General features: G+C 44.0%; 5 protein-coding genes across 9 annotated transcripts in view; 4 read left to right on the top strand and 1 right to left on the bottom strand.

The window, feature by feature from the left end:
- The first annotated feature begins 7,059 nt into the window (after positions 1-7,059).
- Positions 7,060-10,370, top strand: LOC112253860 (frizzled-7-A-like). Its single transcript, XM_024425901.2, has 2 exons — positions 7,060-7,426; positions 7,754-10,370. The coding sequence occupies exon 2, from the start codon at positions 7,765-7,767 to the stop codon at positions 9,442-9,444; it is 1,680 nt and encodes a 559-aa protein (XP_024281669.1). The 5' UTR covers positions 7,060-7,426; positions 7,754-7,764; the 3' UTR covers positions 9,445-10,370.
- A 1,997-nt stretch (positions 10,371-12,367) lies between these two features.
- LOC112253821 (small ubiquitin-related modifier 1) lies at positions 12,368-15,395 on the bottom strand. 2 transcript variants are annotated; one of them, XM_024425842.2, is made up of 5 exons: positions 15,247-15,395; positions 14,777-14,851; positions 13,995-14,072; positions 13,803-13,874; positions 12,368-13,525 (listed from the first exon to the last, which is right to left on the bottom strand). In XM_024425842.2, the coding sequence occupies exons 1-5, from the start codon at positions 15,256-15,258 to the stop codon at positions 13,457-13,459; spliced, it is 306 nt and encodes a 101-aa protein (XP_024281610.1). In that variant the 5' UTR covers positions 15,259-15,395; the 3' UTR covers positions 12,368-13,456. The 2 variants fall into 2 exon arrangements, with proteins under 2 accessions (XP_024281610.1, XP_024281609.1); XM_024425841.2 differs by having other exon boundaries at positions 15,241-15,389.
- Positions 15,396-18,541: 3,146 nt separating this feature from the next.
- LOC112253822 (mitogen-activated protein kinase kinase kinase 2) lies at positions 18,542-37,207 on the top strand. The gene is made up of 15 exons (XM_024425843.2): positions 18,542-18,935; positions 23,347-23,425; positions 23,598-23,716; positions 23,871-24,011; positions 28,473-28,586; positions 28,955-29,051; positions 29,272-29,402; positions 30,022-30,101; positions 30,223-30,383; positions 30,536-30,748; positions 30,968-31,116; positions 31,191-31,322; positions 31,533-31,662; positions 31,916-32,093; positions 32,992-37,207. Exons 2-15 carry the CDS (start codon positions 23,374-23,376, stop codon positions 33,209-33,211), a joined length of 1,917 nt encoding a protein of 638 aa, XP_024281611.2. The 5' UTR covers positions 18,542-18,935; positions 23,347-23,373; the 3' UTR covers positions 33,212-37,207.
- A 1,819-nt stretch (positions 37,208-39,026) lies between these two features.
- Positions 39,027-52,212, top strand: LOC112253824 (sterol 26-hydroxylase, mitochondrial-like). Its single transcript, XM_024425844.2, has 9 exons — positions 39,027-39,341; positions 43,286-43,476; positions 45,495-45,694; positions 45,918-46,115; positions 46,445-46,608; positions 48,845-49,011; positions 50,949-51,030; positions 51,194-51,400; positions 51,762-52,212. Exons 1-9 carry the CDS (start codon positions 39,075-39,077, stop codon positions 51,876-51,878), a joined length of 1,593 nt encoding a protein of 530 aa, XP_024281612.2. The 5' UTR covers positions 39,027-39,074; the 3' UTR covers positions 51,879-52,212.
- A 423-nt stretch (positions 52,213-52,635) lies between these two features.
- The window catches only part of LOC112253855 (transmembrane protein 198-B), a 23,784-nt gene continuing 14,209 nt past the window's right edge, over positions 52,636-62,210 (top strand). The window contains exons 1-3 of one of the 4 annotated variants that reach the window (XM_042324039.1): positions 52,636-54,143; positions 58,631-58,802; positions 58,985-59,224. The gene's annotated coding sequence lies outside the window, so the exon portion shown is untranslated. The other 3 variants (XM_042324040.1, XM_042324038.1, XM_024425894.2) reach the window with 3 other exon arrangements.

Raw genomic sequence — 62,210 nt, 5'->3', positions numbered from 1 at the left:
CTCCCCCCCCCCTATTTAGACCAGAGAATCAATGATTGTGGTACAACACAGGCGGAAAGTGAATTATCAGTCAAAGAGTAATGGAATTTGTGAGCAAATCAAGGTCAAATGTTCTCCTGTACGCCTCAGTGTGATAACAATCTAACCTACTGTACCATGAAGACCATCAAATTGAATAGGAAGGGACTGTTTCACAGATCTATTTCAGTGGGTCAGAGTCAGACACATAGCTGTCTTATGTATGAGACATTAGGGAGTCATCCTCCTCCTGAACAACTCCAAGCTCCAAGCTGCTCCTTCAGTTGAAGCCTTGGTGACCCAACTCCATGCAGTACTCTGTATGCAGTTCAGATACATCTATCAGGACCACTGGACACTAGTCAGTGTCTTATACTGTACATACCTGCCCCACGGAAGCTTTGATCTCAGGAGATATGCTATGCGAAACCTATTTGAACAATTACTGCCAATTTTGACTTCAGCGCCACTCAAGGGCAGAGAGAAAACCGAGAGGCAAGAAAATGTAACTGGTAGAGAGAAAGAGAGACAAAAAGAAAGAGAGAGATGAGAGGGGGGGGGGAGAGAAAGCCCCAGGAGAGCAACACAATTAGACCCAAATTATGAGAAAGCAAAAAGATAACACTGAAAAGAATCAACCAAAAAAAAACGGAGCAGAATGGAATGACTTCAAATGGCCATTCCCTGTTTGACCCTCTAGGCTCTGTATGATTGATGTTGGGAGCTCAGCGTGGAGTATACTCACCTCTCTCCGTCTCCAAATGTACATGGAGAACGCGAGCGTGCTGCTGCTATACTCTAACTGTGATCTATTTTTTAAAACACACTCCAGAGGTAGGCCGGGAAAGGTTTTTAATTAATGGAATACTGTAAATTAATCAATAACCGAACAGCATCAGTCATTGATGATGAGGTCTAAGACATGATTAATTGATTGATGGGTTAGATTTGCGCAGATATCTTGCTGTGATGGAACCCTGCATGGTTTGAAGTGCAGATAGGGTTGCGTACTTCCTTAACGAAGTCTCATCTCTATGAAACTTCCATTAGTGTCATCAGTTCTTCAGGTCAGCTAAACTTAATCTCTCCATTTCATCAGATTTCTTTTTCAGTTTACTTTTTTCATAACTAGACTACTGGTCAAAAGTTTTAGAACACCTACTCATTCAAGGGTTTTCATTTCTATTTTATATTTTCTACATTGTAGAATAATAGTGAAGACGTCAAAACTATGAAATAACCAAAAAAGTGTTAGATGAATCCAAATATATTTTATATTTGAGATTCTTCAAATAGCCACCGTTTGCCTCTATGACAGCTTTGCACACTCTTGACCTTCTCTCAACCAGCTTCACCTGGAATGCTTTTCCAACAGTCTTGAAGGAGTTCCCACATATGCTGAGCACTTGTTGGCTGCTTTTCCTTCACTCTGCGGTCCGACTAATTCCAAACTATCTCAATTTGGTTGAGGTCGGAGGATTGTGGAGGCCAGGTCCTCTGATGCAGTACTCCATCACTCTCCTTCTTGGTAAAATATCCCTTACACAGCCTAGCGGTGTGTTGGCTCATTGTCCTGTTGAAAAACAAATGATAGTCCCACTAAGCGCAAACCAGATTGGATGGCGTATCGCTGTGGTTACCATGCTGGGTAAGTGTGCCTTGAATTCTAAATAAATCACAGACAGTGTCAACAGCAAGCACCCCCACAACCTCACACCTCCTCCTCCAAGCTTTACAGTGGGAAATACACATGCAGAGATCATCTGTTCACCCACACCATGTCTCACAAAGACACGGTGGTTGGAACCAGTAATCTCCAATTTGGACTCCAGACCAAAGGACAAATTTCCACCGGTCTAATGCTTGTGTTTCTTGGCCCAAGCAAGTCTCTTCTTATTATTGGTGTCTTTTAGTAGTGGTTTCTTTGCAGCAATTCGACCATGAAAGCCTGATTCACGCAGTCTCCTCTGAACAGTTGATGTTGAGATGTGTCTGTTACTTGAACTCTGAAGCATTTATTTGGGCTGCAATTTCTGAGGCTGGTAACTAATGAACTTGTCCCCTGCAGCAGAGGTAACTCTGGGTCTTCAATTGCTGTGGCGGTCCTCATGAGAGCCAGTTTCATCATAGCGCTTGATGGTTTTTGCGACTGCATTTGAAGAAACGTTCAAAGTTGACTGAACTCCATGTCTTAAAGTAATGGACTGTTATTTCTCTGTCTATTTCTCTTTGCTTATTTGAACTGTTCTTGCCATAATACGGACTTGGTATTTTACCAAATAGGGCTGTATACCACCCCTACCTTGCCACAACACAACTGATTGGCTCAAACGCATTAAGAAGGAAAGAAATTCCACAAATTCGATTTTAAGAAGGCACACCTGTTATTTGAAATGCATTCCATACCTCATGAAGCTGGTTGAGAGAATGCCAATAGTGTGCAAAGCTGTTGTCAAGGCAAAGTGTGGCTATTTGAAGAATCTCAAATATAAAATATATTTTTGATTTGTTTAACACTTTTTTGGTTACTACATGATTCCATATGTGTTATTTCATAGTTTTGATGACTTCACTATTATTCTACAATGTAGAAAATAGTCAAAAAAATAAAGAAAACCCCTTGAATGAGTAGGTGTTCTAAAACGTTTGACCAGTAGTGTACGTATTGTTGTGGTTGAATGAGCCGGTTGGAATTAAAATATACTGCTTGAACAGTGCACAAGAGAAACTATTGGCAAGCTCTGACATACTGTACATTGTTCAATAGATGGAGAATAAGAGCACCTCTTCCTAGCTGCCCACTGTACTGAGGCTAGGAAACACTGTCACCACCGATAAATCTACGATATTCGAGAATTTCAAAAAGCATTTTTCTACGGCTGGCCATGCTTTCAACCTGGCTACCCCTACCCCGGTCAACAGCTCTGCACCCCCCACAGCAACTTGCCCAAGCTTCCCCCATTTCTCCTTCACCCAAATTCAGATAGCTGATGTTCTGAAAGAGCTGAAAAATCTGGACCCCTACAAATCAGGTGGGCTAGACAATCTGGACCCTCTCTTTCTAAGAAGTATTCACCGCAATTGTTGCAACCCCTATTTCTAGCCTGTTCAACCTCTCTTTCGTATCATCTGAGATCCCTAAAGATTGGAAAGCTGCTGCGGTCATCCTCCTCTTCAAAGGGGGAGACACTCTGGACCCAAACTGTTACAGACTTATATATATCCTACCCTGCCTTTCTAAAGTCTTCGAAAGCCAAGTTAACAAACAGATCACCGACCATTTCGAATCCCACCGTACCTTCTCCGCTTTGCAATCTGGTTTCCGAACGGGTCATGGGTGCACCTCAGCCACGCTCAAGGTCCTAAACAATATCATAACTGCCATCGATAAAATACAATACTGTGCCACTGTCTTCGTCGACCTGGCCAAGGCTTTCGACTCTGTCAATCACTGCATTCTAATCGGCAGACTCAACAGCCTTGGTTTCTGAAATGACTGCCTCACCTGGTTTGCCAACTACTTCTCAGATAGAGTTCAGTGTGTCAAATCGGAGGGCCTGATGTCCGGACCTCTGGCAGTCTCTATAGGGGTGCCACAGGGTTCAATTCAAGGGCCGACTCTTTTCTTTGTCTACATCAATGATGTCGCTCTTGCTGCTGGTGATTCTCTTGTCCACCTCTATGCAGACGACACCATTCTGTATACTTCTGTCCCTTCTTTGGACACTGTGTTAACAGCCCTCCAGACGAGCTTCAATGCCACACAACTCTCCTTCCGTGGCCTCCAACTGACCTTAAATGCAAGTCAAACTAAATGCATGCTCTTCAACCGATCGCTGCCGGCACCCGCCCACCCGACTAGCATCACTACTCTGGACGGTTCTGACTTAGAATACGTGGACAACTACAAATACTTAGGTGTCTGGTTAGACTGTAAACTCTCCTTCCAGACCCATATCAAACATCTCCAATCCAAAATTAAATCTAGAATCTGCTTCCTATTTCGCAACAAAGCATCCTTCACTCATGCTGCCAAACATACCCTCGTAAAACTGACTATCCTACCGATCCTCAACTTCGGCGATGTCATTTACAAAATAGCCTTCAACACTCTACTCAACAAATTGGATGTAGTCTATCACAGTGCCAACCGTTTTGATGGGATTTGATCTTGCAACCTTTCAGCTACTAGTCCAATGTTCTAACCTTTACGCTACCTGCCGCCCCAGCGTAGAGACAAAGGCACTCTCACCAACATTTCCCATCAATGTTTCAAGATTTAGCAGCAAGATTTTCATTCTCACTCCCTGGTAATAATCAACAGACACAGGATGGCAAAAAGGAGAGGCCACCTACTTAGGTTCTGTCGCAGCCACAGCGTAGTGTTAAGAATAACACACGGTTGCCAGTAAAGCAGAGCAAAAACAGAGCTTCCTAAAGACACCCATCACACAGAACTGGAGTCTGCATCACAAATGGGGCCTGGTAAAAAGTAGTGCACTATATCGGGAATAGTGGTGTAGCAGTTAGATATCATTATAAGAACACATAGCATTAGATTATCTGGTGAATAAAACCCAATTAGATTGACCGTCCACAGCGTGAATCAGCATGCGTGTGTCCCTGGATACGGTGTTTTATGCAGGTCCCAATGACTGTTCCTGTATAGTCATTCACAACAGATTACAAAGACTGTATCTGTATAGTCATTCATAACAGATGGAGATTGGGGTTAAGGTCTATAATGTGTTCATATAGGAGAGGGAACAGTGGTAGTCTTTAGGCTAGTAGGGCCCATTGAGAAACTGCAGTGACAGTTGAGGTATAAACACACACATGTCCGCCCGCACGCACGCACGCACGCACGCCTGCACGCTCTCTCACACACACACACACACACACACACACACACACACACACACACACACACACACACACACACACACACACACACACACACACACACACACACACACACACACACACACACACACACACACACACACACACACACACACACACACACACACACACACACACACACACACACACACACACAGAGCTCTCTCTTTTTCAACGCAGCTTGCTTTCAGCCCTGAGTCAAAAACATTCCCATATGGTTTGCTACATAGATTCAGAGGGATGGTATAAATACATAGCTGTACTTGCGGACCCCGGGGGTTATGTTCTGCTGGTCTCTCTGAGGGGAATGGAGGGAGGAGGGGAAGGGTAGTACGGTATGGCTTTCTCTACTCTGGGAGCCTTGATTGAAAAACAGAATGTAGGAGAGAGAGAGAGAGAGAGAGAGAGAGAGAGAGAGAGAGAGAGAGAGAGAGAGAGAGAGAGAGAGAGAGAGAGCAACAGCGAATCCATATGCTGGATGGAAAAACATCAAGGCATTTCCTCCCTATAAGCTCTCCCAACTCAGTGGACCACCATCTCTATAGAAAACAAACAGTCATTATATTACACACACATTACAAAACAGCAAGAGTCATGAAAACCATGTCGGAAAAATCAATACCCACACAAAAGAAAATACTATCTAGAACTTAAACTGGTTCTTTGGATGTCCCCATAGGAGAAAACTTTTTAGTTCCAGGTAGAACCCTTTTGGTTCCAGGTGGAAATCTTTAGGGCTCCATGTAGAACCCTTTCCACAGAGGGTTCTACATGGAACCCAAAATAGTTCTACCTGGAACCAAAAAGGGTTCTCCTATGGGGAGAGCTGAAGAACCCCTTTGAAACCCTTTTTTTCTAAGAGTATAGGACTACTACTATGTAACTACATAAATGATACTTCATATGGTTACATCATATAGGCTATGTGCCGCTATCTCATGATAATCACTGTTGTGGGTGTGAAGATAACCAATCAATAGGAAAATATGAAAAATGTTTAGGAATAAGGAGAGACTAATGTTTGTATTAATATTAATACATTACCATACAATAGGGTACAATTGTCACGCCTGCTCCCGCTCCCCCTCCCTGGCACTCAAAGGCCCCAGGCTCCCCAGCATTACGCACTCCTGCCACCATCATTACGCACACCTGCCTTCCCCCCCGTCACGCACATCAGCGTTCATTGGACTCACCTGGACTCAATCACCTCTGTCATTACCTCCCCTTTTTCTGTCTGGTTCCCCGCTCTGTTCCCGGCTTCTGCATTGATTGTCATTTGTCGTTGTTTACCCGCGTGCTGACGCTGTTCCTGTTTTGTTACCTGTCTGTTCCTGAATAAATGTTGAATCCCCGTACCTGCTCCTCATCTCCAGGGTCGGTCATTACAACAATAGCAGCCCATTAGCTTGACTCTATCAGTGGCATGCAAGGCCATCTCTAACACCATCCCAAAAAACAACCTGACATCCACCAAGAATTACATTTTAAGGACATGTTTGTTTTGAAAAACTCAACAAACAAACAACTTAAAATTATATTTGATGAATGAGCCATGGGCAAAATTCTAAAACATACTTAATCGAGATACAAGTCATAAGTAAAATGTTCTTGGCTGCCTAACAGTTTTCGCAGTCCACATACCAAGATGATTTACCAGAAACTTTGGGCTCCACTCTGAAATAAACAATACCATAAATATTACAATTATTGCTCTACTTTGTCAGAGGCCTGGCTTACGAGTTTAACCCTGGACACTATCCTGACAAACAGAGTGAGATATACGGAATGCAAAAGAACATCAATTACTTCATGTAGGTCTAAGAAGCTGTAAAGAGTAGGATAGGTGGTCTAATGTACTTTTTCAACTTCTAATGTTTGAATGTCTCCTAAATTATCTATAGCCCGCTCCCAACATAGAATATAAAAAAAATGTATATTCTAAACCATTTTTATATTTTAATTGACTAACAAAAAAGGTATACAAAAAATAGATAATCCACTGTATCGCTGAAGATAGCATAAAACTCCACCCTTTTCACTTCACTCCAATCAATGGCGAGATGGGAGAGAAAACAAATCATTCTATTGGTGGAGAAAGTGTGGTTTCAAGGCGCCCCTGAAAATACGCATGTGTGGGCACCAAGAAACCGATCAAACTCTGTAGTGTGTGGGGGAATCAATCTTGCAAGTTTCTCTAGAAAGAAGATCACGGTTTTAGCGTTGTGGGAAGAAATAGTTTGACGAGTAGTATACTTTTGGAAGAGATTTGCCATTTACTACAGACTTTGAGCCGGGTTAATCGTAGTGCATAGCTTACCAATGCGCTTCGAGCTGAACATTGGCTGAGTTGTAAACGCGAGATGGAAAACCATGAGGTTTTGCAGACTTCAATTTTGCTTCAACCTATAATGTGATGTAAGGAAGATTTGTGGGTAATCTGGAAGAAATTAGTCAACGCATTCCATTTTCAAATCATACGTTTGTTTCCAATACGAAGAACCAGGTCAGTAAAGAAACGAACTGCAAAAAAAAAAAAAAACTCTTTTAGAATTTCACAGGTTTTCAGTGGTTTTATTGGAATAAATAAATCCCTCACCAGCAATCCTCCATTTTCTTGGAGAGTTCTGTGAACACTGGAATAAGGAATGTGGGGAGAGCGACCGAGGGCATTTTCAAGCATTTAACTTTGTTTTAACTTTAGGCTCCTCTCCCTTTTTATATAGACGGGAGAAGAGAGGACATTTCAACCTTTTGTGGACTGAAATTGATTTGGGCTTTTTGCAGCTCCGGGGTAATATTCTAAGACACATTTTTTTTGTTCTGAACACAGGGGCTGCTATCATGGCGGTAAGGAGAACCTGTGAGTGGATTTGGATAACGGGGTGCGCGCTGGTGACTGTTTGTCTAATGCTGGAGCCGTGTACCGGTCAGTATCATGGCGAGAAAGGAATTTCTATACCAGAACACGGTTTTTGTCAGCCAATTTCCATCCCCCTCTGCACGGACATTGCCTATAATCAAACCATCATGCCGAATCTTTTGGGACACGCAAACCAGGAGGATGCGGGGCTGGAGGTCCATCAGTTTTACCCGCTCGTAAAGGTCCAGTGTTCCATGGACCTGAAGTTTTTCTTGTGTTCCATGTACGCACCGGTGTGCACAGTTCTAGAACAGGCCATCCCCCCATGCCGATCACTGTGCGAGCGCGCACGCCAGGGCTGCGAGGCGCTCATGAACAAGTTCGGGTTTCAATGGCCAGAGAGACTCCGTTGTGAGAACTTCCCCGTCCACGGCGCTGGGGAGATCTGTGTGGGTCAAAACACTTCAGACACGGACATCCCTACCTCGGACCCCACTCCCAACCTGCCTGAGCTCATGACCCTACCCCCAAACATCGGTCGCCCTGCTGCCCAGCCCTTCTCCTGTCCCCTACAACTTCAGGTCCCAACCTACCTCAACTACAAATTCCTGGGGGTGAAAGACTGTGGTGCCCCATGCGAGTCCACCAAGCCCAACGGACTAATGTATTTCCGCGAGGAGGAACTGAAATTCGGCAAACTCTGGGTGGGTATCTGGTCTATCTTGTGTTGCGTGAGTACACTGTTCACTGTGCTCACATACTTGGTAGACATGCGGAGGTTTCGCTACCCGGAGAGGCCCATCATCTTCCTCTCAGGCTGCTACTTCATGGTGGCGGTGGCCTACACAGCAGGCTTCTTCCTGGAGGATAAAGTGGTCTGCATAGACAAGTTTAAAGAGGACGGTTACAAGACGGTGGCCCAAGGCACCAAGAAAGAGGGCTGCACCATCCTCTTCATGATTCTCTACTTTTTTGGCATGGCTAGCTCCATATGGTGGGTCATCCTGTCCCTCACCTGGTTCCTGTCTGCTGGTATGAAGTGGGGTCACGAGGCCATCGAGGCCAACTCTCAATACTTCCACCTAGCGGCTTGGGCGGTGCCGGCTGTCAAAACCATCACTATCCTGGCCATGGGGCAGGTGGATGGGGACCTTCTCACAGGGGTGTGCTACGTTGGCATCTACAGCGTGGATTCGTTGCGAGGGTTCGTCCTGGCCCCCCTGTTCGTCTACCTCTTCATCGGAACCTCGTTCCTCCTGGCCGGGTTTGTGTCTCTGTTCCGCATCAGAACCATCATGAAGCACGACGGCACCAAGACAGAGAAACTAGAGAAGCTGATGGTGAGAATCGGGGTGTTCAGCGTCCTGTACACCGTCCCCGCCACCATCGTCATCGCCTGTTACTTCTACGAGCAGGCCTTCCGCGACCAATGGGAGAAGACCTGGCACATGCAGACGTGTAAGCGCTTTGCGGTGCCGTGCCCGGCCAACAACTTTGCCCCGATGACCCCGGACTTCACGGTGTTCATGATCAAGTACCTGATGACTATGATCGTGGGCATCACGTCCGGGTTCTGGATCTGGTCAGGGAAAACATTACAGAGTTGGTGCAGGTTTTACAAACGGCTCAGTAACCGCAACCAAGGAGAGACGACCGTATGAACATTGTGGAAGTTTAATGTGGAGGAGTTGTGTGTTTAAAAAAAAAATATTTTTTTGATGAAACGGACTGAGCATATCCCTTCCCATCTCCTATTGGACGTAGGACATTTGAACTCTGAAAAAAAGTACTTTTACTTTGAGAATGTCCCTCCTGACGACCTTCTGAGCCATTGACTGAAAATTTGTTCATTATTTGAAGGGTTTTAAATCTTCAGTAACCCCCCCCCCCATGACATTTTAAAACATTCTATAATCTCATTTAAACGTGACTTTTAAACCACAATGTGCCACCCAGTGATGTAACGGCAGCAACAAAGAAAGTCTGTTTTGCCATGACCTTTTCAATAGGTCTTTCAACTATTTTGTATTATGTCGTGAGTTTCTCATCCAAGGAGAAACGAGGGATACAGGGCTAATGTCTGACAAGACCAATGTATGTTAAGTATTGCAAGGAATTGCAAAGGTTTTTGGAATATGTGCATTTCATTCCTTGCTTCTGTACTTTTTAAATTGATGTTCCTGTTTTTGTTAACGTGCGGCTGATGTTACTTTTACGCTAACTTGCAGACATCTGAGAACATTCATCTTGGCACAGAGAGAAATGTCTAACACACCTTTAAAAAAAAAAGTTGTATTATGCTTGTGTATAGTGTTTATGTCCCAAATGGCACCCTATTCCCTATATAGTGCACTGCTTTTGACCAGAGCCCTAGGGGACCTGGTCAAAAGTAGTGAACTACATAGGGAATAGGGTGCCATTTGGGATGTAGCTATTAAATTGCCACATTCTGTAAATATTCACCCTTTTTCAAAAGAACATATGTATTTATAAGACTTATAATCTTGCTGTTTCTACTTGCTGTTTCTTAATGCAATATGGCTTGTATCTTGTACAGTTTCACAGAATAAAGTGATGACGTTTTTAACCTGCGGTCACTTGAACGTCATTGGTGTTCCGTTTGGATGTTTTTAAGCATACGTTTTTGAAAGGCTAAAAGAAATCCTTGAACGAGGCAATGTAAAAACAGCGTGATTGTGATGACTTCCTAAAATGTATCCCAATGGGTAGGATGAAGGGGTACACTGTAAACGAAGGCCTAGATATAGAGATTCTGTTTTTAACGTGGTTTGGAATATCAACATTTCCACACCTAACGTCCTCAATTACTTTTAACATCTGCTTGTACAATACTCCCTATGAAGGCTGTAGTGTGGACACATTACCCTGTTATACAGCGTGTTGCTATTTAGTTTCTCTGGTTGTCTCCTGTTCTATCCTCCAGGTCTAACTTCGACTCACTCTGATTGGCTGTGGAATAGTATCTCTCCAATGGTGTCAGGTCAATATATCAGAGCCATTGATTCAAGATGGTATTTCTGTAGGAAAAATAACTAGCATGATGAGTTCAAGGGGGGGGGATTTGCCCCGAAAGCTTACGAACAGGAAATCGACACACTGCCTTGAGCGGATCTCCTCCTTTCCTGCTGAAATGTGAGATCTCCTTTTTGGCTTCTCTTGTCTTGAGTTCACCTCTCCTTTCCTTTTGTTTTGGTTGTGTGTCCTAGGTAGGGCAGAGTGTAACAGAATGTTGTTTTAGACATTGTGCGTTATCTGTTCTATATCTATTACGTGTTGTGTTCAACTGGAGTGTCAGTAGGCCTAAAATAATGACCCGAACGTGCATTTGTATCGTATTACTGTTGCATTTGTGCAACGGAAACGAGAGTACCTAATCCAACAAGCAGACATGATTTTGTTGAACAATATAAATATTTGGGGAAAAATCTTATTTGCTTTAAAACTGTTGCAAAGACCAGCATGATATTGCTGTCCAATCAAGGACAGATGCCTGCAGTCAACGTAATCTGATTGAAAGAGTATGGAATTTTTGCACGTTAACCTGGCAAACCATCAAGCTAATTATAGGTCATTATCTCTTGCTGTGTTTCACATTTCTATAAGGTGATGTAACTGGTCAGGGTTGGGTGGGTCAGGATCCACAAATTTGAGCAACTTTCAGTGTTCTGCAAGCACAATAGTAAAAGCAAAAGGCTGCATGTGTAACTGAGTTGATATATAGCGTTGAGACATGTTCACTCTTCATATCGTGAGTTCACACACACCATCCCCTCCCCGTCTCCTGGCTGGCCCACATCTGGTAGTGTTTTGCCACTGTGAGGTATCCCAGGCTTAGAAACCAGATCTCCTCCAGGCAGTCTTAACCCAGGTCCTGATATATACACACACACACACACACACACAGTTTACTGACCTGACCCTAAGTCGCTCTCTCTTTCTGCACTCTCTGCTGTTTCTCTTACCCTGTCACTGGTCAATGACTCTCCTCCCCCTCCCTCAACCTCTACTCTTCCTTTCCCCCCTTCAAACTCCACACCATCCTCCCTTCCCTGGGCCTCCATGAAATCGGACGCTTTACAAATAAATATTCGCTCCGTCTGCAGCGCAGTGATGTACTCATGAGGTACCTCCCTCTCTACAGTTCCACACTTGCCTTTTCCAGGTAAGATAATTGTGAGTAAACATATTAAAAATCACATTGAGAAGCATCACTGCTACATAATGGAGTAAAAGTGACATTTCCAACCCACATACATTTATCACAACCAACCCCACTGGACAGTTATTTTAAGACTCATTTAGCTTTTACATTGTCCAAGGCCTTGAATGGAGGATAGGCAGCACGGTAAATACCCTCTGCATGTGACTATGTACATGGCCAAAGTTGTTTTCATAATGTATCATGGAATGTGAGATGTCAAATAAATACCCAGTCACTCTTGTCATAAACATGACGAGAGCTCCCTCTGGTGGACAGGAATCCAACCTGCAGTCCTAATTCAGGACATTCTTGTTTTGTCTGCAATGGTATACAAGTGTCAAAGTTGGAAAATATCAGTCCTGTTTTTGTTAAACATTTTATTCAAAAAAAGAAAAATGATCTGCTTCAAACCATCCGGATCAAAGCCTCCATAAAGGAGTCATTTGTTGCATTGACATTTCTGTGTGGCTACTGTTGTGGTTCAATACAGCAAGATTATCTTGATAAAAAAAGGAAACAAACATTTAAATCCAAGAAGAAGCCAGAGATTAAACAGAAACTTTAACCCCTTGAAATTATCTGAACTTAAACATAATTCAAATAGAAATAAAAAAGAACACCTAGGAAAGGAATCAACTAGATTCAGCCATGGGCTGATTTTTTTCTTGAACGGGTGGTCAGGGGGCCAGAACATAATTACAAATAATTTGTAGACTGCAAATTGACCCCAAGAAGCCCAAACAGATATATATTTGACTGAAACATAATTTCAAGCCTTGCTTACATGTGTATATGATCACAGCTCTCTTTTTGAAACAAATATCCAAAATTAAAATCACTTGTAGCAGGTTCGCTGGTGTTTTTACAGTCTTATGTCCAACAATTAAAAATATTGTTTTTGGCCCGTGGGCAAATAATCACATGCGGGCCAAATTCAGCCTGCCAGTTGGGGAACCCTGACCACGGACAGACTAATTATTACACACAAATACTGGATGCAAAAATATACATCCTGATCATAAAAACATTTCATATTTTAAATATCATTAGACCATATCCATCATTGGTAGGAAATGTGGGATAGTTAAAGATTCAAAACAATGCTTTAGCATTCAGAGGTGGTATATTCAAACTTTAGGTGCGAAAGAGGCGTGTGTAGCAGAGTCTAGAGAAAACCAGTCATTGTATGCGTGTTCTCTATCTCAATAGGGGGACATTCAGCTATGACGCTGTCTGCACTACAATGTTACCTGCATTGTAAAGGAAGGGAGAAGAAATGACTGTGCGAGGTGTTTAAAAGGAGAAAGAACAGATCGTCTATCCATTCTAACACAGTCGTTCTTTGTGCCCTCGCACATGGAAGCCCCAATAGAGTGTGTGATCCAGATGGTGCAAAGCTCAAAAGCAAAATACATACAAAATTCTAAATGAGGAAAAAAAATACAGCAAGTCTAATCATTCCAAAGTCCACCGGTCTGTTCCTGATACACTTCAATGACATCCTCATCTTCCATTCCAAGCTGGGGAGGGAGAGAAAGTCAGACAAAGACGCAGGGGAAAGTTTATCTGCAAGCATGTTCAAGGTTCACAGGAAAACAAATTGAAATGTCACCTAAAAAAAATTAAAATAAATAAGAACATTTTGACTTTAGGAGACAGTGGTGGTTGTATAACCTGAGTGCCAGTCTGTTCGTGTTTGGAATTGCCATTCCATAAGGGTTTGGCCAGAGAAACAGCCTGGCACCCAGACTAGTGACTATATGGATGATACAAGGGAAGAGGGATGGGTTGGGGTACCTCTTTGGGGGTTTGGTTGTCTGAGATTCTCTGTCCTTCAAAAAGAAACCTTAGGGTGTTCATTGGTACACCCTGCAGGAAGGAATCACACATGGTTGCATCAGATACTGGGAACATGATGACATTCATTCTGAAGTTCTGACCCACATTGTCAAAATGAGATGGGACAATCGTTGGGCTTCATAACTCTACCTGTCTTTGACTGTAAGATTCCTTTAGCTTCTTTAGATGTGTTGTCATCTTCACTTTGAAGTGAATTTCGCTGTTGTCCTGAAAGTAAAGATAGAATTAGGCTTTTTTGTTGTTGTTGCCTTTTCTCAATTGGTTTTACTCGACTGCTGCATCCTCTCTCTCCTCCGTCCTCTTTTTTGTAAAAGGTCAAAGGTAACCGATGGAGATGGAAGGTGGACGGAAATGCACTAGTATGAAATGAGACTCCTCCAATGGTGTGTCATCAGGCAAATGACGTTTACAGGGTGGAATCCCAAAATAAATGTATAAAGTGAATAAAACTAATTTAGCTAGTTGTGAAATACATTTAATAGATTAAAGGAGGAGCAGCGTATGGTTTAAATGTTTGCATGCTTTTCTCCTTCGAGAAAACATTAGCTGATTTAATTGTGGCAAATTTCTAAACTTGTCCTAAGGACTCAGGTAGGATACACTTGTGCCACAGAAAGAACAATGAGCTAGTTACAAAAATATTTGCTTGTGCTTACTTACCAAAAGGAGGTTATCAAGGAAGGGAGGACCCTCTTCTATTTGCCGACTAACAAATTGACACTCTCCTCGACCACTTATCAGTTTCCGAGATAAGGGCGGAGGAGAGCGGGAGGACAGACTTTTACCCAAATGAGAAAAGGCCTATGGCTCCCCCAGTGTCCTTTCATATTAGCACGTATAGGAAAGGAAATAAGGCAAGGAAGCGAACTCTCCTGTCTGAGATGCATCCACACTTCTCCATATTATCTTACCTGACCAATCACCTTCAGTTTAATGTACTCTCCATCCTTCTTCTCACTTCCATCTCCACTTGAGGGTTTTGTCTCCTGGAATAAAAGTGTCCCATTGACATGTACATACAACATTACATCAGCATAGTCAGCCAGCCTACTGCACTGTCAACATGTCACGAATCCCTCCATGGTTGCCAAACAGAATAAGTTGAATCGGTACGTAGTAGACCAAAATGGAGAGTCAGGTGACATAGCTAAGCTACAATCTTGTAAAAGTAAAACCTAATGTTATACCGTTCGTGCACAGTCAGTGGCACTATTTTCGATCTAGCTAACGTTACCTACAGTAGATAGCCTGTGTTAGCAAACACTACTCTTCTCGGCCCACACAGCGGCTAACGTAGCTTGCTAGCTAGCATTGCTCAACCATTATTCTGTCTCTTCAACCAATTCAGACAAGTAAGATGTTTATTAAACCGTACCCCTACCGTGTCTGACATGGTATTTTTCTTGTGATGTCTATTTTATTTCACAAAACGTTTTGTTCAAATTGTATACACTGCCTCGGGATTCTTGCTGTTTTGAGAAGCAGGTACCATTAATAAACTGACCCGGAAAGTGAATAGTTCTGGTTCTTCTTCGTCTGTGGTTTTTATATGGCGGCTGGGAACCAACTCTAAGGTGAATTACCGCCCCCAACTGGACTGGATTACTGGAGCAGAGATAGGAAAGGGCTCAATCTTACCCATTTTTCATCGTCTCCTTAAAGGAAACTAAGTACATAATTAAACACTACATAAGATTTTCTCAACAGTTCATTTAAGCTTGGCTCTTCAACACCATTACTCCTTAAATCTAAATACTCCCCTTTCCCTCCCATGTTGCTGGCACTGAAGTAGAATGTGTTCCACTGTCGCCATGTTTTCCCGACTGTGTTTACATCTCCCAGTTGTATGTTTTCCCACCAATTTCAATGTACTGTTGAGCCTTGTGTGTCCCAGTCTCAGCTTTGTGATTCCACTTTCCTCCCCTCTTCTCAACCTGAGGACATCCCTGCCCCCACCATTTTCCTGGATCTTATACAGGTTTCTTCCCTTTCCCTCACTGTTCCACATTGCTTGCCATTCGTTTTTAACCACTGTTCTTATTAACACGTAGCTTCTGCTTTACTGATTGACATGTCCATATCAACATTAGGATGTTTGAGAGCCTGCTTGGTGAGAACATCCACCTCCTCATTCCCCTCTACTCCCACATGAGCTGGTACCCAGACGAACATCACAAATACCCTCATCTGTCTCACCGGACACAGGCACTGCAAAATCTCATACAATACATCCTGTCTGCTTTGTGACAGAAATTAAGCTCATCAGTGCTGCACGAGTCAGAGCAGTTGACTATCCTGTCTGGCCTCACCTCCTTCACCCACTCTGCAGTCAAGAGCATAACCAGCAACTCCACTGTGTATAAATGGCCTGTTGCTCTTTTTGTCACTGCCACCTGAAACTCAGAAACACTAAAAGCTGCACCTGTCCTCCCTGTTTTAGGGTCCTTAGATCCATCAGTGAATACAACATATTCAAGACAGCATACAAGCAGTCCCACCTCTCTCACCATGCCCTTACCTAACCACCAAAAACTTGCATTCAGATCTCATTTATGCTCCCAGGACTCTAGGACCACCTTTTTTCCCCCAGGATGTGTGACTTTATGTCCTTGAAGATTTACCCAATATTTCATGGGTAGTTATGTACTTCTCAACTTTAACGGCATCTCTCAAATCAAATCCAATTGTATTGGTCACATACACATATTTAGCAGGCGTTATTGCGTGTGTAGCGAAATGCTTGTGTTCCTAGCTTCAACAGTGCAGTAATATCTAACAAGTCACAACAATGCACACAAATCTAAAGTAAAAGAATGGAGTTAAGAAATATATCAATATTAGGACGAGCAATGTGGTTGCCACCGGGGGAGGTCCTGACTGCTCCACAACGTATACTTAGAGCTTGAGCCTGGATTACGTCTAGCTTTTTTTAAGATGTCAGAGCTGCTGATCCATATGCTACACTACCATAGTCCAGTGATAACCTTGATAGGGCTGTATATAACGTTTTTAATGCCATTCTACCCGACCCCCCCCCACTCCATTCCTGACAGGCAACGCATGACATTCAGTATTTTATTTCCTTTGCTAACTACTGTGTTAATATGTTCCGCCCATGTCATTCGAGTGTCAAATCAGACCTTCAGGAACCTAAACACTTCCACCGTCTCCAGCTTCCTCCCGTAGAGCTTCAGCTACACTTCCACCCAAACATTCCTTCTAGTAGGAAACCCAGTCTGTGTTTTCTCAATGGAGAACTTGAAGCCCCACCTGAGGGACCACTGCTCAACTTCTCTGATTGCTTCTTGAACTCTCTCAGTTGTATGTGGAATTTTTCTTCCTCTCTTCCACCGCGCCTGGTCATCCGCAAACAATCACCTCCCAAATATCTGATCTCACCTGGAGAATAATTCACCAATCATAACGGAGAACAACAAAACACTAATCACACTTCCCTGGGGGGGTACCATTATCTACCTCATAGCTTTCTGACATACAGCTACCCACTCTCACTTGTACTGATCGTCCAAAAAGGAAGTCCTTTATCCAGTCAAAAACACTTCCTCCAACCTCCATGCTATCCAGTTTGATAAGCAGGCCCCCCTTCCCCGACATATCATAGGCCTTCTCTGAATCAAAGAAAATGGCTACCACCACCGCCTTATTTGCCTGTGCCTTCCGTATGACTGACTAGACCCAATACAGGATGCATCGTTCCCCTGCCTTTCCTGAATCTGATAACATCGGCCTCTGCTCTCCAGGAAGTACGTCAGCCTTTCTGTTATCCTCCTTTCCGTAAGTTTACAGACATGAGCTGTCAACGCTATCAGTCTATAACATGCTGGATTAATAGGGTCTTTCCTTGGTTTCTGTATTCCGTCCTGCCACACCTTATTGTAAAGGTCCAATTCTTTTCCCATGATGTAACACATCTCCTCCTCCTCTCCTCTGACCCTCTCTTTCCAACGCTGTCCCTCTTCCGTTAGATTATTTGAGCTGTGCACCTTCACAAATGTCTGAGCTAACATCTCTGCCTTCTCCATGCCTCTCATTGCAACAGTCTACCCACTTTTCAGCACAGGGAGATCCCGATCTCGTATGACCCCACTCATCCTCGTAATCATACCTCTCCCACAGAAGTAGTCCTGCCTATGTTTCCACAGAAAGGGAATAGTTTTGTTTCTAAATAAGAGTCCTTTTAATGTTGTGCTTTGGCCATTGCATCACTAACTATTCGCCAGCAGGAGACTTAGTGGCACTGAAGAAGCAACCTGGAATTTGAAATGTTGGAGTAAAAACAATTACATACATTTCACATGATTTAAGTACTGTAGCTAAATTGTATTGCCCAAGTGTGAATGCCAGGGTTAAATTGCAAAAACGTTGGAAGATTGAGATTGGAAGTGCATAGCAATGCACATAGTGAGATTGGAGGTGCATAGCAATGCATTCTGACCTATTATGAATCAAAACGGAATAATGTGAGATTTCTACAATTATTGTATGAATATTTTAACTATAAAGTGCAGGACTAGGAGTGCAAGTTATTAACAAATATATTTATAACTATTTTTCTTTTTCTAGGTTACCTCTTCTGTCTGTGTTATTAATCTGACAGCCAAATCGAACGACCACATATTCTGATGACGAAACCAGAAGCACACACACATTTCTCTGACATCAACAAACTTGTGTTGTGGTTGGACTCTTCCAACTAGGCTTGATGTTATTATTGGGGGAAGATTGCAGCTGAGCTGTGTCGGTAGAACCGTTTTCATGTAGCTAGGTTTACAAATCAAACAGACGTGTGGATTAAGTTCTCGTCAACGGATAGATAATCAAATGCTTGTTTTAATTTGTGCACGTCGCCATTGTCAGTTTTCACGTCGAAGAACGTCTTGCACAACACAAGCGTTAGTGATATCTTGGCCTGAAACTCGGGGCCTTGGACTCAAGTAAAGTTCGAAGCGGACTCTAAACTTCTGCTTTCTCAAAGACCGCTATCCGCGGGGCCGGGGCTCTTGTCGCTGGCCCTGTGGATGAGGAAGTGAAGATACAGAATCCACCCAGGTGAATTAGAAACATTTTAGTTAACCGTTACAATTTACAGAAGGAAAGTACTTGACGAATTGATTTGCACGATGTGTGTGGCCCACGTCACGTAGCTAACTAGCTACGTACCGGTAGCAAGCAAGTTAATCGTGGAAAACATTTAGCTAGCTAACGTTAACCAGCTAACTCGACAACTTCCCTGTCAGGCGATGTAATCTAACGTTAGCTGTCTTCTGCAAATTGTTGATTGTAATCAGATAATATCAGTTTGCTAGCACAGATGCATGTCACCGTCGATAACCAACTAACACGTTAGCTAGCTGTCAACTTCTGTCATGAACCGACTGGTTAGCTGTGCAGCTAGCAAATGAGGGTGTCTCATGTTGATTTGGATCGAAGTGTTTAGAGAGATAATGACCATAGTCATAGATCCGAATGTTATAGCTCAATTAGCTAGATAAGCGTGCATTGCTAACTAGCTTGAACAATAGCCTCATATGGGTTCGTTCCATTTGATTTCAATCACTTTTTGACCGCACCCCATTTGGTTTGAATGACACTTTAAATATTTGCCAATGGCAGAGGTGGTCAGAAAGCTAAAACATTTTAGTAGGTAGAGGGGTGTTCAAATTGAACCAATTTTGCACACGGGCAACTACACGGTAACAGTGACGCTGAGACTCAGATTTGTCAGACTCAGAAACAATTTCCACTTAACATTTTATAAAAACACATTCACTTAAAGAACAGTGCAGATGCAAAGTTTAGTAACAGAATGATGGCACAAACCTTCACTCTGTTACCAAAGTTTACACCTGCACTGTTCAAGTAAATGTGTTTTTTGTCAAATGTGAAGTGGAAATTGAAAGTAGTCATTGTGCATTGTTCTATGGTTAGTTTAGCTTTGCAAATATTGTTTTTTGTTTGACATTTGAATGTGAAAAAGTCTGTCACACTGTTATCGTGAAATTGCACACCCCACCCTACATTGCCTAATAAATCAGACTTTGATACAAATGATTGGTATACAGTCAGAAACAAAGTACAGCAAAATTGTGGACATTTTCCTTACAAGCCAGAATGTTGAATAAAATTATATTTGAACTTACTCTACCGGTTTTCTGTGCGGTTGGTCCTTCAGCTGCTTAACATGTTCGTTAAAATATCAACAGGAAAGTATTGTTTACCTAACTTACTGAAGTAGACATTTCTATAACCTGCCACATGCAAAACCATGTAAAGACCTGTTGGTATGAGTGCGTGCATGTACTTCTGTCTTGTGCACGTGCCTTCGGTCATAATCAAACACATTTTGATTGCCACACACACAGACCCATGCTTTGATGTCTGTTTAATAATACTTTCCTGTGGATATTTTGACCAGCTGAAGGATCAAATATCATTTTATTCAACATTTGTTGGCAGAGAATGTAATGTTAATTTCTCTACCATAAGCCGCCTCCAACATTGATTTAGAGAATTTTGCAGTATGTCCAACTGGCCTCACAACCTCAGACCATGTGTATGGTGTCGTGTGGGTGAGTGATTTGCTGATGTCAATATGGTGGGGTTATGGTATGGGGCAGGTATAAGCTACGGACAACGAACACAATTGCATTTGATCGATTGGCAATTTGAATGCACAAAAATACCTCTACTAGATCCTGAGGCCCACTTCTTTTTTTAAAGATGGGTCCACCCACTTGTTAGCCAGGCCCACCCACTGTGGAGACAGGCCCAGCCAATCAGAATTAGACAGATACTCCCCAGTTTCATCAGCAAGTCCTGATGGCCGGTCTCAGACGATCCCACAGTTGAAGAAGCTGGATGTGGAGGTCCTGGGCTGGTGTGATTACACGTGGTGTGCAGGTGTGAGGCTGGTTGGACGTACTGCCAAATTCTCTAAAACGACATTTGAGGGGGCTTATGGTAGAGAAATTAACATTCAATTCTCTGGTACCAGCTCTGGTTGACATTCCTGCAGTCAGCATGCCAATTGCACGCTCCTTCAAAACTTGAGAAATCTGTGGCATTGTGTTGTGGCATAACTGCATGATATGCCACACTTGTCAGGTGGATGGATTATCTTGGCAAAGGAGAAATGCTCACTAACAAGGATGTAAACAAATTTGTGCATTTGAGAGAAATGTTTTTTGTGTGTATGGAGCAGTTCTGGGATATTTTATTTCAGTTCATGAAACATGTAACCAACTCTTTACATGTTGTGTTTATATTTTTGGTCAGTATATTAAATTGTTGCATGTTACACAGCATACTCTTGAATACAGGTTTAGTGTCATGTCAATCATAGATATATATTTCAGACCCCTTCAGACCACTGCAATTTAACTGGTGCATCATTGGCATTTTAAATTGGCTCTATTATCTATATTTCTGTGATATCAATAGGTTTCCTATGGAGGACTGACAGTATAATTTACAACAAATTATATTTCCATTAAAGTAAACATTTTTTGATGTGTGGACAATCCAATCATCTTTGTGCTACCAGTTTTGAACATTGAAATGTTATTCCCATTTTAGTACATTTATCATACTCACCCTGTATTCAAGAGCCTCAATGTCTGTGTCTCAACCGATGGCTGGCACAACACAAGCATCACAGAAGATGTAAAATAGGGTGTAAAATAAGAGTTTTTAGATAACTGACGTTAAAATATTATTAAAGTAGTTTGACAACCCTGTTTGTAAGCTTTAAAATGTATATCAAACTGAACTGTATCTTTTCCGGTGATGAAGACATGGATGTCTCATGGTAGGGTGGGGGTGTGCAAAATGGGTAATCTTTAAGCACCTCTATCTCCTAAATGTTTCTGCATTCGGGTCCAAAAAGTTACTTTCTGACCACTTCTACCATGGGCAAATATACACTGCTCAAAAAAATAAAGGGAACACTAAAATAACTCGCTCCTGGATGAGCCAGTTCCTATGCTTCCTGGCTGATGTTTTGGTCACTTTTGAATGCTGGCGGTCTTTCACTCTAGTGGTAGCATGAGACGGAGTCTACAACCCACACAAGTGGCTCAGGTAGTGCAGCTCATCCAGGATGGCACGTCAATGCGAGCTGTGGCAAGAAGGCTTGCTGTGTCTGTCAGCGTAGTGTCCAGAGCATGGAGGCGCTACCAGGAGACAGGCCAGTACATCAGGAGACGTGGAGGAGGCCGTAGGAGGGCAACAACCCAGCAGCAGGACCGCTACCTCCGCCTTTGTGCAAGGAGGAGCAGGAGGAGCACTGCCAGAGCCCTGCAAATTGACCTCCAGCAGGCCACAAATGTGCATGTGTCTGCTCAAACGGTCAGAAACAGACTCCATGAGGGTGGTAAGAGGGCCCGACGTCCACAGGTGGGGGTTGTGCTTACAGCCCAACACCGTGCAGGACGTTTGGCATTTGCCAGAGAACACCAAGTTTGGCAAATTCGCCACTGGCGCCCTGTGCTCTTCACAGATGAAAGCAGGTTCACACTGAGCACATGTGACAGAAGTGACAGTCTGGAGACCCCGTGGAGAACGTTCTGCTGCCTGCAACATCCTCCAGCATGACCGGTTTGGCGGTGGGTCAGTCATGGTATGGGGTGGCATTTCTTTGGGGGGCCGCACAGCCCTCCATGTGCTCGCCAGAGGTAGCCTGACTGCCATTAGGTACCGGGATGAGATCCTCAGACCCCTTGTGAGACCATATGCTGGTGCGGTTGGCCCTGGGTTCCTCCTAATGCAAGACAATGCTAGACCTCATGTGGCTGGAGTGTGTCAGCAGTTCCTGCAAGAGGAAGGCATTGATGCTATGGACTGGCCCGCCCGTTCCCCAGACCTGAATCCAATTGAGCACATCTGGGACATCATGTCTCGCTCCATCCACCAATGCCACGTTGCACCACAGACTGTCCAGGAGTTGGCGGATGCTTTAGTCCAGGTCTGGGAGGAGATCCCTCAGGAGACCATCCGCCACCTCATCAGGAGCATGCCCAGGCGTTGTAGGGAGGTCATACAGGCACGTGGAGGCCACACACACTACTGAGCCTCATTTTGACTTGTTTTAAGGACATTACATCAAAGTTGGATCAGCCTGTAGTGTGGTTTTCCACTTTAATTTTGAGTGTGACTCCAAATCCAGACCTCCATGGGTTGATAAATTTGATTTCCATTGATAATTGTTGTGTGATTTTGTTGTCAGCACATTCAACTATGTAAAGAAAAAAGTATTTAATAAGAATATTTCATTCATTCAGATCTAGGATGTGTTATTTTAGTGTTCCCTTTATTTTTTTTGAGCAGTGTATATATATTTAATTCAAATGAAAAAGGTGACGCGGTCAAAAAGTGAATGAAATCAAATGGCACGACCCAATGTAAACTATATTTAGCTAGCAATGCTAGTGAGTGACTAATTCTGTTGGTGTGCAATACTCAGATTTTACAGGAGAAAGGAACCCCTTTGATGGGAGAATCCTCTATCCTGGACTCCTGGGTGAATCAACGTGTCAAGATGAGTATGTACACTTCCTCCCAACACATAGACGCAGTTGTAATACATCTGAACTGTCATGACATTAGGCCATATCTGATCATCTAAGGTGCCCTGGGAATGCTTTGCAATACTCTCTGTTCTATGGCTTCTATTCTGTGTTTTCTGTTCTGAGCTTTCGATCTGCCCCAAAACAGACGAACAGGAGGCGCTGAACTCTATAATGCAGGACCTGGCCGAACTGCATCGCTCTAGCCGCCCTGCCATGACCCTATCTGACCTGGGCAAACCCAAGGCCTCTTCACCCAAAAATCAGGTCTGTCCACTTCTCAACTTGTCACTGATCAGAGAATACTCTCAATACAATAAATGGCATTTCTCTTCCTCATCCCCTTTCCTCTCATGAATGCTGATCTCTCAGTGTGTGTGTGTGTGTGTGTGTGTGTGTGTGTGTGTGTGTGTTTATACAGAACGATGTGCGAGTGAAGTTTGAGTACAAAGGGGAGAAGAGGATCCTGCAGTTCTTTCGCCCAGTCAGGCTTGATGACCTGGGGAACAAAGCCAAAGTGGCCTTCGGTCAGGCCATGGACCTGCATTACACCAACAATGAGGTACATATCACGATAACATCATCACCAAGTCACAGTGTGGCTGGGCTGTATACAGTATTTTACAATAGACCGGTATTGATGTACAGACTAGTTTGGGTTTCAACTTGACCTTCTATAACGGTATTTGAATATTTGGTTTGTGATACGCCGTGTGTAACGTCCATTGTTATTGTTTACGTTGCTACTTGAGTCATCGCTCACCATGGCGCTTTCCACTCAGACCTAGCCCCTGCCTCTGCCCCTGAAGGAGCGCTTTTGTTGTTCCTCAACCACAAGCATGTGTACTTGTATTTGTTTGTTTCATAGTAATAATAATAATACAATAATACAGTAAACCTTGAGACACTTGCGTTCTGTCTGCATGTCAGTGCAGCAGATGCTACAATGATGTTGATGACAGCTATGATGTTTTCACTTTGCTTCTTAATATAAATCCTCTAGTGTTCTATAATGACACTATTAGTTTGTGTTTCTTACATCTGCAAACAGCTAGTTTGTCTTTCCTTAGGAAGTTGGGCCTAAATCTTGTTTGCCGCTAATGGCTAGTTAGCTGGCTAGCTAGCTAATAAATGTACTGAGTAAGAGCAAATGTAACTAGCTGAACAGCCTGATAATACCAGTGATGGTGTAGACCTAAATCAGCATGTTTGTGCAATAGTATCTTCTAAATAAAGAGGAGTACCCAAAGCATTAGCTATGTGAAGTAGCTAAGAGAGAACATTCAATGTAGCCAAAGAATATAGGGTCCCCTAGAAAACACTTAGGTTCCTACCCTGTCACAATAACTTCTCCTTGGCATTTTGTCATGTCAAACAACACTATATTCAAAATGCCCACTATTATATTCTAACTATAACATATGAATGATCATTATATGTCCCTGATATCAACAGTTCACACAAGTGTTTGGCTTTAAATTGCAAATCGGATCACAATTCAATCAAATGTATTTATAAAGCCCTAATTACATCAGCTGCTGTCACAAAGTGCTGTACAGACACCCAGCCTAAAACTCCAAACACCAAGCAATGCAGGTGTAGAAGCACGGTGGCTAGGAAAATCTCCCTAGAAAGGCCAGAACCTAGGAAGAAACCTAGAGAGGAACCAGGCTATGAGGGGTGGCCAGTCCTCTTCTGGCTGTGCCGGGTGGAGATTATAACTGAACATGGCCAAGATGTTTAAATGTTCATAGATGTCCAGCAGGGTCAAATAATAATAATCACAGTGGTTGGAGAGGGTGCACCAGGTCAGCACCTCAGGAGTAAATGTCAGATGGCTTTTCATAGCCGATCATTCAGAGTATCTCTACCACTTCTGCTGTCTCCAGAGAGTTGAAAACAGCAGGTCTGGGACAGGTAACACGTCCGGTGAACAGGTCAGGGTTCCATAGCCACAGGCAGAACAGTTGAAACTGGAGCAGCAGCACGAGGTGGACTGGGTACAGCAAGGAGTCATCAGGCCAGGTAGTCCTGAAGCATGGTCCTAGGGCTCAGGTCCTCCTCCGAGAGAGAGAGAAAGAACAGAGATAATTAGAGAGAGCATACTTAAATTAACACAGGCCACCAGATAAGACATGAGAAATACTCTAGATATAACAGACTTATCCTAGCCCCCGACACAAACTATTGCAGCATAAATACTGGAGGCTGAGACAGGAGGGTTCGGGAGACACTGTGACCCTATCTGACGTTATCCCCGGACAGGGCCAAACAGGCAGGATATAACCCCACCCACTTTGCCATAGCACAGCCCCCACACCACTAGAGGAATGTCTTCAACCACCAACTTACCATAATGAGACAAAGCCGAGTACAGCCACACGAAGATCTCCCCCACGGCACAACCCAGGAGAGGGGGGTGACAACCCGAACAGGAAGATCACATCAATGACGCACCCCTCCTAGGGACGGCATGGAAGAGCACCAGTAAGCCAGTGACTCAACCCCTGTAATAGGGTTAGAGGCAGAGAATCCCAGTGGAGAGAGGGGAACCGGCCAGGCAGAGACATCAAGGGCGGTTCGTCGCTCCAGTGCCTTTCCGTTCACCTTCACACTCCTGGGCCAGACTACACTCAATCATAGGACCTACTGAAGAGATGAGTCTTCAATAAAGACTTAATGGTTGAGACCGAGTCTGCGTCTCTCACATGGGTAGGCAGACCATTCCATAAAAATGGAGCTCTATAGGAGAAAGCCCTGCCTCCAGCTGTTTGCTTAGAAATTCTAGGGACAGTAAGGAGGCCTGCGTCTTGTGACCGTAGCGTATGTGTAGGTATGTACGGCAGGACCAAATCAGAAAGATGGGTAGGCGCAAGCCCATGTAATGCTTTGTAGGTTAGCAGTAAAACCTTGAAATCAGGCCTAGCCTTAACAGGAAGCCAGTGTAGGGAGGCTATCACTGGAGTAATATGATAACAATTTTTGGTTCTAGTCAAGATTCTAGCAGCCGTGTTTAGCACTAACTGAAGTTTATTTAGTGCTTTATCCAGGTAGCCGGAAAGTAGAGCATTGCAGTAGTCTAATTTAGAAGTGATAAAAGCATTGATACATTTTTCTGCATCATTTTTGGACAGAAAGTTTCAGATTTTTGCAATGTTACATAGAGGGAAAAAAGCTGTCCTTGAAACAGTCTTGATATGTTCGTCAAAAGAGAGATCAGGGTCCAGAGTAACGCTGAGGTCCTTCACAGTTGGGACCTAGAACGAGCATCTCTGTTTTGTCCGGGTAAGAAAAGTAAAACATTTGCCGCCATCCACTTCCTTCTGTCTGAAACACAGGCTTCCAGGGAGGGCAATTTTGGGGCTTCACCATGTTTCATTGAAATGTACAGCTGTGTGTCATCCGCATAGCAGTGAAAGTTAACATTATGTTTCTGAATGACATCACCAAGAGGTAAAATATATAGTGAAAACAATAGAGGACAAACCATCCACAGAGACCAGGCAAGAACATGTCAGTGTAGACCAATTAGGGTTTCTAATCTCTCCAAAAGAATGTGGTGATCAATGGTATCAAAAGCAGCACTAAGGTATAGGAGCACGAGGACAGATGCAGAGCCTCTGTCTGACGCCATTAAAAGGTCATTTACTACCTTCACAAGTGCAGTCTCAGTGCTATGATGGTGTCTAAAACCAGACTGAAGCGTTTTGTATACATTGTTTGTCTTCAGTAAGGCAGTGAGTTGCTGCGCAACAGCTTTTTCTAAAAATGTTGAGAGGAATGGGAGATTCGATATAGGCCGATAGTTTTTTATATTTTCTGGGTCAAGGTTTGGCTTTTTCAAGAGAGACTTTATTACTGCCACTTTTAGTGAGTTTGGTACACATCCGGTGGATAGAGAGCCGTTTATTATGTTCAACATAGGAGGGCCAAGCACAGGAAGCAGCTCTTTCAGTAGTTTAGTTGGAATAGGGTCCAGTATGCAGCTTGAAGGTTTCGAGGCCATGAATATTTTCATCAATGTGTCAGGGGATAGAGTGTTAAAAAACCTGGGTGTCTCCCTTGATCCTAGGTCCTGGCAGAGTTGTGCAGACTCAGGACAACTGAGCTTTGGAGGAATACGCAGATTTAAAGAGGAGTCCGTAATTTGCTTTCTCATGATCATTAACTTTTCCTCTAAGAAGTTCATGAATTTATCACTGCTGAAGTGAAAGCCATACTCACTTGGGGAATGCTGCTTTTTAGGTAGCTTTGCGACAGTATCAAAAATACATTTTGGATTTTCCTCAATTAAGTTGGCAAAATAGGATGACCGAGCAGCAGTGAGGGCTCTTCGATACTGCACGGTACTGTCTTTCCAAGCTAGTCGGAAGACTTCCAGTTTGGTGTAGTGCCATTTCCATTCCAATTTTCTGGAAGGTGCTTCAGAGCTATATTTTCTGTATAGCAGGGAGCTAGTTTCTTATGAGAAATGTTTTTTGTTTTGCAACATTTGGTTAAAAATAAAGCCTAGATTGTTTGCTCATATTGTGCAGCCCTACGTGACAGTGTGGAGATCTCAAATGAGTGCAAGAAATGCAGAAATTGATTAAAATGCAGGAAATTATATTTGGTTGAATTGAACACTATAAAACCATCAGATTGGAGAAAGACACATTGAAATCACTTAGGATGTATGTGTTGCCACTCTAGGGTCATAAAGCAAATGTAGAACTTATTATTCATAACATAAAATACTGTCATGCCGTCCAATATTTAGTAAATACCGTGATATGATATTTGGGCCATATAGCCCAGCCCCAAGTCACAGTGTTGGTTTCTGGCAGTCAAATAAGCACCAAAAGCCAAAATCCTCAACATGTCTGAGCGAGATAATTTATTGTTCTGAGAGAAACTACCAATATACCTTCCACTTCTCTTTCACTTCCTTCTCTTCCTGCCATTTTGCTCTCGTTTCTTCCTCTTCTTCTAACCCGACCTGTCTGTTTCCCTCTCTGTGGTTCTCTCCTCTCCTCCCTCCCAGCTGGTGATTCCTCTGACCACTCAGGATGACCTGGACAAGGCCGTGGAGCTGCTGGATCGCAGCGTCCACATGAAGAGCCTGAAGATCCTCCTGGTGCTCCAGGCCTCCTCTCAGGTTAGGACCACAGAGTTGGGAGTGCTGATCTAGGATCAGTTGAGCCTTTTGGATAATAATGAATAAGATTACGCGGACAGATCCTAGATCATTACTTCTACTCTGAGAGGCTTGGCGGATATGGGCCCAGATCACAGCACAGTGACTGTAGGGAATCGCACACAATCCATAGCATACTGCTGTACTGGCTGATTGACCCATCAACAGCTCACTATGTTCAGCATACTTTCTTGAGTATTTACTTGAATGTATCATCTTGAGGCCTTTGTTTAAGCTGACATAAAAGCATTGTTTTATTCTGTAAAAGAAAAGGTTGTATAGTAAAACTGTTTTGATATGGATGGATGGTGTTTAATTTCTCCTCTCAGACCTCCACGTCCAGCATGGACCTGCTGCCCCCACACGAAGACCTGGACAACACCCGCTTCAGGGCCACAGACAATAAAAGCATGCTGGCTTTGATAGGTGGGTCATCAACTCTGTGGTGTTTTCAATGACAACTGTGTGTGTGTGTGTGTAATTAATTAATTCATCTGCGAAATTGTCCTTCTAGTAAATACTTTCCATTTCTTTCTCCAAATCCATTTGCTTCATGACATTAGACGCATCCAAAACACATCGTCTTTCACCACCAGTCTAGTAGTAAGTCTTCAGCTAGAAATGTGTGTAATTGTCTTTCATCCAGGGTCCCACTCCGGGGACCGCAGCTCTCCCCCTCCAGGCTACATTCCCGATGCCCTCCAGCAGGTGGCCAGAAACGGCTCCTTCACCAGCATTAACAGCGAGGGAGAGTTCATTCCAGAAAGCATGGACCAGGTAACCTCACCTATAGAGATGGATAGAGGACTCTTTATCCATCTAACCTGTTTTAGCATTGACATTGCCTTTTAGGACTTCCACCATTTTTTAAAGTAGTCAGCTGTTTGGGGTATTCCTATGGGTTGGGTGATCAGCCAATCAGAGCGTTGTCTTCTTCAAATTGGGTTGCCTATGGTTTGTAAATGGCTTTTAAGCTACATCACCGCCATCTAGGGGCTGTAATAAATGAGTGACACACGATTTTGTCCAGGACTCCAGCACTGCAGTTGGTGGTAAATCACAAATATCAGCTTCACTCTTCTTTTTTTTTTATACACAAAAGAAGAAAATGGACTACTTTAAAATGGAGATGGCCTCAATGGCGATGCCCATGCTCTCACAGATGCCATAATGGCACAGATAGATAGATGAGTCACCTATCTGTATGACCTCACCTCTGAGACTGGGGAAAGATGGAGACAGGGGCCCAGATTAGGAACAGTCATACTAAGGCCTGGTCCCAACACTCTCGCCTACTCGTGAACTGGCCTTCATTTCCACTGTTATGAACATTTTTATTAACATGTTCAGAGTATGACAAATGACAGCAGTCACAAACTCAATCTCTCCTTTCTAGATGCTGGACCCTCTGTCAATGAGCAGTCCAGAGAACTCTGCATCAGGGAGTTGTCCCTCACTGGACAGCCCACTGGACAGGTGAGTCGTGAACATCCAGCTAAGAACCACATAGCCAGCAAGCATTGTGGTAACCTTCAACACTTCACCTTCTGAATCGAACTGTTTTTAAAGCATGTATTCCTCCTGTATTTCCTTGCAGTGATAACTATCCTAAGTCCCGTATGCCCCGGGCACAGAGCTACCCAGACAACCACCAAGTTTACCCAGAGTATGATATTCCAGTGTTTGAGAAGTCGGGGAAAGGGGGCACTTACCCAAGGCGATACCACATTTCCTTTGGCCTTCAGGACTACAGTGATGGTGAGGGACCAAAAAAAAACAGACTCTCTCTAAAACGAAAGTCCAATTCAACTTTAAATCCGGGTGTCCCGAGTCCGATTCTTTATTTTTAGAGTATCACAGAAAACTATTGTTGTTTACCTTCATTCTCCCTCTCCCATCCTCCCCTGCAGGGCGTAAGACGTTCCCTCGAGCGCGGCGGACCCAGGTCCACGGCTTCCATTCCCCGGTCAGTTTCAGCCCCACAGAGCAGTCGCCCAGCACCAGCAGTGGCAGCAGTATATTCACCCCAGACTTGGAGGAGCCCGGGGGTCGCAGACGCAGGGGCAGCGACATCGAACCCAACCCCACCCTCTCCGTTATGGACATCAGCCCACCCAGCCGCTGTGAGTAGAGCTGGCTGGGGGAGAGAATAGGGAGGGGTGGGAGAAAAAGGACAGATTGAGAATGGAGAGAAGAATGCTTATGTGGGGGTGGAAGAATGGAAGAAAGTTCAGGTGGAAGGATAGCTGGTCTGGCCAGGTAGCTGCTAAGCACTTTGCAACAAACTTATTTCTTGGAAGCGCACACAAATGACCTGATTGATTTCCCCCATGTCTGCCCAGCTCCACGTGCCCCTACGAACTGGCGGCTAGGTAAGCTGCTGGGTCAGGGTGCTTTTGGCCGGGTCTTCCTGTGCTACGATGCAGACACGGGCAGAGAGCTGGCTGTTAAACAGGTCCAGTTTGACCCAGAGAGTCCCGAGACCAGCAAGGTGAGTGGAACAGAGATTGTGTGTGGTCGAGAGTTGTGTACGCTGTGCACTCAACATATCTTGTCTATCTGCAGGAGGTAAGTGCCCTGGAGTGTGAGATCCAGTTACTGAAGAACCTGTGTCATGAACGGATCGTCCAGTACTACGGCTGTCTACGAGACTCCAACGAGAGAACTCTGTCCATCTTTATGGAGTACATGCCCGGGGTAAGTGCGTGTGTATACGGTTGAATAACTGAACTTAGACCAACTCAATCCTGTCTCCGTCCACCAGTGTGGCGATGTCGGCTGCGTTCCAGGTTGTATTTGTTTCAGTGAAGTTTCACAGATGACCGGCACGGCGCTGCTGCAGTAACGATGACCTGGAACGGACCCGCCGGTTGCTTTAACTCCCATACGGTCACCCTCTGTCCCTAGGGCTCCATCAAAGACCAGCTGAAGTCGTACGGGGCCTTGACGGAAAACGTGACGCGTAGGTACACCCATCAGATCCTGGAGGGAGTGTCCTACCTCCACAGCAACATGATCGTCCACAGAGACATCAAAGGTACAGAAGGAGAGGGGGATAAATGGATGGAATATTGGAGTAAAATGTTGCTGATTCCGATAGGAAGGACCATTATCATGAATGAGAGTGCTGGGCCCATATTCTGGTTCATGTAGTGCTTATGACAGAATGTTGATGGGTATTGAGGGGAACATTGCTGTAACTCAAGCAGTGCCTTCTGGGTAATGTTTCTTATGAGAGAATGTACCTATACCACCTCCTTACCTCTTCCTGTCCCTCCCTCTTTTTCCAGGGGCCAACATTCTGCGGGACTCTGTGGGAAACGTGAAGCTGGGGGACTTTGGGGCGAGCAGGCGGCTACAGACCATCTGTCTGTCAGGAACAGGGATCAAGTCAGTGACTGGTACTCCCTACTGGATGAGCCCAGAGGTGATCAGTGGAGAGGGCTATGGCAGGAAGGCTGATATCTGGTAAGACTGATTATTACTGAGGCAGACTTACCAGCAAAATAGTTTCCATCTCCTTGTCTCCTCTTTCAAACCATGGGCTGAGACTTAACGCCCACATGCAGTCTTTGTATTTAAAAAAGAAAATCACTGTATGGCTAAAATGTAATGAAAATAACTCATACATTTTATTTTATCATGTATTTCCCTGAGCGTCCCTTCGCCCTTGCTCTGTCTGATCGTGTGGGCGTTAGGGAACACACATTTTGAAGATATTTGGATACACACCTGTGATTAGCTAATAGGATGGTCTAGAGCCCACCCCCTTACCCAAATGACCAGTCATTGGTCTATTATAATCAGATCCCATTGTCATGTGGGCCAAAAGTTCCATCCCACCTGAACAGGCTGAAATTCCAGGCATTTTTTTCAAACCGCTCTTACACCAAAAGCTCATTATAATTTGTACAATTTCAGACTGTTATTTTGACCTCATAGTGTGGAAATATCATAACAGAACATGAAAATCTAGTTTAATTGCACTGCACCTTTAAGAGGTTTCATATGATTTTCAATTAAGTCTCTTTAAATTAGTGGTCAGAAAGGAGAGGGGTTCTGGAAAGGAGGCTATGGTAGATGAGTGTAACAGCCACTGTCATGTAAATCTTGGTGAGATGAGAACCAATAACGATCTTGATGTGTTGAGTGGGAGGAGCTATAGGAGGATGAGCTCATTTTAATGTCTGGAATGGAATTAATGGAGCAGAGTATCAATATGTTTGGTACCATTCCATTCCAGCCATTAGAATGAGCCTGTCCTCCTATAGCTCCTCCCTCCAGCTGCCTCTGGTGGGATGTCATGTCAACTGTTGATGAGGAGAATGATGATGATGTTGGCTAATGTCAGTGGTGTCCTCTCCAGGAGTGTGGGTTGCACGGTGGTGGAGATGCTTACCCAGCGGCCCCCCTGGGCTGAGTTCGAGGCCATGGCGGCCATCTTTAAGATCGCCACCCAGCCCACCAACCCCTCGCTGCCCGTCCACGTCTCTGACCACGGCCGCGACTTCCTCAAGCGCATCTTCGTGGAGTCCAAGCTGAGGCCCTCGGCCGACGACCTTCTGAGGCACATCTTTGTTCACTAGCCCCTTCCCCCTGACCCCTGAACTGCCAGAGATGTCCTTAGATGATTCGCTGCCTCTGACTCCCCCTGACTCCACCCTCCCAGCTCCAGACAGGAAGCCCCCATTGGACCAGAGAGGACTTGGTGGGAGGTATCCATCTGGTGATTGGATGAGGTGGGTAGCGGTGGGGACTACAACTCCTGTCTCTGTTTTTAGGAGACTGGCAAGGAGGAATTAATGAAAGAACTCATTTAGAGAAAAAGTTGCACCTTAATTTCAGAAATATGGCAAGTTGTTCAACCAAGATGACAAAATAACCTTTTTTGAAAATGTTTTTATGATTAATATCTCCTGCTTTTGATTGTGGAGTGTGACTCGGTCACTCTGCACTTAGCTCACTGAGTCAACGTCTGTGTTTATGATCTGGACCTTAGTGGAGATTTGAGGTGATGATCATGATAATCTGGGCCACGTTTAGTAGGCAAACGTTGTGGAACACATTGCAGATAGAGGTGGCATGACTAGAGCCGAAACAATTCCTTATTCTACATATCTTAGAGGAAGGTTTGCTCTACATGCTATATCGATCTGAGCGTTGCATAACGTTGTGTCCTGCTGAACGCACCCCTAGTGTGGTCCTGACTCGACCCAGAATGTACAGCTGAAAACCCATAGCACGCTGCTATCGAATCCACAACCAGAACACCGGGTGAGGAGAACACCCCCCCCCACGCTTCCTGTCACACTGCTGCCTACGTTGCTCCCCCCTCACTTGCACATTCACAGTCCATGTAGAGCACCCAGAACTCAACGATTCTTCTTACTTATACTGTAGACATTCTCTCGATGCTGAAAAAATGCTTTTGTTGCTAGGATCCCTCGCTTTACTTCAGTCTGTCCCGCGACAGTTGTGAGTGCCTGTCTGTTCCTCTGCTGTGTCAGTCAGGTCGCCTGTCTGTCAGGGTCTGTTGTCAAATCCCCTCCCAGCCTTTCGTTCTTTGCCTTGTGCCTTTTTTAGCAGTGTAGAAACATGTCTAGTTGAAACGTTTTCGGTATGCATCAGACGAGTACCAGCCTATTTACGGTGCGGATCAGATCCAAGTGTTGTGGCACTGTTCTCTGCCTTCTCCTCACCAGGGTTCATAGGTCTCTTACTGACCCCAGATCAGATACAATCGAGACACACCAAAGCAGAAACCTAGAGTGCTCATCATAATGGGTTTGGTGCTTCAGTTCTTAACAGAAATGCATCTGAACTCTGTGATTGGCCGTGTGGTACTATGAGGCCAGTTGATTGCCTAAGGTTTAGGCAGGCCTTAGTTGATTGGTCAAAGGTACATTATGGCATTTTAAAACCGGAAGAGTGGAGAACTGCTAGCCAATTAGGATGCTTGTTACTCAGTTGTAGGCATACTGTATGTTAATATCAGGTACTACTTTGTGCTGAAGCACTATGTTAGCCAGTTTACATCTTGACTAAGATACTACTGCACTGAACAGTACTCAGCAAAAAGCTCTGCAATTATGCCAATATCAATACTCGACAGTACTGGTGAATACTCAGTTATACTCCACAGTGTTGGACACCATCTGGTACTATTGTGCCCTCTTGCCCTACAATGCCTTGCGAAATAAAGTACTGGTATGTTGTAGTAGTATGTGCTGTGTCATGTCTCACATGCTGCTCCTCTCAAACACTCCTTTAGCATGCGCACACACACCAGAGCAGTTTTCAGTATGTTTCAGTTGGGGATGGGCTCGACTACTCGATTCTCGATTTGTATTGGAAATTTCCAAATGCAACTATTTAGCAGGTTCAAATGACAACATTTCAAACTCTAATATGTGTTTTATTGTTTGGAGTGTGTCAAGTGCACTGCAAATATCTCATTAAAAAAAACATGAATTGAAGCAATCGATAGCATACTGCAAGATGGTTTTGCCAGCAGCCCTGTTTTGTACTTGCATGTGAGTACTCGAGTACCTGAAATTGTTTGCATGAGAATACTCAGACATTTTTTTCCAGATGTCAATCCCTGGTTTCAGTGCTGTACTCAGCCATACCTCAACATTACTAACAAGTAGACTTATCTAAAATCACAGCAGTGCTAACTGTTTTGTGCTGCTTTGCACAGTGAATGTCAGATATATTTGACCCTTATTTTCTAGATGCAGAAGGATAGGTATTGGATGACGACCTCGTCCTTTTTTAAATTAGTGATGGAAGTGGCTGTCTATTTGACTCCAGGGGAGTTGTTGTTGTTGTCATTGCCTGTAAGCTAACCCATAGGTACTCACGGTATGGAAACACAAGCTCTTTTGTGTGAGGAGTTCAGGAAACCTACTGATCAACTAGCCTGAAATATGATTGAGCATTTCTCCCATCACCTAGGCATTAACTCCCCCTCAACCATAGGTACTAAATCCGGTCTCTCTCGCCCGCTGAAGGAGTGCTGGTTAAGCTGGTTAAGAAAAAGAATTGTCATTCTTTTAGTCTGAGAAGCAAAATGGCGACCGTGCATGTTATCGGCTAAGCTGGTCCCCAAGAAGCTAGACCCCTTCCTTACCCTCCTGCATTGCCTGTAAAAATGAAACTGAACATTTCCATTGGCACTGGACTCGCTGAGATCAACTGTCAACAGAAATAGTGACGCCATATGCACTATTTAAAACTGGTACATAATGCGTTCTCTACCGCTCGCTTCTTCAAGGTTACTCATTGGACGATGGACTTCTACTCTGTTGAGCATAGACTGTCTTGTGTTGTTTCTGTTAGCGATGACCTTTTTTGCACATTTTTTAAAGACTTCAGATTTTTTACATTGATTGTAATACTTTTGCTTCTGTGTATGTGGGTGTGAGTGGATGTGTGTGAATGTTGTATGTGAATGTCTGTGGTTGTGTTGCACAAGGATGTTAGTCAGGAATGTAATGTTTCATTCTCACCACCAGGTGGCCTCATTCACCATTGTGGATTAACACTCCCCTGTTGAAATGAGAAGTCTATTCTAACTCTGAACACAGACTTGGTGGCTGTCCTTCATTTGGTTTTTAATTTCACACCCCCACTCAGAGGGACTGTTAGTTAGTGATAGTAGTGTATGGTAGACGAGGCCTGAATCCCCAAACCCCTGCTCCTTACTTGTGTAGATCTGAGAGGATTGGACAGGTGGGTTTGGGATGCGGGAAAGACTTCAAGTAAAAGGCAGTGAACTGAGATACATATGATAAGGAACCACATGGTATTCCCCTGCTTCTTCTAGAAAACCAACAAGGTACAGACAAACTATACCAATATGGTCCAATATGTGCTTTTATAAGCAACTGCTGACACTCCAGGGTGCTGTAAGCACTTCTCTCGTGTGTGTGTGTGTGTGTGTGTGTGTGTGTGTGTGTGTGTGTGTGTGTGTGTGTGTGTGTGCTTGACTGTGTACTGCAATTTGTGCTCAAATGACACTTGGGGGTGCCCAAAATGCCTTGCGCATTCGGACTGTAAAAAAATATATAGTTGAAGAAAAATAATGTGCCCCTTTTTAAAAAGAAAGATTACACTTATATCCCACACATTTGTTTTCTGTGTATTGTAAAAGAAGCCATGTTTATAATTCCATTTGGTTTGTGACCAATAAGCCTGTTTTTATCAGAACTGTATATCAGTGGTATGCATCATTTTTTTAATATATATTTTTATTTTTAAATGGGAGATTTTATGCATGGTTGGATCCTGAGGAGAGGTTCAATGGTGGCAGGAGACCCATTGGTTTTAGCCTGAGTGCCAGTCTGTCTGTGCCACCATACTAATTCCATGTCACTCATTGTTTGGCTTGTCAAATGATAGCAATGGAGTAAACAAGAACAGATCTGAGACCAGGCTAAGGCCTATTGGCTCCTCTAAATGAATGCTGAAGAGAGGAGACATCTTGATGGAAAAGGGTTGGGAGAGACTGTCAGTCTGTTGGCACTTTGATGTGTTAATAATTATGATGACAATGAAAATAATAAAATATATTTATTTCACCTGTTTTTCTAAGATTTACTTTTTTTTTTGCAAAAAAATGTATTTAACCTGTTTTTGAGATTTATGAGCACAATATATTATTTTGTAAAGGCAGTGACAGGCCTACTACAGGTCTGATTGCATCATGTGAGCCTTTTAGGACATGCATGTTGTTGACAGGCAAGTATAAGCAGTTTTTCCGCGAATGGACAACCGTGAAACTTGATCATTTGCACTGAAATTTATCCAAACTATTGTTGTCTTGTGATTTCTTGGCTCCATGTGAAGTGTATGAGCTATTAGCAGTGTTTCCCAAACTCTCCTGGGACCTCAGGTGGTGCACGTTTGTGTTTTTGCCCTAACACTACAAGGCTGATTCAAATAATTAACTAATTTAAGCTTTGATTATTTGAATCTGCTGTGTAGTGCTAGGGCAAAAAACAAAACGTGGGACCGAGTTTGTGAAACACAATTAGTGACAGGTCTGAGTCTCACACTGCCCTGAGCCACCTAGATAAGACAAATACCTATGTTCATTGACTGCAGCTCAGCGTTCAGCACCATTGTCCCTTTAAGCTCGTCACCAAGCTTAGGACCCTGAGGGCTGATGGGCTGACTCCAGGTGGGGTCACCTCTGCCTTGCTGTCCCTCAACACGGGGGGCCCCACAGGGGTGTGTGCTTAGTCCCTTCCCGTACTCCCTGTTCACCCACAACTAACACCAAGTTTGAGACACGGAGGGGGTAAGCCTGATCACTGGTGACAATGAGACGGCCTACAAGGAGGAGTTCAGAAACCTGGCAGTGAGGGGCCAGAGCAACTTCTCCCTCAATGTCAGTGAGACCAAGAAGCTGATCGCGGACTACGGGACACGGAGGGGGGACGAGCACACTCCCATCCACATCGACGGAATTGCAGTGGAGTGGGTCGAAAGCTTCAAGTTCCACAGTGCTTAAAATTGTCCGCGCAGACTCGCGAAGAAGGCACGTCAGCGCCTCTTGCCCCTCAGAAGGTTGAGAAGGTTTGTCATGGACACTCAAATCCTCAAAGTTCTACAGCTGTAACATTGAGAGCATCTTGACTGGCTGCATCACTGCTTGGTATGCCAATAGCACCGGCCTAGATTGCATGGTGCTACAGAGGGTGGTACGGACAGCCTAGTACATAACACAGGCCATACTCCCTGCCATCCAGGAACTCTATATCAGGTGGTGTGAAAGGAACGCCCGGAAAATCATTAAAGACTCCAACCATAGACTATTTGTTTTCTCTGCTTCCGCACGGCCAGCAGTACCAGTGCATAAAGTCTGACACCAACAGGCTCCTGAACAGCTTCTATTCCCATGCCATAAGACCGCTAACTAAATGGCTACACAGACTGAATTGAGTTGTCTCTGCACACTTACAGGGCCCTACACACTACTGCACACACACTCACTCCATCATTTGCTCACAAACACATATGCACATACATTTATACTGACTCTAAACACACCTGCACACACAATCATATAACATGCTGCTTCTCTGTCTATCATATCCTGATGGCTAGTCACCTTACCCCTTATACATATCTACCTCTATAGATCCAATATCCCTGCACATTTGTAAATATGGTACTGGAACAGATCCTGTATATATTATAGTATGCTTGCTTTATCGTGTTCTTGTTTTTATATCTCGTGTTTTGATTTAACGTTATTTTTAGTATTACATAGTTATTGATAACTGCATTGTTGGGTTTTGAGTTTGCAAGAAAGGCATTTCACTGTACTTGTGCACGTGACGTTGAAATGTGAAACGTATGGGCGAGTCCCAATGTGCTGCAGGGCAAACTGTACTAAAAAGCCACAGATGGTAGAATGAATTTGTATGCGCTCCACTCAACATGTGTAGCCCTGCGGCGGTGACCAGGCCGCTCCGACTCACAGTTCACCACCGCCAGAAACTGTCAGTGGCGCTGGACCGCTTTGTGTCTGGTGGTCGGAGGTTCAAGTCCGGTGCCAGCAGACACGTGGGACAAAAATTGCAGACAACGATAGAAACAACTCCGGAGAAGTGCAAAACAATAGACGATCTACACGGACCTAGTTTGGCCACGACGGTGTATTGGCTGTTCGTGAAGGGATATGCAGATAAGAGCCATGCGATGCAGGTAAAACGAATCCCACAATCTCTCATTTCTGCCACTCTTTCATCCAAGTATGTCTAGTTTCATACGTGTTGTGAGTGCACGTTATCGAGCGAATTAAATTATATCAACGTAATTTTTAACGACGTAGACTAAGAAGCTAAATTCGATTTTCCATCACAATTCTAATTGTTGCAAGAGAAGAGGTACGTCGCTCTTATTCAACTATCCAGATCATTTTCTATCAAAGGATGTCGATGTAACTTGATTTGACGACTGCTATGATTAAACAATAAGACCCGAGGTGTGGTACCACAAATCCCTGAGGTGCCTTATTTATATAAACTGGTGACCAGAGGTGCCTTATTTATATAAACTGGTGACCAGAGGTGCCTTATTTATATAAACTGGTGACCAGAGGTGCCTTATTTATATAAACTGGTGACCAGAGGTGCCTTATTTATATAAACTGGTGACCAACGTAATTAGAACATAATTAAATGTTGGTCATTCAGGTGGTACATGGTCTGCCGTTATTTTGTGGCAGATGTTAAGACTACAAACCGTTATAAATGACCTATTTGCGAGATTTACTTATTTCAATGGGTATCGGCTACTGACTAAAATCTGGGTTTATAATCGCAATTCAATGTTGACATGGTTTGCTGAGCTAGATGCAGGTATGCCAACATCTAATTTCAATGAAAAGTCCACAATGAAACGGGCATTAAATGTGTAGAATGATACGTTTTCAATAGAGCTGTGACCATGATCACAATTGATAACTGCAGCACTCTCAACCAGTGCCCTCTCTTTCAGTCTCACCTCCGCCAATTGAATGAATTTATACTGTTGTTGCACAAAAATATGGGATAAGAATACCTTTTACTCGATCAAGAAACAGTACGTAAACACCAGTAGCTGGTTTCCCTTACCTGTTGAAATCAAGAAGAAGAAAATAACAATGGTGAAATAGACCAGTTTTACTGCTGTGCAATGTCACATGTACAGTTGAAGTTGGAAGTTTACATACACCTTAACCAAATACATTTAAACTCAGTTTTTCACAATTCCTGACATTTAATCCTAGTAAAAATTCCCTGTCTGACCCTGTCTGGTCAGTTAGGATCACCACTTTTATTTTAAGAATGTGAAATGTCAATAATGGTAGAGAAAATGATTTATTTCAGCTTTAGTTCCTTTTAGCACATTCCAAGTAGGTCATAAGTTTACATACACTCAGTAGTATTTGCTAGCATTGCCTTTAAATGTTTTAATTTGGGTCAAACGTTTTGAGTAGCCTTCCACAAGCCTGACTTCATGTCTGACTTCTTGCTCGCACACGCTTTTTTCAGTTCTGCCCACAAATTTTCCATAGGATTGAGGTCAGGGCTTTGTGATGTCCACTCCAATACCGTGACTTTATTGTCCTTAAGCCATTTTGCCACAACTTTGGAAGTATGCTTGGGTTCATTGTCCATTTGGAAGACTCATTTGCGACCAAGCTTTCACTTCCTGACTGATGTCTTGAGATGTTGCTTCAATATATCCACATAATTGTCCTCCCTCATGATGCCATCTATTATGTGAAGTGCACCAGTCCCTCCTGCAGCAAGGCACCCCCACAACATGATGCTGCCACCCCCGTGCTTCACGGTTGGGATGGTGTTCTTCATCTTGCAAGCCTCCCCCTTTTATCTTCCAAACATGATGATGGTCATTATGGCCAAACAATTCTATTTTTGTTTCATCAGACCAGAGGACATTTGTCCAAAAAGTACAATCTTTGTCCCCATGTGCAGTTGCGAACCGTAGTCTGGCTTTTTTTATGGCGGTTTTGGAGCAGTGGCTTCTTCCTTGCTGAGCGACCTTTCAGGTTATGTCGATATAAGACTCGTTTTTACTATGGATATAGATACTTTTGTACCTGTTTCCTGCAGCATCTTCACAAGGTCCTTTGCTGCTGTTCTGGGATTGATTTGCTATTTTTGTACCAAAATACGTTCATCTCTAGGTGACAGAACGCGTCTCCTTCCTGAGCGTTATGACGGCTGCGTGGTCCCATGGTGTTTATACTTGAGGCATTTGAAATTGCTCCCAAGGATGAACCAAACTTGTGGAGGTCTACAATGTTTTTTTTTCTGAGGTCTTGGCTGATTTCTTTTGATTTTCCCATGATGTCAAGCAAAGAGGCACTGAGTTTGATGGTAGGCCTTGAAATACATCCACAGCCACACCTCAAATTGACTCAAATGATGTCAGAAGCTTCTAAAGCCATGCCAGAATTTTCTGGAATTTTCCAAGCTGTTTAAAGGCACAGTCAACTTAGTGTATGTAAACCCCTGGCCCACTGGAATTGTGATACAGTGAATTATAAGTGAAATAATCGGTCTGTAAACAATTGTTGGAAAAGGGACTTGTGTCGTGTGTAACGGATGTGAAACGGCTAGCTTAGTTAGCGGTGGAATAGTGCGCGCTAAATAGCGTTTCAATTGGTGACGTCACTTGCTCTGAGACCTTGAAGTAGTAGTTCCCCTTGCTCTGCAAGTGCAGCGGTTTTTGTGGACTGATGGGTAACGATGCTTCGAGGGTGACTGTTGTTGATGTGTGCAGAGGGTCCCTGGTTCGCGCCCGGGTATGGGCGAGGGACGGTCTAAAGTTATACTGTTACACGTGCACAAAGTAGATGTCCTAACCGACTTGCCAAAACTATAGTTTATTAACAATACATTTGTGGAGGGGTTGAAAGACACGTTTTAATGACTCCAACCTAAGTGTATGTAAACTTTAGACTTCAACTGTATGTATATTAATAAAGACTAGGGTAGGCCAATTTATTTTGTAGATTTTCTTAATTGAAATAAAAGATGAAGGTGGTTCTGGAAGTATTCTCAGGGCGATTATTAGGTTGTATAAACATGAGTGCTTTCCTCTCACAATGCCACAAATGATCAGTCATTTTGATAGATAGGACTCACATGCAAGATGTCACTTCGCAATAGAAACTTGCTCTATTTCAAAAATATAATTTTCTATAATTCTTATTTGTACTTATGAGTTTAACAGGGGTGATCCAGTCATAACATTTTGAATTTAGTAGTACTGTGTAGAAAGCCAGTACCTAAGGTGGTTAAATAATTTCACATCCATCAAATTTATCATAGCATTTTATTTAGGAGGTCAAATTGGCTCTGATATTGGTGGGATCATGACCCCAGAAGTTATGCACCTGGATTCATGGTTTATTAAACTAGAGGTTGATTTGACTAATTAGGATAATAAGTAGTTTATATACTGTTATTTTTAGTAAATATACACTGTGTACAAAACATTAAGAGCACCTTCCTAATATTGAGTCCACCCCCTTTTCCCCTCAGAACAGCCTCCATTTGTCAGGGCATGGACTACAAGGTGTCAGAAGCATTCCATGGGGATGCTGGCCCACGTTGACTCCAATGATTCCCATAGTTAGGTCAAGTTGGCTGGATGTTCTTTGGGTGGTGGACCATTCTTGATACACACAGGAAACTGTTGAGAGTGGGGGGGGAAACAGCAGCGTTGCAGTTCTTGACACAAACCGGTGCAACTGGCACCTACCACAATACCCTGTTCAAAGGCACTTCAGTCTTTTGTCTTGCCCATTCACCCTCTGAATGGCACACATACACAATCCATGTCTCAAGGCTTAAAAATCCATCTTCAACTTGCCATCTTCCCTTCATCTACACTGATTGAAGTGGATTTAACAGGTAACATCAATAAGGGATCATAGTTTTCACCTGGACTTATCTGGTCAGTCTGTCATGGAAAGAGCAGGTGTTCCTAATGTTTCGTATACTCGGTGTATATTTTGTGAATCATTAATTCATATGAAATATAATTATATAGGACTGTCTCACTGTGCATTTCCAACATCTTTGTGTACATTTCCAGAATCAAATATCTTCTACTCTTTTCCCCCAACCCAGGTTGAACACAAGAAACTGTACGGGCCCATCTGGCGCTCGCGGTTCGGCCCGTTTGATGTGGTGAACGTGGCGTCTCCAGAGCTCATATCCCAGGTGATCCGTCAGGAGGGCCGCTACCCAGTCCGGACAGAGCTGCCACACTGGAAGGAGTACCGCGATATGAGGGGACAGGCCTATGGACTCCATGTGGAGTGAGTGGCCGATGAACCACATCAAGGACTATTCCTTAGATTGGGTGTAGGAAAGGGTTAATACTTACACACACTGTTTCCTCATTTTTTTGGCGCACTGAGGAAATATTTGCTCTCGTGGAACTGTTGTGAGGATTTTGTGCAACTTCCGGCACATGTTTACAGTAAACCCTGCGGCTGTACCATTACAGTTTTAGACAGTAGCCAATAGGCTATTGTGGCTATTTGAGCGTAATGTAGGCTTACCAACAAAACCAATGGCGCAAATCCCATAACATTTTCACATGGAAACAGCTTTAGATTTCCGTGATATAGCCTACAGTAGCCTATATGTGATGTTCAATGCAGGCCCATACTGCATTCCATTTTGAATCATGTTTTTAACATTATGCAACACTTGATATTAATCATGTTTTACTTGGCCTGTGACACTATAGGGTGACAATACATTGTGTTGTATGATGCAAGAAACCACTTTACAAAATACAATTTATTATTGCCATACAGAGATTTAGACAATGTAGGATATGCAAGCGTGTTTCAAAATACAACACTGCCCCTTTAATTACGATGTAAGCTTTTAAGCTGATTAGCATTTCAAAGAGAGCTTGAAATGTGGCCTACACGTTTTGTGCTCTTGTAGGGAGGGGTAACTCCCCATTGCTGACCTATATTTAAGCAGTAAAGCACCTCGGGGGTTGTGGTGTATGGCCAGTATACCACGGCTAAGGGATGTTGTTGTGTCGTGAGTGCCTGGACACAGCCTTTAGCCGTGGCATATTGGCCATATACCACAACCTCTGAGGTGCCTTATTGCTATTATAAACTGGTTACCAACGTAATTAGAGCAGTAAAAATAAATGTTTTATCATACGCATGGTATACGGTCTGATGTACCGCGCCTGTCAGCCAATCAGCATTCAGGGCTCGAACCATCCAGTTTATAATTATCAATAACTGGGCAAATAACTCGCTAACTAGCAAAGAATATCAACAAATGTGCACATGCGTGCTCTGAACTGATCTGAAAAGCGCATTCACTCGCGGGGGATTGAAAGACCGCTCATGGGCTACCCCCACACAAATAATTATACTCTGCTGCACACTGGCTCTGCCTACAACTAGCGACACAACGCGGAGTGCCTAGATACAGCCCTTCGCCATGGTATATTGGCCATATACCACCAACCCCCGAGGTGCCTTATTGCTATTATAAACCGGCTACCGACGTAATTATATACGGTCTGATATACCACGGCTGTCAGCCAATCGGCATTCAGGGCTCGAACCACCCAGTTTATCCTTTTGATTCAATCGCAGAGGAAACGGTAATCTATATAGTGCAAACTAATGCGGCTAACTCAGTGAAGTTCAATCTCTTACGTCTCTGCATGGCATTTCTTCTGCGCGGCATCCTGGGGGAGGTGCGCAGCTTAGAGGGAACATTGCTTACACCCTATGCTTCAAAGATACACTATGACAGTTATTGGCAATAAATCATTGCCTTGGGTAAAAGCCATGTTGGTCTGGTTTGAGGAAACCCTAACTCTACAGGTAAACTTGTTTCAGTAGTAACCCTCCACCTCCAACATGATCAATCTAACCAATAGGTAACTGCCAAAATAAATGAAACACCAACATAATGGGGCATTGGGCCACCACTAGTCGCCAGAAAAGCTTGAATGTGCCTTGGTATAGATTCTACAAGTGTCTGGAACTCTATTGGAGGGATTTGACACCATTATTCCATGAGAAATTCCATCATTTGGTGTTTTGTTGATGGTGGTGGAAAACGCCGTCTCAGGCGCTGCTCTATAATCTTCCATAAGTGTTCAATTGGGTTGCGATCTGGGATGTTCATTGCTTACTGTGTGGAAGCAGCTGCGTTTAATATACTTTGTATCCTTCATTTAAGTTTTTCCTTTATTTTGGCCACGGCCTGTAGATAAACCTCCACCCCTTTATTCTCAATATCAACTGTAGATTCAGTGTCTGTCCCCTCCTCTCCTCTCCTACAGTAAAGGCCCACAGTGGTACCGTATCCGTAGTGTCCTGAATCCAAAGATGCTGAAGCTAGCGGAGGTGTCTGCGTACGCGCCTGTCATCAACCAGGTGGTAGGGGACCTGCTACAGCGTATTGAGAGGCTCCGCCTCCGCAGTCAGGACCACACCACCGTACCAGACCTCACCGCAGAGCTCTACAAGTTTGGCTTTGAAGGTGTGATACCATTGGTTCATTCAGTATTATTTATGCTTTTAACCCCTTCAGAAACACACACACACCCAGTGGGGTTGGAAGCCAGAGTCTGCCACAGTCAGCAGCTTAGGTAAAGTGCCTTGCTCGGGGGCACAACGGCAGGAGATATGCATCTAGGATACCGAGAATCCCACCAGCTCTGTGTTGTCCTCATTGTTCAACTGTGTTCTCTCCGCCCCTGCAGGGATCTCTTCCATCCTGTTTGAGACGCGGCTGGGTTGTCTGCAGGAGGAGATCCCTAAGGACACGCTGAAGTTCATCGCTGCAGCCAACGACATGCTAACCCTGTCTGAGACCGTCCTCTTCCTCCCGCTCTGGACACGCAACGTCCTGCCCTTCTGGAAACGATTTGTCCAAGCCTGGGACGACCTGGTGGCTGTAGGTATGTTTGCAAATAATGTCCGGGGCTCCTTCTATTGAGCGACAAGCGGACTTAAAGGTTGGAAAGTAGACATGGTAGGTTCGACCCCCACAATGCAAGCGTACGGTTATTTCTATTGCACAAGGGCTTTCCCTGTCACATCAGCCACTGTCAGTCGCTAAGCACCGTTGAGACGGGTCGGAAATCGCAGACCTATGTGGGAACTTTGTTAGTGTGGGAGGCAACCCGTCTGCCAAAGGAAACTCACTGTTGAGCTTTGTTCAGTGTGTGTTTGTGTGCGTCCCCTACATGAATGTGTGTGTTCAATGTATTTCTACATAAACCCTCAGCTCAGCGTCTCATTGACCATAAGTTGGCGCAGATGGATGCCCAGGTGCTGGCTGGGAAGCAGGTGGAGGGGATGTATCTCACCTACCTGCTGTCCTGTGATAAACTGACCCTGGGAGAGGTGTACATCAGCATCACAGAGCTGTTGCTGGGCGGAGTGGACACGGTGAGAGGAGAGGGTCATGGGAGGTCATACAGAGAGGAGGGGGGTGCCATACATAACAGCAGGGTCACGTTCTGTAGGGTACACCGTAAACAAACCTTTTGAAATGGAAAGCGAACATGTGAATTTCTCAATGGCAAATTATATTATTTCCTCTTCATTTCAAAATGTTTTCTTCTGTTTTGTTCCTACTGGACATGTCCTAGGGAATGGGGGAAGTGATGGAGTCAGAGGCTTTTGTAGGGTGGAGGTGTATTTTGGCTTTAAGATTACACGATTCTCCCCAGGTCATAAATACTAAAAACATTTGCTTTAGTTTGTAGACATATATATTCGCAGTGTAACTTTGTATTAATTTTAGAGGGTACAAAATGCACTCACAGAACCACAGACAGATACACAGTAACCATACAAACACTACATGACCTGCCTGGCTGCATTCCCTGGTGCAGTCGGGTCTTGTTTTTGTCAGGCGTCACTTGCTGCTTTCTGGGATCTGTTGCTGAGTAAAGCACAAGTCTCGAGCTCCATTTATTCCACCTTTTATGTTACGTCATAGAGATAAATGTGTTTTGCTCACTGGAAATCAGTGTTCTCACTTGAGATGGTCTTTTTCAATGACTAGATGTCACTTGAAATGATCTACTGTTCCAAAGTAATTTCCTCTGCTGATTTTATGATGAATTGATGTCAATAAATGTTGATGATCACTTGATAACTAGTCTCTGATACAGCCTCCACCACTCCCTCAACTTTGAATATATTTTTTTGTTGAAACATCAGCACTTTAATTGTCCAAGTCAAATTTCCCCTCAGGGACGATAAAGTAGGCTGAACAAAAATCTAAAACGTAACAATTTCAAAGGTTTTATAGAGTTACAGTTCATATAAGGAAATCGGTCATTTTAAATGAATTAATTAGGCCTTAATCTATGGATTTCACATGACTGGGAATACAGATATGCATCTGTTGGTCACAGATACCTTAAAAGAAAAAGTAGGGCCTCCCGAGTGGCGCAGCGGTCTAAAGCACTGCAGTGCTTGAGGCGTCACTACAGATCCGGGTTCGATCCCGGACTGTGTCGCAGCCGACCGCGACCGGGAGACCCATGAGGCGACGCATAATTGTCCCAGCGTCGTCCGGGTTAGGGGAGGGTTTGGCCAGCCAGGATGTCCTTGTCCCATCGCGCTCTAGCAACTCCTGTGGCTGGCCGGGCTCACGTACGCCGACACGGTCGCCAGATGTACTGTGTTCCTCTGACACATTGGTGGGGCTTAAGCGAGTATTGTGTCCAGAAGCAGTGCAGCTTGGTAGAGTCGTGTTTTGGAGGATATATGGCTCTCGACCTTCGCCTCTCCCGAGTCCGTACGGGAGTTCCAGCAATGGGACAAGACTGTAACTACCAATTGGGGAGAAAAAGGGGTAAAAATAATAAGAATATGAGAGAAAAGTAGGGGCGTATCTGGCGTGACCACCATTTGCCTCATGCAGCGCGACACATCTCTTTCACTTAGAGTTGATCAGGCTGTGGATTGTGGAATGTTATCTGACTCCTCTTCAATGGCTGTGCTAAGTTGCTGGTTATGGACGGGAAATGGAACACGCTGTCGTACACGTCAATTTAGATTAGCCCAAACATGCTCAATGGGTGAAATGCCTGGTGAGTAAGCAAGCCATGGAAGTACTGGGACATTTTCAGCTTCCAGGAATTGTGTTCAGATCCTTGCAACATGGGGCCGTGCATTATCATGCTGAAACATGAGGTGATGGCGGCGGATGAATGGCACGACAGTTGGCCTCAGGATCTCATCACGGCATCTTTGTGCATTCAAATTGCCATCGATAAAATGCAGTTGTGTTCGTTGTCCGTAGCTTATGCCAGCTTATACCATAACCCCACCGCCACCATGGGGCACTCTGTTTACAACGTTGACATCCTCAAACCGCTTATGGTAGAGTAATGAATATTCAATTCTCTGGCAACAGCTCTGGTGGACATTCCTGCAGTCAGCATACCAATTGCACGCTCCTTCAAAACTTGAGACATCTGTGGCAGTGTAGTGTGACAAAACTGCACATTTTATAACATACTTTTATTGTCCCCAGCACAAGGTGCACCTATGTAATGATCGTGCTGTTCAATCAGCTTGCTTTTAGATTTTTGTTCAGTATATATCATATCACTTCACTCTAAGAAAGAAAGAGGGGTTTACTATCGTCCTTCTCCTTTCGCCTCAGACGTCCAACACCTTGTCGTGGGCGTTGTACCAGTTGGCTCGCGACGCCGCGTCTCAGGACAGGCTGTACCGTGAGATCATGTCCGTGTGTCCGGGAAGACAGCAGCCCAGATCAGAGGACCTGAGCAGGATGCCCTACCTGAAGGCTGTCATCAAGGAGACTCTGAGGTGAATACACGCACGGATGCATGTACACGTACACACATGCAGGTTCTGAGGTGAACACACACACGCCATGAACGGTGACCTGCAACTGGCCTCTTGTTTTGAGCATGCCTGGTCAAAGAGTTTTTCTGCCTGTGTGCTTGCATTTTCCTTTCCCTAATTATACTGATGATGACTGATAAGTGAGATAGCATGTTGGCATTTAATCCGGAGTGCAGAGGGTCAAGGTGGAGGCATGGGGCATGCTTTTTGGACAGTTTATGTAAGGAGGGAGGGGGGTAATGTCCTTATATAACCTGAATGGTGTGTTCAAATTTTAATTGTCACATTCTTCGTAAAGAACAGGTGTAAACTAACTCTGAAATGCTCACGGCCCTTCCCAACAATGCAGAATACAATATATATGTTTTAATAATAAATAAATAAAAACATTGTAACACGAGGAATACATACACAATGAGTAATATTTACTTGGCTATGTACATGGGGTACCAATATGGAGTCAATGTGCAGGGGTATGAGGTAATTGAGGTAGAGATGTACATATCGGTAGGGGTAAAGTGACCAGGCAACAGGATAGGTAAGACGGAAGCAACAGCGTGTGTGTGCATGTTATCCGTGGGTGAGTGTGTATATGTGTTTAGAGTAAGTATGTGTCAAAGAGGGTCGATGCAGATAGTCCAGGTAGCTATATGGTGAACTATTTAGCTGTCTTATGGCTTGGGGCTTAAGCTGTTCAGGAGCCTTTTGCTCCCAGACTTAGCTCTCCGGTATCGTTTGCCGTGCGGTAGCAGAGAGAACAGTTGATGACTTGGGTGGCTGGAGTCTTTTGACAATTTTTAGGGCCTTCCTTTGACACCGCCTGGTATAGAGGTCCTGGATGACAGGCTTATAGAAGGAAATTGGCCCCCTCCACCTCTTCCTATATGGTCATAGCCATTTATCCTGTGTGTCCTTGATTTTCGAATGATTCAAATGCTCAATAACACCATCTAGGTCAGAATCACAACCTGCCATTGCCAACTCTCCGGTATCAAAACTTCACCAAATACCAATGTGACCAGACCTGTCAACATGCACGAAATATGGGGTACCAACTACGCAATTCTCTGTCCATGTACGCAGGTAATGAATAGGGCCTGATGTTTAAAAAACAAACATTTGAATAAAAATAAATCCACTGAGTAAATCTAACATCCCGATTCTCGAGCTGCAACACACAGACATGTACAGAGTTTGCGTCAACAGACATGCAGATGAACACATCATTATTGGACGTAGCTACCCGGTGTCTGCCCCTCCTGTTTGTTGTGATGCTGAGTTTGAAGACTGTCAGCTGTACGTAAACACATGGACAAATCCCTTTTCGACTCCGTGTGTTGTGGGAAGGTGAACACTAATTGTTTCAAGCTAACGTTAGTGAACATCAGATTCAGTGGGCTCTAAAGTGTCGGCAGTTCACTCGCATTTGCTAGTGAAAGAAATGAAATGCAATTACGACAAATAACTGGTCACATTTGTGCGAGTGTGATTTACATGTAATACTGCGTCCCATTAGTTGTATTTTCCACGTAACATGACGAGGATCACGCAACCTGATAGACTGTAATTAGGATCCACGTCACAAAGAGCATTACAAAAGTATAATCAAAAATAAATGTCTTGGCATTAAATGGAGTCGGGTGTTTAGAAGATTGTACAATGAAAAATGAGTGAGTGTCCGGTATTAGCTACAGAGGCAATGCTTCTAAAATGCCTTTGCACTAAATTTGCAAGTTGAATCTCCAAATTGCTGCGCGCGTCTGGTACTCTAAAAAAGTTGGACAGGGTTGGCAGGTCTGGCATACTGAACATTCCTAGCCACACACAGGTTTATATAAGGCAGTCCTACAGAGGCTCCCCATGTTGCTGAAGCTGTTCTCTCTCTCTCTCTCTCTCAGAATGTACCCTGTAGTTCCAGGGAATGGCCGTCTAACCGTAGACAATGAAGTTGTTGTGGACAACTACTGGTTCCCAAAGAAGGTAGGGGCAGGCGAAGAAAGATATCAACATCTCTCTCTCTCACCTTTGTCAATACTTAAGAAATCTCCATTTCTTTCCCAAAAGGATGAGATGTCATTTCCATGAAATTCTGTCAGTCGCTCTCCTTCCTGTATGTCTCCTACTTCCTATTCCCCTCTCTCAGACCCAGTTCCATCTCTGTCACTATGCTGCCAGTCATGACGAGGGGGAGTTTGTGGATGCAAAGTGTTTCAGGCCTGACCGTTGGCTGCGAGGGGACCCAGAGTCGTACCAACACCACCCCTACAGCTCTATACCCTTCGGGGTGGGCGTGAGAGCCTGTGTGGGCAAGAGAGTGGCAGAGCTAGAGATGTACTTTGCCCTCTCCAGGGTGAGCAAGATAAGTATTTCATTGAGATTGTCAAGGAAGTGTTGAGTAATAAAAAGCCGTCAGTGCCAAAATTATGTTACCACAGACTGTTGGAGGTGATTGTTGTTGGATTTCGTCCATCATCTGTGGTGATTCGCTAATGGTAAATCCCCAGAAGCAATCTAAGAGTGTGTGGGAACAGGTGTGACGAACCCCATTTTTATGAGTGGGGCAATATTCTGCTTTTACTATCCCAGTTGGCATGGGACGTTATAGAGACTTCATTTTATGGTTGTAAACTGATTCTCTGGCTAGAGAGACGTCAGACAACCAGGTGGCTCATTAAGACTAAACACTTGAACTCTTGTCCCCCCCTCTACAGCTGATGCAGCATTATGAGATCCAGCCAGAGGATGGGGCCCCGACCACAGAGCCCAAGACTAGAACACTGCTCATCCCATCCAAACCCATCAACCTGCGCTTCCTACCCCGAGCCTGAGGAGGGTGCCAGGGAGTTATAGAAAGGGATTGACAGGAGGGTCTGGTGTTGGGCTGTGCTGTGGTAACCTCCAGTCCCCTAGATCCCCTTAAACATAGCTGAAGTAGTTTGGGTGGGGGTGGGGGGAGGGGATGCTGAAAAATAAAGTTTGTTCATGCTACAGACAGCTATATCGGTCTGATAATACAGGACTAGTAAAGGTTCAGTGCACAACTTTTGTGAAGAAATTATATCACCCCCCCCACCCCTATTTCCTGTGGCTATGCCCTCAAACCAAATCTGATTCATATCAGATTATTCTGACACGGAACCCAAACCGGCTGCGCGCGTGCTCTATCGTGCATACATTTATTTGTCCCCCTACACCAAATGCGATCACGACACGCAGGTTAAAATATCAAAACAAACTCTGAACCAATGACATTCATTTGGGGACAGGTCGAAAAGCATTAAACATGTATGGCAATTTAGCTAGTTAGCTTGCACTTGCTAGCTAATTTGTCCTATTTAGCTAGCTTGCTGTTGCTAGCTAATTTGTCCTGGGATATAAACATTGAGTTGTTATTTTACCTGAAATGCACAAGGTCCTTTACTCCGACAATGAATCCACACATAAAACGGCCAACCGAATCGTTTCTAGTCATCCCTCCTTCCAGGCTTTTTCCTCTTTGAATTTATATGGTGATCGCATCTAAACTTTCATAGTATTACCACGACAACCGGCAAAACAGTTTGTCTTTCAATCACTCACGTGGGTAAAGCCAATGAGGAGATGGCACTTGGGTACCTGCTTCTATAAACCAATGAGGAGATGGGAGAGACAGGACTTTCAGCGTGATCTGTGTCAGAAATAGAAAGGCGTTCTATTTTAGCCCTTAGCATTACAGACGTTCGTTGGTGCGCGCACGAGCAGTGTGGGTGCAATAATTGAATATCATGGATTTCTACATTTATTTTCCGATGCGCACGCGACGTGTGCGGTCTGGTCAGCATGTGAGGTGTATAACTGGGGCCTTTGCTCTGTTGACCTTTACTATGAAGCTAATACATATAGAGTAATCTGCCCTGTAATAAATGCACATTGGTGTCGAGGAGAAATGTATCACTGTGTGTGTGTGTGTGTGCTTGTGAATGGCATTATAATATAATATCATCAGTTGCTAATACACCTTGTATATTTGTCTAGGGTATTGGTCATCAACTTTTACTTCATTAAAAGTCTTTATGAAATGTGAACTTAAGTGCCCACATTAGTGTTGAACAAGTGCTGGCAACTCTGTGGTCCATACAAAGATTAAAAGATGGGTTTTTATTTACGTTAAATATTAGTTTGTATTTGTGTTAGTTATTAGGTTTAACCAAAGGGGATAAGTAAGTTGAGTGTTAAAATAAATACAGTAGGTTGCAACTTGAAATATAGGTTTGTTAATAATCAAATATAACAGTTGGCGTTGAATCATATGTTTGGTTTCAACAAACGCCAAAAAAGAAAATCAATTGAGAACCTAACTCGTTTACTTGTAACTAGTTGAAGCAATTTTATACAGTACATCTAGCCACCAATCCTATCGGCAGATTTATGGATGATTAGGCTCACATTTTACATCTCACATGTGGGCTATATTATAGGCCAATAGCCAGCCTAGACATATTTATCAAGTAGCCTATCGGGCCACAGACACTTAGGGCAACTCAGAACACTGGATGTATTTAGTTAAATGTATTTTATGTTGAATAGTTTAAAAAAAATTCTATGCAGAACATCTCACATGGGTCGGGACCACTGTCCTCCATATTTTGTCCTAGAGCGCTCCTTCTTATCCTCATCCATCCAGCCCTGCACTTTTCCTTAGAATGGTATGCCCCGGCATGAGCCTATAGAGCCTGCTGATGCGATACATCTCCTCTACACCCTGCACGCTCATATTATTTTCCTCCGCACTCTGCAAAGCTTCGAATGTGGATTGGATGAAGCTGTAGGATACATCTCTAAATTGATGCTATACATAGAATAGTGTAGTCTATAATGTAGACTAGTCACGGTATATTTTTGAATTAGGCTACAGTTGTCTTGTGTCTGGCTACATTGGATTACCTGGAGCAGCTAGAATCATCCGTTGCCCTAATGGGCTTTGACTGTATCCTATTCATAGGGAGTGAGTATCAAAATGAGGGATGCTAAACGATTCGGATGAGTCGTTCTGGGGCAAGATGCGGACAGAATGGCTGGGGCAGTGCTTCGTAGGATGCTGAGGCTTTGTGATGGTGAGTTGCCGCCGACGGTTTGCCTCTTTGTTTGTTCATTTATAGGAACCATTCGAATGGACATTGCATGCCTCGGGCATCCCAGGCAGAACCGTTTTCCACTGGCCTAGCTGCGATGACCATTGGTTCGATAGGGTTCGGGCGCTATTGTCAAATGACCGTTGCCGTTGCATTATTTGATCCTACGGAATGGTTGTTTACATCTAATTAATTAGGTCAGACCTCTTACAAGTCCGACGGCACTATAGCATCAATGACATCATCATTTAATTTCTGACATGTAAAGCTATGTCCATGACGTCCACAAAGCGCAATGTGTGCAAAGATTCCATTCCAGTCAATGATGCTTCTATCACGGGGTCAATGTCCGTTACATTACAATACATAATGTGGTGTAGACGCTTTGGGTAGGCAACATAGCATCATCTATTATAAAGCGCAAACCAGGGGAATGCCACCATAAAACAGCCAGTCAAAATAAATGTGTAGGCTAAGCCTATGGAGGTGTGAGTGAGTGACTGACTGGGTTTCTGCCCACCTCGATGCTGTGGAATAGCCCACTGAGCTAAAGCCTAGGCTATTAGCTCAGGGAACTAAGTCTTTAGGTCTCACTGGTGTGTTGTGGAAAGAAAAGCGTTCAGTTGTCATTGAGTCACAGGGTAAACACATTGAAGATAATACTACCTGCTCTCTCGCCTAACAGACAGGATACGACTGTCTGTGTATTATTATTCTAGTGAGGCAGTCAATCTGTCAACCCCACAGCCTTCATGCCGTGAGGGTTTCCTGTTGGTGGTGCACACTGGTTTGAATGATCCTATAGGGAAAAACAAACAGACAACATCTTGAGCCTTGTCGACAACAATCTGGCGTCTGTGTCTCTCTCTTTTCATATTTCTCTCTCTTTCATCCGATCTCGCTCTCTCTTTCGATGTCTCTCCATATTTCTCATGTTTAGTGTAGATTCTGTCTCCTAGTGTAAACATCTGCCTTCCAGAGAAATCGCAGGCTTTGATAACACACAGACATATTTCCTTTCTCACGCACACTGAAAGGTGTGTGTGTGTGTGTGTGTGTGTGTGCGTGTGCGCGCACGTGCGTACATGGTGTCTGTCAGTGGTGGAGATAAAGAAGCATGTTGCCCATTGATTTCCATGGCAGCAGTGGAACAGCCTTGCCCTGAAAACAACCATGCCCTGACACTGATCCAATTGGAAAGCTGAACCACCCAGGTTCCACTTCATTATCCTGACCTGTTCCAACCCCTTCTCAGAACAGGCCAGGCAGCATCAGTCAATGTAGACCTACATAGGAACAAGACACTGTGGCTGAGTGACCATCTACTTAGCTCTGTCTACCTGTCCTCATCGTGACCCTTTTATTGGCATCCTAACTGTCATGTGTTGTCATAACGACCAATGGAAGCATTGTTGTTTTAACAGCAAAAACATGTCATTGAATTGATTTATCCCATGAATTCATCACTGTGTTGATTGAATTGCATGATAGCTCCATTGATGAGGGAGTTCATGAAGACAATTGATTGACTCTTGACTCGTTGCCGTGTTGTTATTTGACAGTGCTAGTTTAGAGGTCAGGGGTCATGAACGGGGTCATATGAGCATGCAGCCTGAATTAAGGAACTGAAAAGCAAAAGTCCTTCCTCAACATGCACACACACACACAAACACAGGAATGTCGTATTGCTTATCAGACATGTGTTTTGTTGTACATTCTGAAATCCTTTGTTTACTTATGTGAGTGACCTTTTTTTTTTATTGTACACAGATTATGTAGATTATGGAATTCATTTTAATAATGCAGATGAGCGTAACTATGATGCTTTAATCCCCTTCAATTATGATGATGGTTAAATAGTTATGTGTCTAATCCCATGTCCTGATGAGGTGAGATTTTTTTATATTACGTTGCGTTTAAATGAAATAACTTAATTCAGAGAGGGGGAGAGATCTTGATTGCCTGCTATGTGTGGTTGAATGATGGCTAATTGTCAGGCTGCCAGTAGTTTAAGTGCATGACTTCCTCTCATTCCCTTCCCATCATCGCCTCCGAATTCGAGGAACAAATCATTAATTTCGACCATTGCGAAGAAACAAAAAAAGAGAAAGGGAAAGGAAACACATCTGAGAGTATAGAGGGACGAGGAGGTGGTGAGAAGAGATGAGGTGAATCGTTATGCAGCAAGATACACTTCCTGAATGAGCAAGAGCGGGATGTTTTGGGATATTATCGAACTCCTTCCTCGGGGTGTACAGGGAGAGAGTGTGTAGGGGTTTCAGTGAGGAGGGGGAGTGTTGTGAACACTGAGGGGGGCTTATACTGCAGGAGCATCTTAAAGACGGTGTGGAGACCGAGTCTTTGTTGGTCCCAGTTATGTAACAATGACAACGCTAAGTAAAGACTAATAACAGTGTTCACACTCAGAAGGAGCGAGGGACATGGGGGAAGAAGAGCAGAGAGAACGTGGAGACGTGGTAGAGGAGAGAGATGGGGGAGGGGATGCACATGTATGGAGGAGTGATGGCAGAAGACGCAATATAAAAGTCGTGGGATACAGAGAGAGTTGGAGAGAGTGAGTACGGGAGGTGAATTGAGGAGAGGTGAAGCGTGTATGCACGAGGGGTGTGAATGAGATGGATTGTAAATGGCATTAATCCAGTCCTCTGCTGTCCTTCCCCCTGGCTACAGATACAGATAGCAGGTCCCAATCTCATTATCTGTCTACGTGCAGAACACACACACACACACACACCAAGATTAACACCAGATCAGACTGACACAGACTGGGACTAACTGAATCGTCAGTATGAAGAGCATGAACCGTAACACGCTGAATTTACTTTTACAACTGCTTAAGTTCTAGCCTTTGTTTCTGGATCTCAATCATTTGTCCTAGTGAATAAATTAATTAATAAATACAGGTGAATCGATTTCAATTAGATTAGAAGAGTCAGTAGAGAGAGACTTTGTATGTGTAATAAACCACTGCAAGTCAGCTCTACGTCCACACACAGAAGGAATTCGACTCCCTTAGATTCCCACTAGACTGCCTGGGACTCTTTGAGAGATGCGTAAAGTGGTCTGTTCAGTTCATTAACGACTCCAAAGGAACTCCATCCCAGAGAGTGTGTAGGAGCTGCAGCCTCTGCAGTCTGCTGGGGGAAACAATTGGTAGCATTCATGGCCATGTCTGCTGACACACAAAGCTCTCATAGATAAACCCATCGCTCTCTCTATCTGCCCCCGGATCCACCCCACCACCCCCTTTTATGGGCAGAATGAAGAGATTTCTAGTCCATCCAGTCTAATGGGCTAGCTGATCCATTGATGAGCGCCAATTGGGTTTACGTGACAGTTGCTGTCACTAGGCCATTCTCTGCTATACCAGGCAGGATTTACTGAAGTAAGATCATTTTTATTTGCCCATTATGTGCCACTGACTGTCTAACCAGGTGATCCCCAGGCCAGACAACACATCCTCCTCTACCCAGGTCCACAACACTCTGCCTGGGTCTCCATGGAGAAGCTCTGCCTGGGTCTCCACGGAGAAGCTCTGCCTGGGTCTCCACGGAGAAGCTCTGCCTGGGTCTCCACGGAGAAGCTCTGCCTGGGTCTCCACGGAGAAGCTCTGCCTGGGTCTCCACGGAGAAGCTCTGCCTGAGTCTCCACGGAGAAGCTCTGCCTGGGTCTCCACGGAGAAGCTCTGCCTGGGCCTCCACGGAGAAGCTCTGCCTGGGCCTCCACGGAGAAGCTCTGCCTGGGCCCTTGTATCAGAACCAGAGGGGGTAGAGGACAAATAATAGTCCAACAGCATGTCTCCTCTCTCTGGTAGAATTTGACAAAGCCCCCTCAAGGGTTTCTCAACACAGCAGCCTGGCTCTCAACGGGACCGTGTGGGGCAAACACGTGGGACTGTTGACATACACACCGATGATCGGCCTGCCACCACAGCTGTCCTAGTTACCACGGTGACACAGCCTGTCATGTTTCCACTGCGACCACAGCCAGTCAGACATCAGTGATGGATATTGATCAACATGCGAGGCAGCTTTAGAGGTTCAGGGTTGAAATGAACAGCTACATTGATTGATAACTGCCACTGTTATCACGCTAAACCCTTGTGTCCATTCCACAAGTTCTAGTTCTTCATTGGAAAGTGGCTCTGATAGGACTGTGTGATCTAAGTCTGTGACCGGGTGAGCTCGTGTCTGTCACACACCTCACGGAATTCTCACAGTAGTTCATTGGCCTTCCTTCAGTTACGTGGGCATCATACTTTCTTCCTAGCCTGGCTGGTCCCTGATCTGGTTGTGCTCTTGCCAACTCCTTTTGCTGTCATTGTCAAGCCAAATATGTTTGGCATAACAATTCCATAACGAGTTGGCAAGAGAGCAGAAACAGATCTGGGACAAGCCAGGCTACATTGATTTCAAATCGTTCTTCATAACCTTGTGTTTCTGCACTAGGTATTTATTTGGGTTTTGGGGAGAGAACAATAGATAAGACTGGCGAACCCAAAGATATCTGCAACAACCGATAGGGGAAAGAAGACTGGAGGAACTGAGGAAACGAGAGAGAGAGAATGGAATGGTGCAATCTTGCTTGATCAGACTACTGATTATGAAGTTGATGGAGGAGGTAAGAAGCAAAAAAGGAAAGGGACTGGCAACAAAGCCACCATTTTGTATCTGTGGGATTGGACATGAAAATATAATTACTCCCTATAGAATAAATACAACTTCAAAATGTATATTTCCTGAAAAAATGGGTGCCCTTGCTTCATTGTATTTTTTTAAGAAGCACACTAATTGTCCTCCTAGCTCCAAAACAGTGAGAGAACATCTGGGGAACTCTTTGAAGACATTTAGTAGCAGCGACAGACCAGAAGCCCACAGCAGCAGTAACACAGTGAGAAAACATCTGATGAAGTCTATGAAGACATTTAGTAGCAGCAACAGACCAGATCCCACAGCAGTAACACAGTGAGAAAACATCTGATGAAGTCTATGAAGACATTTAGTAGCAGCAACAGACCAGAAGCCCACAGCAGCAGTAACACAGTGAGTAATGCATTATGAAGTGGTTATGTCAGCAAACACTGCGGAATGGGGAGCCCATTGGCAGATCTGTCCTATCTTTCGTCTTGTTCTCCTTTTTCACTCTTATTCAACCCTTTCTTCTGTGTAGTCTCAGGTCTCCTTCATGTAATTCACTTCCTGCTCTCACCCCATGTTCCTTTTCAACATATCCCTTTGAGATTGGGAAATGCGACAAAGGTGTTGGAGTCGGGGTCAACTTTGAACATTGAGATACTAAAGACATGATAGATCAGAAGCATAGTATCTAAAGGAGTGAAAGAGACTGGCTTTTAATGTCAAAAGTGAATGGTTCTCTGTATAAAGACAGAGGGCTTTGGAATGTGTTGGGTGGACGGGAAGAAGTCACAGGATTGCTATAGGGGAAGCGGATGGACATCTGTGGATTAGGCAAAGGAGGGGTTGAGGTCAGGAGGTCAGGTCAGATCCCCTGATGGGAGAAATTATGGTTCACTATCCTATTACCCTCTTCATGTGGAACCATAAGATGTAAGGATTGGAAAGGAGGAGTACCTAAATTGGAGTATATTAGAGGTAGACCGATTATGATTTTTCAACGCCAATATCGATTATTGGAGGACCAAAAAAAGCCGATACAGATTAATCGGACGATTTTATTTTTATATATATATATATATATATATATATATATATATATATATATATATTTTACTTCAATTGATTTTAAGAAAGGCAAAAGATGTTTATGGTAAGGTATATTCGTACAACAATTGTGCTTTTTCGCGAATGCGCCTTTGTTAAATCATCACCCGTTTGGCAAGGTAGGCTGTGATTCGATAAATTAATAGGCACCGCATTATGCAATGCAGAACAAGCTAGTTAACCTAGTAATATCATCAACTATGTGTAGTTAACTGGTGATGATGTGAAGATTGATTGTTTTTTATAAGATAAGTTTAATGCTAGCTAGCAACTTACCTTGGCTTCTTGCTGCACTCACGTAACTGGTGGTCAGCTTGCCACGCAGTTTCCTTGTGGAATGCAATGTAAGCGGCCATAAATTGCCGATTACCGATTGTTATGAAAACTTGAAATCGGCCCTAATTAATCAGCCGACCTCTAGAGTATATACTGTATACTGGTAGTGGTGGGAACATGGCTTTGTCTGAATACAGCTGTTCTGACCCTTTGGGAAGAATTCAACTTGGTTCAGCTTCTCTAGTGTTTGTGAGTTATTTACTCTGAAAAATAAGAACCTAACAGTTGTCAGATACATCTTTCATAGTTTCAAGATTGTATGTGTAGTCGTACATATGAGAGTTATACTATATGGCTCCCGAGTGGCGCAGCGCTCTAAGGCACTGCATCTCAGTGCAAGAGGCGTCACTACACTCCCTGGTTCAAATCCAGGCTGTATCACATCCGGGTGTGATTGGGAGTCCCATGGGGTGGTGCACAATTGGCCCAGTGCCTCCTGGGTTTGGTCGTTATTGTAAATTTGAATTTGTTCTTAAACTGACTTGCCTAGTTAAATAAAGGTTACTTATGGTTGGCATTGGAAGCCAAGCCTGTGCTGGGTATAACACGTGTTACAGCTATTGCTGATGCCCACTCACTACAGTGGGATGATCATACAAGGTGACATCCCTGCACATGTCCACTGGTGTTCTTCTCACGACACTGTCACTGTGACACAGAGGAGGGTAAAACCAAGAGGGAATGAGAGAGAGCGAGAGGGGAGCTGAGAAACAGACTGTCATCTGTAGTGACACATTTGTTTGTATTGAGAAGAACATTGCGATGACTAAATAGGTTAGTGCAATCTGCTAATGGAGTAATGGAGGCAGCCACACACACAACCCCCCCTCACACACACACACATTCTCACACACCAAGGTACATACTGTCCTTAAACATATATCAAAGGTCTCTGTGGAGCCGTAGGAGGATGAGTATTATATTATGTGAGCGTACCAAATGGCACTCTATTCCCTATTTAGTGCACTGGGCTCAGGTCAAAAGTAGTGCAGTATATAGGGAATAGAGTGCCATTTGGGATGCAACCGATGTCTTGCTGATTGTGTGTGTGTGTGGAGACTGGAGCGGGTCCAGTTCCTGTATGGTGGGTAGTCACCAGTCAGCATGGTTACATCACCTCCAGACTGCACTGCAAGGCTGTAGCACGACAACAGCTTGCAGGAAGAGGCTTGAGTGGGCTGTGTGTGTGTGTGGGGGGGGGTGGTACACGCTTTGGCTAGGCGTCAGTCACGACGACTGTGGCGCAGACGCAGAAATACAGTCACCCACATACACTATTCAGTGCTGATCATTGTGTCTAATGAGACTGACGTGAGACTGACGTAAGACTTCTCAGCCACATTGTTAGTCAGCCCTCTCTTCTTGAAGGCTTTGATGACATTTCTACAGAAGCACTGACATTTCCATCCTTAAACATACAGTCAGTCACTACACTGTGGTGCCACACATAACTATGACATGTCAGCTAAGAGCAACTCTCTCAGAGAGTTTGGTCCTGTTAATGAATGAGGCGTATGAGTGTTGCAGACACACACACATGCACACACATGCACACACACACATATTCATCTCCATGTTGCTAAGAGCTGAGGCGCTCAGCAAGATGATCTGGGGCTGACTAAAGCCTTGGCTTCCTGTCCCTCCTAGCCCCTCTTTCTCCTCTTTCCCCTCTCTTCCCCACCCCACTAGAGTCAATCAGAAATGGTAGGGCTATTGTACTGAGAGATACCACACCTTTCACGGTCATCCCTCTGTACACACACATATTTATATACACTGCTCAAAAAAATAAAGGGAACACTAAAATAACACATCCTAGATCTGAATGAATGAAATATTCTTATTAAATACTTTTTTCTTTACATAGTTGAATGTGCTGACGACAAAATCACACAAATTATCAATGGAAATCAAATTTATCAACCCATGTAGGTCTGGATTTGGAGTCACA

The sequence above is a fragment of the Oncorhynchus tshawytscha genome, linkage group LG07, assembly GCF_018296145.1.
Source record: "Oncorhynchus tshawytscha isolate Ot180627B linkage group LG07, Otsh_v2.0, whole genome shotgun sequence".
NCBI lineage: Eukaryota > Metazoa > Chordata > Actinopteri > Salmoniformes > Salmonidae > Oncorhynchus > Oncorhynchus tshawytscha.
Note: the sequence above shows the minus strand (reverse complement) of the source record. Positions and strands in the feature narration are given on the sequence as shown.

Coding starts and splice junctions, on each gene's coding strand:
- LOC112253860 (XM_024425901.2), top strand. CDS start 7,765: ATGGCGGTAAGGAGAACCTGTGAGTGGATTTGGATAACGGGGTGCGCG.
- LOC112253824 (XM_024425844.2), top strand. CDS start 39,075: ATGTGTAGCCCTGCGGCGGTGACCAGGCCGCTCCGACTCACAGTTCAC. Junction 45,695..45,917: donor CTACAAGTTTGGCTTTGAAG/GTGTGATACCAT, acceptor CCGCCCCTGCAG/GGATCTCTTCCATCCTGTTT. Junction 46,116..46,444: donor GGACGACCTGGTGGCTGTAG/GTATGTTTGCAA, acceptor ATAAACCCTCAG/CTCAGCGTCTCATTGACCAT.
- LOC112253822 (XM_024425843.2), top strand. CDS start 23,374: ATGGGAGAATCCTCTATCCTGGACTCCTGGGTGAATCAACGTGTCAAG. Junction 30,384..30,535: donor CCTTCAGGACTACAGTGATG/GTGAGGGACCAA, acceptor CCTCCCCTGCAG/GGCGTAAGACGTTCCCTCGA. Junction 31,117..31,190: donor AGAGTCCCGAGACCAGCAAG/GTGAGTGGAACA, acceptor GTCTATCTGCAG/GAGGTAAGTGCCCTGGAGTG.
- LOC112253821 (XM_024425841.2), bottom strand. Junction 14,073..14,776: donor AACTGAAGGTGATTGGTCAG/GTAAGATAATAT, acceptor CTTTACTTTCAG/GACAACAGCGAAATTCACTT. Junction 13,526..13,802: donor ACAACCAAACCCCCAAAGAG/GTACCCCAACCC, acceptor CTCCCTCCCCAG/CTTGGAATGGAAGATGAGGA.